Raw genomic sequence first — 72089 nt, 5'->3', positions numbered from 1 at the left:
TTTCACTCAAGGTGGACATTTGTTTGTATATTATTTTCATTAGAGTAAGTCATACCTTTGTTTGTTGTAGCGTTACACCGTTTGTTGCATATTGCCTTGTTCCCACCAGTTTCGGTATCAGGATCAATGCCAGCCTTCATTAGCACCACACAACTGGATCTATTGGTCGTTTTTGTCGAGAATGATGCCGAACCGCTTCCACCATCAGAGGGTTGAATTAAAACAGCCAAGGGAGCGCGTTCCTGCTCAGCATGATGAACTTGTGCAACCGCAATTAGCTCCCTATGCTTGATAAGGTGGAACTTAGGGAATTCCGGACCGAAACCATTATTAGGCGTATGCGTTTTTTGCTGGTAAGGCCAATACATGGGGAGGGGCGGTAGTTCATTGAATGAGGCTGGGAAAGCATTTCAATGAGCCGAGTAAGCTCTCCTTTAAGTTCAGCTACATCTCTTTTCACCGAAAGGATTTCAGCATTCTGCCCAGAGTCCAAGATGGGTGAAAGATTAATGGAGGTTTTGGACTCCATAACAACCAGCACCACTAAATAAACTAGTAAACCAAAAAGTAGGTGGTGCAATAGTGCTCTGAGAAAACAGATAAACCAAAAAATAAAGCACTATTGTTGCGAGTCCCAAAACACTCTTTTATTGTTACAAGAATTAAGCGCTTTCGTCAATCCACTTTGACTTCATCAGAATTAACCTGAGCAACAGTTAAAAAGCATTTTTATACTATCAGCTTGCCAATGATTGGTTAAACATTTCCCAATGGTAAACAAGCGTTTAAAACAATTGATATTTAAAAGAATACTAAGTAATATCTTCTTAAAAAAGAAAAAAATATTCTAAAAAGGTTGTTTTTCAAACACAGTCCCAAGTCTAAGGAGAAATTTTCATGTATATATATTCCTTTCATTATGCTCAACTACATTAAAAAAAAAATGTTAAACATAAACATACTTGCTACAAGGAACATTTAAATATGCTCTGCTTTTTCCTTGAGAACAGGTAATAAACTTAGATAATCATTTAGACCAGGGGGGAAATTTGCTGCTTACCTCAGTTGCCACAACAGTTCTTTTTTATATAATGCATTCTGCCAATCCCCACCCCTAGCTTCTATGTTTATTAAATCAAGAATAGCAAATTTAAAACCTGTGTAACCATCACATTGGGTGCTGTGTTTATACAGAGCATTAGTGTCCCTTTTGTTCTTTATATCATCTATTACTCATATATCATGATTATCTAAGTTTATTACCTGTTCTCAAGGAAAAAGCAGAGCATATTTAAATGTTCCTTGTAGCAAGTATGTTTATGTTTTAAAAAAAAGTTGAGCATAATGAAAGGAATATATACATAAAAATTTCTCCTTAGACTTGGGACTGTGTTTGAAAAACATTCTTTTTAGAATAATTTTTCTTTTTTAAGAAGATATTACTTAGTATTCTTTTAAATATCAATTGTTTTAAATGCTTGTTTACCATTGGGAAATGTTTAACCAATCATTGGCAAGTTGATAGTATAAAATGCTTTTTAACTGTTGCTCAGGTTAATTCTGATGAAGTCAAAGTGGATTGACAAAATCGCTTAATTCTTGTAACAATAAAAGAGTGTTTTGGGACTCGCAACAATAGTGCTTTATTTATTGGTCTTTCTGTACAATATTTATAATGGTTGTGCTTATTTTGATGTCCTTATTTCTTTTTTTCTTTTAGTCTTACATTCTTTCCTTTTGTCTTCTTTGCAACTTTTAGAGCCACTGAGCACAGGATCACTTTGACCCCCCACCCCACTTGTGTGAGCAAGGAATCCTCTCACTCCAGCTAAAAGCAAAGAAAAGTCTAACCAGCAATCATTCAAAAATAGACTGCAGCCCCAGGTTTAACTCTAGGAACCTTGTTGTTGCCACTTGTGTAGTGTAGGTGCCAGCTGTTGTGACTACTGTTATGCTTGTTAAAATCTGTTACAGTCAGGTGCCAGCTGTTGTGACTACTGTTATGCCTTGTTAAAATCTATTACAGTCAGCTAGAGTGCATACCCCAGGAGCAACAGCTGCAAACCTTCCTCTTAGCCCACCCCCACCCCTTTCATCCATTTCACTGTTGATAATTTGTTTTATGTTAAGGTATTTATCCCCTCTCAATAGTGATAGCATTCAGTCCCTCCTCCTCAGTACTTATTCTTCACTAAACACCAAACAGAGGTGCAAAGTTTCCAGCTGCTTTTATCTTTAGCTACATTGTGTGCAGCAAACAATGAGCAAAGGGAATACAAATATAAAAGAGAATAAAATCTGCTATTGCAGACTAGTAAGCAGCATACAACTTCTACCTGTGGTTACTCCTACATGTAGTTTGTCTTGGAGAAACAATCCAGTCCTTAAACAAGGGTACCTGTATGTTTACCTTATTTCCTTGACTGTCCTTTGATAATTTGCTAGGTTAGCAGAGTGCTTTGGATTCTCCCCTGCTACTTTAAACTCCATATGATGGTTTCCCTCCCTTCCCCCACCCCCCCCAAGTGATTGCTCATGTTCAACACACCAAAGGTTTTAAAAACCCTGGATGCCATATTTGCTCAAATTGTTAAAATCTGTTACAGTCAGCTAGAGTGCATACCTCAAGTGCAACAGCTGGAAACCTTCTTCCTCTTATCCCACCCCTTTCATCCGTTTCTCTGTTGATAATTTGTTTTATGTTAAGGTATTGATTTTTTTTTACAGTTGCTGTGTGTGCAGTCCCGCTCCGTTCGTCCTTGCTATGCTCTGGCTCACTTCGCTCAACTCTCACCCCCATATCATTTCCTTTATACCTAACCACCTGTTTCCTCCTACCCAAACACTCCACCCTTTCCTGTTTCTCACAAACACTCTAGCCTACTTCCTGCCTCCAACATAGAATCCCTACCTCCTCCACCTTCTCTCTATACACACCACCCTATAACCATTAACTATTGCCTAAAATTAATATGTTTAACTGCAGTAAATATGCATATCTGAACATAGTACAAATAAATTGACAATAATATAATTCCCATTCACCTTATCTGTAGTCAAGAACATCATAGCAAGTACCCCCCCCCTGTATTTACTAACTCACTATCTCTGCTACCCTCTCTTAACTAGAGGATACCAATTACCTGACCAATACTTCTTGACCATACTGCAGCTGCCTAACACATAAAGCAATAGCTCTTGCACTGGCCATACTCTCCATCACTTTTCTGTAGCCATATACCTAGCATTATCTGATGCTTGTATAGCTTCTAAGTCCCTAACATCACTTCAACTTGTAGTTACAGACAACTCCCATTTGCAAGTCTTACACGCTCATCTACCTTTCACTTCAAATATCTTACCCCTTTTAACAACAAACTCCCACATACACCTAATACTGCACCTTTAATACACCAATCTCACTCATTCATAGATATGCCCTTGCATGTAACACATTCTTTCTGAAACTAGATAACATGGGTTATTAAACATATCCAACCCAACTACTAAAAACATCATTCTACCCATTAATAATCTTCACCTACACCTGCTTCCCACCCTGTCCTCCTACCACACTCAGCTTCATAACCACACCCCATTCCCTTGGCAAACTGATTCCACAGCCAACACCACCAAGCTAAAAAACGTCCCTATGTCGCCATGTGACCTTACCTTCCACCTACCCTTCTTTTACTCATGCATTAAACTGAAAATCAAAACTAACCCCCTCTCTTCTCAAAGACAAACTAAAATAATTCACAAATTGACCAAACTCTATCTACATCTACTCCATAAACTCACTTGCAGTGGTGATATACATCCCAATCCAGGACCCAAAACATCAATCAGCCCAAACTTAAATCCGCTAAATTCCCTACACCACATACCTTTCTCAGCTCTCCTCTTCTTAAACATTAATGTAAGAAGTATACTTAACAAAATTCATGACCTTTATGCCCCACTAGCTCTATACAAACCAGATATTGCTGTGTTAACTGAAACATGGCTCAAACCACAACATCACTATAATGAGATTACTGCCCCAGGTTACAACATTATCTGAAGTGACAGATCAGAGAAAAAGGACGCAGGTGTTGCAATATTTTTCCAAAATCATCTTGCCTTAGAACAACTAGTTTACAATATCCATGAATTCAAAGATGTATAACTAATTTTTGCCAAATTAAAAATAAGTTCCAACAAACATATAATTTTTGCAGGTTGCTATATACTACCAGGCAATAACACCACTGTAATGGAAAGCCTGCTTAACTGGACCTCCAACTCCCTTCCACATGAAACCATACTATTAGGAGACTTCAATATTGACTGGCTTCACTGCTCCGGCCATAATCCCTCTGCCTTCATAAACCTACACAGGTTTACGCAATTATAACCATCCCCACTTGAATTGGCAAAACTTCCAAATGCCAGTCCATCTTAGACTGTATTCTGGTATCTGACCCCACTCTTGCACAGCAATCTGGTTGTCTTCCAGATACCCTAAGTGACCATCATCCAACCTACCTACCTGTCAACGGCCAGTGGAAAAATATAACTTCTAGCCTTCTTCTGAAACCCTCTACCTCAAGACTCAAGAAAGTATGTCTACCCACATCTTGGACTGTAGTTTTTAAACAATTTTAACCCTGCTACGTTTTGCTAGCTCCCAGTCAAGCTTGCCAGCAGCAACCCCCCCTTTCTTTTCTATATTATCTTCGTTCCCTCCCTTACCCAACTGTAAATTAGTCTGTGTTTGCCCTTTTATTAGGCTTCTTTCACTCCCAAAGTGTCACTTTACATATTACTTAGACTTTGCTTCTGACCACTAGATGGCACTGTTTCTTTAACTTTTTCTATTGTACTTGTTCTTTTTATTCTACCTACCTCTTCCTATTTCAGCCCTCCTAATCCTATCCCTTTCTTCTTTCTAAACTCCTCTCTTACTCTCTCCTCCATAAGCTACCTTACTCACCTGGACTCTTTTTAGCTTTCTCTGATACTTTTTCTTCTTCTTTGGGTTACTTTGTGGATCCCCGCTCCGTTCACCCTGCGGGCTCACTCCGCTCCCCTCCCTACCCCCAATTCCCACCCACCCCCAGGGGTCCTAACCTTATACCTCTCTAAACACACCCCCTTGTCTCTCCTCCTATCCTTTCCCTTCCCGCTAAAATAATTACTCCTCCCTACTATACACCCCCTTCCTCCCCCACCTCTTGCCCATACATCTTGCAACTCACTTCTCTCCTTTCCTCTTCTATTACTCTTCCTTCACCTATCAACTGACTTTACCTGTCTCTCCCCTTCCTATTACCCTACAATACCTTTAGGCCTCCTCTCCTATCCCACATTCTGATATATATCACCACCTCTAAAAACCTACTTCTTTCCTTTTACACTAAACTTCTCTTATCTAATCTCATTTTAAAAATGTCTCCCCATTCACCTACTATCCTTATACTCTTTGTCTTACTCCTAACCACCCTATTTTCAGCTTACCTTCTTACCTACTTTGAAAACCCACTCAACATACAGCCTAATTATGCAAAAAAACACACTTGTTCTCTCCACACTTATCTCACTTCATTCTCAAATGTTAACTCCACACCTAGCTACCTCCTACCTAAGTTTCACAGATACTCCAACCTTAATTATTACATACCCTCAAATAAAAAAAGCAAACTGCTTACTCTTCCTAACAGCAATTTCACAGTCCTACCAGGTAATCCCACCTTACTAGATGGTGACATTCACCCCAACCCTCGCCCCTTACATCCCTCCTCTCATGTATCTAGACCCAACATTAACAATACCTTCCTTATAGGACATCTTAACATACGTAGTGTAAATAATAAAGTGCACTACCTACATGCCCTCCTTGACACACACCATTTTGACATTCTCTGCCTTACAGAGACTTGGCTAAAGCCAGTCACTAAAGATACTGAAATTATACCACAAGGCTATAACATACTTAGATGTGACCGATCAAAACGTAAAGGTGGAGGAGTAGCAATTCTATTTAAGAATAACCTCAACATCACTACCCTTCCTACCTGTCCAACCCAGGATAGTAAAGTAGAGGCCATTATTACCAAACTCCACTTAAATGCCAAAAAGTCCCTCTATATCATTTGCATGTACATACCTCCAGGTAACAACATACCCATCTTAGAAGACTATCTCAGTTGGCTCTCCATCAATTACCCCCAGGAAACTCTAATTCTTGGTGACTTTAATATAGATTGGAATACTATTAACACTCAAAATCCCTCCTCTCATATAAACCTAAATGGTTTTACCCAAACCATCACCTCTACTACAAGACTGAATAAGTCTAGTAAAAAAGAGAGCATCCTTGACTGGATACTTACAAACAAAACAAATATTACTTATAAAGTAGGAACTATGCCAGATGACCTCAGTGACCACTGTTTAACTTACATTATTAGAGAAAAGACCGATTGTCTAAACCCCCCTAACATAAGAAAAATACGCTCTACCAAACACTTTAAAATTGAACAATTCCAAAATGAACTCAAATCTTGTAACTGGAACCCCTTAAAATCACTTCCACTTAATGATGCTGTATTATTCTTTAACTCAACCTTCCTTGCCATTCTTGACAGACATGCTCCAGAACGTACCATTAGAATGAAAGCAAACACAGCTCCATGGCTCTCTCCTGAAACTAAGAAATTAATACTCTCTAGAAATAAAGTCTGGGCCAAATGGAGAAACCATAGAATTAGCTCTGACTTTCTTTACTTCACCCAGCTTAGGAATTGTACCAAAAAAGCTATAATCTCTGACAAAAGAAAGTACTACTATAGGCTTCAAGAAACCAATCTAAATAAACCTAAACAATTCTGGTCATCAGTCAATAGACTCCTGTCACCAGGAACAACCAAAACTCCCTCACCCCTCGATGCTGACCCTAACACCCCTCATCTAACCGCAAATGCATTTAACTCTTTTTTTTCCGAATCTATTCAAGCTCTTGCTAGACAACTGGACACTAACAACTTCTATCCCCCAAACAATCTAACAGACACTGGTCACAACTTCTCTTTTCAACCTATCCCTACCTCTTTCATTTTTAAACTTATTTACAAACTTAAACCTTGTACTCCCTCTGCTGACAAACTCCCCTCTCTTTATCTTCAAAAGGCAGCCAGAGAAATTGCAGTCCCAATATCTATACTCATCAATAGGACAATCCAAGAGGGAACTATCCCCGATATCTGGAAAATCTCTCATATTATCCCTCTACACAAAGGAGGTAACTCTATTGAATACGCCAACTTTAGACCAATTGCTCTTCTCTCACCCTTAGCAAAGATTATGGAGAAATGTATACATCAGCAACTTGTTCAATACCTCTCACTACACAACATTATAGCTAATTGTCAACATGGCTTTAGACCCCATCATAGTACAACCACTGCTCTCCTTTCCTTTGTAAATACTATCAATAGTAACCGCAATAATAACCTTCTCTCTTCTGCTCTATTCATTGACCTCTCCAAAGCCTTTGATATGGTTAACCACTCCTCTTTAATTTACATCCTTGAATCCCTCTCATTTGATAATCTTGCCATTAAATGGTTTAGCTCTTATCTGAAAAACAGACAACAAGCTGTTCTCTGGGATAACCATATCTCATCATTGTTGCCCATTTCCATTGGAGTCCCTCAGGGCTCTATTCTTGGTCCTCTTCTTTTCTCCCTCTATATAAATGACCTTCACACAGTAATCCCTCAAGCTACCTGTATCCAATATGCTGACGATTCTACCATTATTTGCTCAGCATCTTCCTGTTCAGATCTAATCTCTCTAACTCAAAATACTTTCACCACTGTCGAAACATGGTTTACTAGACGGTATCTCCTTCTTAATGCTAAAAAAACCAAACTACTTCTCTTCTCCCCAACCTCTCGGACCTCCCCACTAAACTTTAACATCTTGTCTAATAATGCCACTGTCATCACCCCTGACTCTACAACTAAACTGTTAGGAATAACTATCGATAATAATCTCACTTTTGATCATCACATCAACACCACCATCAAATCAGTTAACAGAAAAATAGGATCCTTATACCGTATAAAAACCTTTCTAACCCCAGCTACCAGAGCTACTATCGCCCACTCTCATCTCTTATCCACTTTATCTTATGCATCTCCAATCTTTACCAACCTTAAGAAAGCTAACCTAAACAAACTAGCCATTTGCTACAATAACATTGCCCGCTTCGCCACAGGAAACCCCTTCAGAACCCATCACTGTCACAATTTGAGACTTTTAGGCTGGTTGGAATTACAAAACTACCTTACAGTCTCACAACTCACTATTGCCCACAAAATACTGCACCAGCCTGGAAAGAACCCTGCACTCTCTCAACTATTAATCCCTTACAACAATCTAACCTCCCTTAGATCCTCCTGTAAACTCTTGATCAGTTCTACAAAGTCCAACAACTCAGCTGGCAACTCTCTTCTCACAAATTCTGTAGGTAGGATATGGAATCTGTTACCTAGGGATATAACACTAATTACTTCTTTGCCTCTCTTCAAACATAAAATTAAACTGTACTTCCAAGAACACTGGCTTTGTTCTTGTAGTACACCTGTCTAACTTTCTTCACTCTACCCTATCATCTCATCTACTCTGATTTTTAACCTATCTCTTCAGATCCTACCTAGACTAGCCTCTGCACTTGGACTCCCTCTATCCCCGTATCTACTACTCTCTTCCCTTTCCCTCTCCTCCCACTATCCTCCCTGTTATAAACCTTTGTATGTGCTATCTTTTTTGTCCTTACTAAATTACTACTCCTGCTTTTCGTAACAATATGGGATTAGGAATTCTTTACAGTATTTAGTATTTTAAGTATTAGACATTTTCTGTAAAAATGATGTAATTTATGAACTGTACACTTCTGTAAAAATGCTTCTGTATTATTAATATTCTGCTTTCAATTAGTTCTTAGATCCTTATAAGCTGTATCTTATAGTAATTGATTTTATGTAATGTATCAGTATATAGTGGAGCTTTTCTCCTCGGGCCTCTGCTGAAAATGGACATGTATCCAGCCAGACTAGCCCGGTCAACAAATGTAAAATAAATAAAAATAAATAAATAAAAATAATTAGGAACAGATCCCAAACCATCAATCAACCTATCCTCAGAGTAGTTAGAAACAAAAAGCCCTTTATAGCTATTGATCTCATCAATACTCAAAAAAGCTGTAACTGGACCCCCCCTAAAACATCTACCTCTAGATGATGTCATTGAGTACTTTAACACAACCATCATAAAATTCTTAAACCATCATGCACCCCCTAGAACCATTAGAATAAAAACTAACTATGCCCCATGGCTAAGAAAAGATACTAAAACTATAGTGAAAGAAAGGGACAAGGCCTGGATTCAACATCAGAAAAACAAAACCACTACTTTGAGACAAAACTATGTAGAGCTCCGTAACAAAGCCAAAAAAACAAATCAAACTAGACAAATCCAGCTACTATACAAGCATGCAAGAAAAATATGCTCACAACCCACAAAAATTCTAGGCCTCAATAAATGGTATACTGCATCCAGGAAAGTCCATGACTCCAACCACTGTGCTTCCAAATAACCACGAAAACATTCCTACTCAGTTTAACAAATTCTTTACTGAAACAGTCCAGACCCTTGCCAATGCCCAGAATAGTACTAGAAGCTCCACACCAATAACTTCCCCAACTCACCCCAATATACAAAACAATAGCTCCAATTTCACCTCCACTCTGTATCCACCAAGTCAATATCTAAACTTCTTGGTAAACTTAAACCAACCACTCTAGCAGCTGATAAGCTGCCAGCAGACTTCTTCAGATCTCAGCTGAAGCTATAGCCTATCCTGTCAATTTTCTCATAAACAGATCTCTCTCAGAATGCAAAGTCCCCACCTCATGGAAAACATCATATATAATTCCACTGCACAAAGGAGGCAACTCCTTAGGATTGCTATTGGGCGATAGCTGTTGAGCTCTATCACCTTTATCCCAAATATTAGAAAGAGTTGTTCATACTCAAACTAATACAGTACCTCCAGAATAACCTACTCTCTATATCCCAGCATGGTTTTAGACCTTCCCATAGCACCACAACAGCACTATCATTCACCAATATAGTTAACCACCACAGAAACAAGGGTCTATTTGTTTCTTCCATATTCTTAGACCTATCAAAAGCCTTTGACATGGTAAACTACAGTCTGCTTCTTGATACCCCATCCACCCTAATAAAGTCCCTCCTTTATATCATGGTTCAACAGCTACTTATCTGCCCATCAGCAAGTGGTCCTATGGCAGGACCAATTGTCCCCCATTACCAGTAACCATAGGAGTCCCTCAAGGATCCATCCTTGGCCCATTGCTGTTCTCTCTATTTACAAATCAGATCTCTTTATCCTCTCCCTCTGCCTCAATAGTACAATATGCAGATGACACTACCCTCATATGTGCTGCCCCTACCCTTAGTGAACTGCAAACCTTTACCCAAAATAACTTCACCCTAGTCGAAACTTGGTTCACTAACATCAAACTTCTTCTTAATCCCAAAAAAAAACAAACTAATTCTTTTCAGCCCTGGCAGAGCTCCTCCCCTAAATACTAATTTCACCATTCGCTCCAAAGAAACATTCAAATCAGTCCAACTGCACACACTATAAACTGCTAGGCATAGAAATAGACAATAACCTGAGGTTTGACATCCACATAGCACAAACCATTAAGAAAGTTAATAAAAAAAACTTGGTCTCCTCTACAGGAACAGACAGTTTATGACAAAATGCACCAAAGTAACCATTGCAAGGACTCGACTTCTATCCACCTTCCTCTATGCCACTCCTATCTTGACCAATCTCTGCCAAACTGATCTAAATAAAATGGAATCTTGCTACAGCAAGATTGCCAAGTTTGCTACTGAAGCCTCATAAAGGTCCCACCACTGTCTATCCCTTAAGCAACTCAACTGTCTTGAGTTGCCTCATATACTCCTACTCGATCAACTCTCTATAGCGCACAAACTCTACTACCTTCCTGAGATATCTCCAGCACTTCAGCACCTAATTCAGCCCCATATTCCCCTCTAGAGCCTTAAGATCTAGTAACCAGAACCTTATAACTGTCATCAAACATAAACACGAAGCTGGTAAGTCCCTCTTTGCCAACACCATTGTCAAAACCTGGAGCACACTACCAAGTGAAATAACTTTTACCACCTCCTTTAGTCAATCCAAAAATCTCCTGAAAACCCACTAGTTAAGTAACTGGCTATGCTCATGCCACTCACAAGGCTAATCCATACCAAGAGAATTTGCCAGGATTCAGCTATGTATAAACAGTTTCTCCCCTGAAAGCTTCCAAACCCGTATACATTTACCTTACAAAACTTATAACAGCAAAAGAAAAAAAAAATGTACCTCTGATTGTCTACTGTAAGAAATGTTAATCACTAGTATGATGTCCTGTTGTGTGTGTATATATGCTATATGTATGTTTGTTAATCACCAGCATGTTGTCCTGATGTGTATATATGCCATATGTATGTATGTTCTACTTCTTTTTACTCTCATGTAATGTTTTGTAATGTGGAGCTTTTCTCTCCGGGCCTCTGCTAAAAATAGACCTGTGTCTAGTTGGACTTTCCTGGTAAACAAATGTAAAATAAATTAAAAAAAAAAGGATGCCCATATCCACCAAGCTATTAATGGATATAGTGGGAAAGTTCATATCCATAGCAACAGACCTTTTTTACTGATTAGACAGTTGGGAGTGAAAATATAAATCAATGTCTGGAGTATCTGGTTTGCAAGTGTAGGAACAGTGCTGGTCACTGCAAACTAGTTATCCTGTGTGCAACTAGGTATTTGTGAAATTTCAGTTGTGCTTTTACAGGAAAACTGTTGCTCCAGGTGTCTGTATCTCTACAGGGCACTGTCAAACAGTCGAGGGGAAACTAATAAGTAGACCCTGAAAATTTATGGGTGATGTATTTAGACAGATATTCTGAATTTAGAAACCAATCAAGCAGTACTTAATGAAAACAAAGAATTACCTTATCAAGAATGATGAAAATGGGGGAGCCACATGAAAGGCTAGTGCCTGGCTAATAGTGCTGGTCTCACCACAACTTCACTCTGATGGGATACAATACTGTTTTCTTTCTTCTGTCACCAGAAGCAAAACATTAGCAACAAACTGAAGAAGGAAAGCAGGCCACAACCTGTTTGGTGATCCACAGTTTTGTCCCAGATGATGCAAGGGTCTTTAGCTTCATTGTAGTCTTTTCCTTGTAATTGCCTTGAATAGCAACCAGACCAATCAGGAACAAGCACAGACACTCACTGTCCAACCAGAAACTGTCAGGAATCAATGTACTCTGCTACTTCTCTTACCAGGAGCAGAATATAAACACAAATTCCAAGCTCTCACCTATAAAGCAGTTATTTGGCTTTTCATTGATCAGCAGACACAAAGCACTAATGCCCCTATGCTCCTTCTATTACCAAGAGAAACAGAAGCACTAATCCTAAAGTGAATACTGAGAAGCTGAAGGTGGGTTCTCCAATAATTGGTGGTCTTGCAATAGCAGTTAGATATGAAAGAAGGGGTAACTTAAGCTTTAGCTGTCTGGGGCAGAGACACTAATTTTAAAATAGAAAGAAAGATTGAAAGGATGAGCATTTTGTATTCTGGTTCTATGCCATAAATTGGGAATTTAAATAGTTGAAGGGGAGTGGTTTGAGAAAACAATAGAGGGAAGGAGATATGTCGTCAAGTTAATATAAGGGGCAGGCAAAGAGAAAGACAATTTAAGTTTAAGAACACAACATCACCAAAGTGGGAAAATTTCTTTGTGACTCACAATAGAAAAAGCTGTGGCCTCTTTCCTAGTTCTAATATGCAATTAAAAACAGAATACAAGTAAAACACAGTGTAAAGAAAACAAGTCACAACATACAAAATAGTAGAAGGGAATAAAGTAATATAAAATACAAGAAAGCAAAAGCAAACTAAGCTTTCCTCCACAACAAGTTGTAGCAGAGTCTTAGTGAGCATTTCCAGTAAAGCCACTTGTACTGATCAATAAACACATAGATAATGTCGATGGAATAGCTTTAAGTGTGGATATATGTCTCTTAATGACCTCCAAATCAGAAATGCACTCAACTACCACAACACAGCACAAATCACAAGACACATAGCTCACCTACATAATGTGCCTCTCAACCTAAGCACTTAAGGCAAAACAGCTTGTCCAATACACTAATCCATAGGTGACTCAATAGTGAGGCACACTGATGTCCCACTCAATAGGTTGAATAAGGAGAAGGACTCAGGTCACTCCACTACAAGTACAAGTATGACTCTCTCATTGTCCATGTGGGCTTGAATGACCTGAGACATACCTCCCTGGACTACATGAAAAGAGACATGGAGGAGCTCTCAGATTATGTGGTATGACCCTAGCCCTGAGCAGCATCTTGCCATTGCCTAGAATGATACCACAGTACAAGCAGAAAATGATTGACTTCAACAATTGGCTAAGTTTCTGGTGTCATTATAAGGGGATCCAGTATCTGTCTGCTTGGGATGGCATGACTGATGGACCTCGATGCTTTGCCAGAGATGGTCTGCATATGTCACCCCTGGGCTTCCGGGTACTGGCCAAGGCTCTTGCCACCCTTATACTGCCTTTTTTGGGTGGTGTTCCAAAGACCAAATTACCACCATAAAAGCTATAAATAAATGCAATCTGAGGGTCATGCTGCTCAATGCTAGAAGTTTAAATCACAAGATTCACTCGCTCGAAGCACTCCTCAAAATGGAGAACATCAACATTTGTGCTGTAATGGAGACCTGATTTAAAGCAGCAGAAAGCACCCCTGTTCTACCAGGCTATAACTTATTCCACACCTTTTGGCCACAGAAAATGGACCGAAGCTCCAAAGGCAGTGGCGTCTCCATATTCATAAAGGATATGCACACCTCCAGACTAGTAGCCAGGCGTTACACATCGGAGATACTTCAGGTACAACTAACAGTGAGTAAGAAGGTGATTCAGGTCATAGGCTGCTATAGGTCCCCAAACAAGTCCCAAGACTCTCATTCCATGTTCCTAACCACCCTGGAAACTATTAGGGTCCAACCCAACACTCTCATACTGGGTGACTTCAACTACCCCTCCATCAACTGGGAAAACTACTCATGCACCAATACACTTGCCCAACGCTTCCTGGAATTCATTAATTCCAATGCACTGAACCAGCTCATTCTTATCCCCAGTAGAAGAAGCAACATTCTTGACCTGGTTATTATTAACATGGGCAACCATTGCTCAACACCAATAGTCAATGCTTCCCTGGTTAGATCCGACCACAAACTAATTACCATGGAAATCCACATCTCACCCACACCACCAGCAAAGGTAACCACCATGAAAAACTTCTCCAAAGCTGACTTTGGGCTCCTAAAAACAGAGGTCGCTAACTTCATAGCACCCATGGAAATGGAAAATAGGTGCATGACTGCCAAATCATACACCAGTGCACTGTACAAACACATATATAAATGCATGGAACTAGCCATACCCAACAGAACCAAGACCTTGTTCTCCAAAAAAAAGGAAGCCAATCTTGTGGTCTCCTGCCATTAACAAATACTACAACAGAAGGAAGAAAATGTTGCAGAAAAAAGTGAAGTCCCAAGACAGGAAAAACTCCCTCAACAAAAAGTTGAGATCCCTCATCAAAACCGTTAAAGTTATCTATGAAGGCAGAATTGCATCAGACATTAAAAACAACCACAAAGCCTCTACAGTTATATCAAGAATCTCCAAGGCAATACCCAGATTTGCTCTGAGTTACTGCACAATGGTACTTCTTATACAGAGCCATCAGATATTGCCAACATACTGGCTGACAGATTCAGTGCCACCTTTACCCCCTCCCCCAAAGGACCAATCACAATATTGAAAGAATGACAGGCACCCAGCATTACTGCAGCACAGGTTAAAGCTGCATTGTCCAAGGCCAGGAATACAGCTTCCAGGGGACCCAACAACATCCTTGGCTGTGTTCTACATGAACTGGCACCACACCTGTGTGCCTGTTCAATCACAGCCTCACCTCAGGCTTTGTTCCTACAGAATGGTGCACTGCTACAGTAATCCCTGTCCATAAAGGGGAATGACTACAGACCCTGGGAATTATCGCCCCATTACCCTGATGAGTCTGATATGTAAGGCTATAGAGCACATCATCATGGACCTAATTAATAAGGATATAGGGACTCTGGATCCCACACAATTTGGTTTTGTGAAGGGGAGATCCTGCCTGTTCAACCTGGTTGACTTCTTTGAGTCAGTCACCAGAGCTGTGGATGAAGGGAAGACAGTTCATACAGCCTACCTCGATCTGGCCAAGACCTTTGATACCATTCCCCACTTGGGAATTATTGATAGATTCACCAAACTAGGCATCAACCCCTATATCACTAGGTAGGTTGCAAATTGGCTCACAAACAGAACCCACAGCATGAAAGTAGCAGACTCCAAGTCAGACTGTCGACCAGTCACGAGTAGAGTCCCACAGGGATTGGTCCTCTCTTGTCTGGCATCTACTTTTCAGAAGTCCAGGCCAACACGGAGGGACTCTGGCTGAAAAAGTTCACTGATGTTTGCAAGCTGGGAGCCATTGTTAACTCCCCAAGTGTTGTAGACATCCTACAGAAAGGCCTCACTGAGACCAACAACTGGTGTCAAAACAATGGCCTTAAGCTTAATGCCAAAAAATTTCATCATTCCCTTTGAGAAAAACTCAGTTCCCACTAATTACCACATTGATGGTAGCTCACTGAACACTCAAGGCATTATAAGAGATCTGGGGACACAGGCTGACAGCAACCTCTCCTTCGACCATCACATTGCCACTGTGGTCAGAAAGTCCTTCTATGTGGCACATCTCATTACCAAGGGTTTTGCATCCAGGAAGAAAGAGGTCATCATCTTTCTACTCTTCCCTCATTAGACCAATCATCAAGTATAATGCCCCATTTGGCATGTACCTCACTAAATACCTCCAACAGCTGGAAAGGACACAAAAGTACCTCATGAAGAGGATCCTAGGCCGTAAACACATGCCCTACCTGGACAGACTCAAAAAAACTCCAGCTTTTCTCTGTCTCATATCGTCTATTAAGAGGCGATCTCTGCTTGACTTACAATGCCATGTTCTGACCCAGGCCTGTTAGAAATGTTATACCTAAAGAAAAAAAAACAATCCCTCCACACCACACACTCCAGGGACATCACCCTCATTACCACAATGAACAGAACATGCTGGAGGGACAGGTTCATAACCCAGAGACTGCCTCTGCTCTGAAATAGACTTCCCATACATGTCAAGCAGAGCATCTCTCTGGCCCTTTTCAAGAGAAATCTTGATGAGTGGATGAGAAATAGAAAGTTCACCCTGGGGATCACTTCAGAGACTCTACTTGATAGAGTCACTGGTTACTAATGGTGGCATGATACCCAGGGCACTTCTATGGGCTAGGATTGTAAAGTCTCCATGGCCGTTGGCCTAGTACATGCCTATGAACCTATGAAATTAGTTTGAGCACAAGTAATTTAGCCAACCAATGAATAGGTAGTTAAAGTCACCCAAAACCATGGTGTTTGGATATATTTTGATAGATTCAAGTATATCCAAATAGGCAGAGTGGGTGTCCTGATCAAGGAGGGGGTCCTGTAGCTGGCAATGACTTAAATAGGCATTCTACCAACAGTTAATTGCACCTGAAGTGTCCCCATCGAATCATACTGTTTAACCAATCAGAGCTGTACTTATCATTAATTAATATTGATACACCTCCTCCTTTAGTTTTCACACCTAGAGTATGTGGTCTGAATGTGTGGAAGGAGGTATAACCAACTATGGCTGGGGTGCTCTCCACAGCCTTGAATGAGGTCTCCATGACTGCACAAATGTCTGCATCTTCCAAGGTGAGGATTGCTTTCAATGAGTGCAGTTTCATGTTAAGACGCCTAGCATTTAACAATCTAACCTTGAGATTCATGTGAAGCTTTGAAGTATAATTTATGTTCTATATTGTTGTTGTCAATGATATCTGCTAGAAAGCAAAGTTTTTGAACTTAATATAACTACTATTATTATTTACTGGCTTGATTTTCATGCATTACTATTCATTAAACTTTTTTTGAAAATAGTTGCTAATTATTTGAATGTATTACATGCATGGATTTATGCTCCACTTAAAAAGTATATAATTATTAAATGAGAGCCCTGTAGCTTTGTGGATCTTTTGAATTCAGTTGTGTGACTTGCTTTCCAATCACATCACTAAAATACATCTGAAATACATTGAATTTACAAACAAATTAAACATCAAAGCAATCCTACTCAGGATACTAAATAAGACATTTTAATGACCAGCATGGCATGAGAGATAGCATACCACATTTTATCTCACATTATAACTGCCAGGTTTGGAAATATTATATAAACAGCCAAGAAAGGAAATATATTTAAGCTAAAAGTACCTTAGATTTTTAGAGTTATAACTATATATGTGATCATTCTAAAAGAACCTGAGGTTAAATATGTCCTACTCAAACTGTTCACATTTTCTCCATTTTGCAAAGAAAAGAGGTAATAGTAATAGTAATGACCTTTACCAAATGAGTGAGGGTGAAATGGTGTGTGCAATTAATAAGCTAGATTTGCTGTCTTCCTTGTGTTTTATTTTTATTTCTTTGTTGACCAGGTTAGTAACCATGTTTTAGGAGAGATCTGAGGTGGTATTCATACGACTTGGGGAGATTTGGCCAGGGAAATTCCCATTACTTTTTGATAGGTGCCATGGGATCCTTTACTTCTACCTGCACTACCACTAACTCAAGCAGATGGGACCTCAGTTTAACATCTCATCTGAACGTCATCACACTCCAGAGAGCAGCACCCTCCCCTTATCCATCTGGGGAATAGAAGCCACATCCATCTGCGGCAAAGGTGAGTGTGCTTCCTATTGTGCCACTGACAGTGCCTTCAACAAGCACTTCAAAATAGAGATAGCTAACAGATTGTAGCTCATTTATTTCTGCTAAAGTGTACTGTCTCTAGACTCTATGGCCTGCTTTCCCACAGCTTATCCTGCTGTTATAGTGGACCTTACTGGGCTGTTTTACCGCTCTAACTGTTTACAATGAGCTATATTATTATGTAATACACACACCACAATGATTTTGCTGCAGTTATCAAGATGTATGTGGCACCTCCCCATCTGATATGTCCTGCTGCAGAGGCATCCCTTCATTTGTTCAAACACATGCACAATGATGATATGTGCCTGTGCCCAGGCAGTGTTGCATCCATTCTCAGCAATGGTCTGTGTGTCGGAAATGGGTCAACTTCCATAGCATTAAAACTTATCCAGCATATGCTGCCTGCTCCATGCTTGCATATTTATTATACAGTCCTGTGTAACCTGATGATTAGATGACCCTCTAGGATATACTCCTACATGAACCGAGGGGACCAATGAGTTTCTGCCATCACAGCTTTGTCACAAATGTGCCATAAGTGTAAATTAAGAGAAATGCCAGAGTGAAGCAAAATGTTATATTTAATGTTCTAGATATTTTTCATCATCTGGTAGATGAGAGAGAAGAAGCCATTAATACTGATGTATCTTAGTCCCTGTTGAGCAGGTGGGCTTAATGTTTCTATGTGTGCAATCGATACTGGACTTCAGGGAAATGGGATAAGCTATAAAACATCTATACAGTGATAGTTCTGTTCTCTGCAGCTCTATAGAACCAGAAATGGTTCTCCACATGATGCAACATGGTGCTGAGAAACTGGTATGGAATGCACAAAGCTGACACCTGCAGTATGCCAAATGAGTCCCTGCTAGTAACTAAAAGGTTCCAGTACTTCAGGTTAACAATATGCATACCTTTGTGTCAACTAACATTGGCATTCCATGCATTTCCCTTCATTATAATTGGACAATGGAAGTCATTTAGCTCTTGTATGGTCGCTTGACTGTCCTGTATAAGTCCACTATCTGGAAGTCCATTAGGTATGGGTATTGCTATATTAGGCATTGATGGTACCTACTTTGATGGCACTGATAACAGCAATGCACATCACAGACACAGGCCACTATGGTGGCCACTAACACTTTGGCTTTAATTTCTGTTACTCCTATCAAATTCATAGCATACACCAAAACTCCTTATTGTTAGAGTAACACTACAACCTGTTAGAGATGCACTTACATAGCCAAACTGGAAGCCAAGCTCTCTCCAGCCAAGACTGTACTAGACAGTCAAGAAGAGTAGGTAAGCACCTGCACCACACCACACTCAACGCATAGTCTATCAAAACCTACACCACCTACCTACACCACCTAAACCAACACATAGTAACACAAAACACAACTACATTCATGGAGGCTCTCAATAAAAATCTGCCCAAACAGACACCTCCAAAGTTGAAACGCAAGCAACCACCACCCCCAACACTACCCAAATGACACACAGGCCACAAAATCAGTGTGCCACTTAACCTCAACCCATAAGTCAAAACAATGTACCCAACACACTAGTCATAGGTGACTCTATAGTCAGGCACACTGATGTCCTACTCACCAGGTTGAACAAGGAGAAAGTTACTGTTAGCTGCCTGTCTGGTGCCAGGATCCACCACATAATGCAAGCACTCAGGTAACTCTCCACGACACATACAAATATAACTCTGTCATTGTCCATGTTGGTGTGAATGACCTGAGATGTACCTTCCTGGACTACAAGAAAAGAGACGTAGAGGATCTCTCGAATCATGTAGCCAGGCAGGTATGACCCTAGCCCTGAGTAGCATCCTGCTATCACCCAGAATGATACTACAATACAAGGACAAAATGATTGACTTTGACAATTGGCTAAGCTTCTGGTGTCATTCTAAGGGGATCCAGTGTCTGTCTGCCTGGGATGACATTATCGACAGACCATGATGCTTTGCCAGAGATGGCCTGCACGTGTCGCACCTGGGATTCTGGATACTGGCTAAGGTTCTTGCCACCCCTATAGTGCCTTTTTTAGGCAAGGTTCAAATGACAAACTCACCATCATAGCAACTATAACCAAGCAAAATCTGAGGGTAATGCTACTCAATGCTAGAATTCTAAACCTCAAAATGCACTCGCTTGAGGTGCTCCTTAAAATGGAGACCATCAACATCTGTGCAGTGACGGAGACCTGGTTCAAGTTTCCAGAGAGCACCCCTGCATTATCAGGCTATAACTCATACCACACCTTTCAGCCACCTAACGTGGACCAAATCACTAAAGGAGGAGGTGTGTCCATATTCATTAAGCATATCCACACCTCCAGGCTAGTTGCTCAACATAAAGCATCCAAAATTATCCAAGTGCAACTTAACACTGGGCAAGACTGCAATCCAGGTTGTAGCTTGTTACAGATCCCCCACCATGCCCCAGGATGACCATTCCACATTTCTTGATATACTGGGTTTAAGGTACACCCCAATACCCTAATAATGGGCAATTTCAACTACCCCACCATCAAATGGGAAAACTACTCATGTACTAACTCATTTGCTCAATGCTTTCTGTAATTCATAAATTCCAATGCCCTGGATCAGGTTGTCCATACTCCCACAAGGGGCAGCAATATCTTGGACCTGGTCATTACCAATATGGGCAACCGATGTTCCATGCCAGAGGTCAACTCCTTGCTGGTCAGAACCGACCACCAGGGGCAGCAATATCTTGGACCAGGTCATTACCAATATGGGCAACCGACGTTCCATGCCAGAGGTCAACTCCTTGCTGGTCAGAACCAACCACAAGCTAATCACCCTAGAGATCAATATCCCACCTCCACCCCCCATTAAGGAAACCACCGCAAAAAACTTCTCCAAAGCCAACGGCATGCTTCTTAAGACAGAAGTGGCAAGCTTCACGATACCCATACAAATGGAAAATAGAGGTATGACTGCTGATTCCTATACAAATGCACTGTATAAGCACATACACGAGTGCATGGATTGTACCATCCCCAACAGAACCAAGATGCTGTCCTCCATAAAGGAAGCCAATCTGGCTGTCCCCTGTCATAAACAAACTCTACAACAGAAGGAAGAAGCTGTTGCAAAAGAGTAAAATCCCCTGATTGCAGAAACTCCCTGGTCAACCTCAGTAAGAAGCTAAGATCCCTCATAAAATCCTCCAAAGCTAGTTAAGAAAATAAAATTGCCACTGATTCTAAAGACAACCACAAAGCATTCTACAATTATGTAAAGAATCTCAATGGCGACACTCAGATCTGCTCTGAGCTACAGTACAATGGCACTAGATATACAGAACCAACTGATACTGCTAACATCCTGGCAGATAAGTTCAGTGCAAACTTCACCCCCCCCCCCCCCAAAAGGCCTATCACTATACCAGAAGAATGCAAAGCCCTTGTAATCATGGCTGCACAAGTAAAGACTGCACTCTCCAAAACCAAGGACACAGCATCCATGGGACATGACAACATCCCAGACTCCATTCTGCATGAACTACAGAATGAACTGGCACCCCACCTAAGTACCATGTTCAGTCATAGCCTCACATCAGGCTTTGGGTTTGTAAAAGGTAGGTCATGTCTCCTAAACCTAATTGACTTTTTGAAGCAGTCACCAGAGCCATGAACAAGGGTGAGGTGGTGCACACAGCCTATCTTGACCTTGCCAAGGCTTTTGACACCATCCCCCACTCTGGAATTATAGATAAACTCACTAGACTGAGCATAAATCCCTATGTCACAAGATGGGTGGCCAACTGGCTCACTGATGGAACCCAAACAGTGAAAGTAGCCGACTCTAAATCCAACTTCAGACCAGTGACAAGTGGAATACCACAGAGCTCAGTCCTAGGTCCTCTTCTGTTTGGCATCTACTTCTCAGAAGTCCAGGCTAATAGAGCAGGTCTTTGGCTAACGAAGTTCGCAGATGACTGCAAACTAGGTGCCATAACAGAATCGCCTAATGATGTGGACATTCTACAAAGGGGCCTCACTGAGACTGATGCTTGGTGTCAAATTCATGGCCTCAAGCTCAATGCCAAGAAGTGCATTGTCATACCCTTTGGGAAAAACACCGTACCCATGAACTACCACACAGGTGGCGGTAGCCTACTAAACACCGAAAGTGTGATAAGAGACCTTGGGACACAGGTGGGCAGTAGTCTCTCCTTTGATAATCACATTGCCACAGTAGTCAGGAAATCCTTCTATGTGGCACACCTCATCACAAAGGGGTTCACCTCCAGAAAAAAGAGGTCATTGTTCCTCTCTACTTATCCCTCATCAGAAGCATTATATTGTACAACACCCTGTTTGTCATGTACCTTGCAAGACATCTACATCAACTAGAAAGGCTACAGAAATACCTCACTAAGAAGATTAATGGCCTCAAACAGATGTCATACACAGACTGTCTCAAAAATCTCTAGCTCTTCTCTGTCACTTATCACCTACTCAGAGGCAACCTCTGCCTAACATACAAAGCCATGTCAAACCAAGATCTGTTGGACATGCTACTCTTAAAGAAACCCCAATCCCTCTAAGCCACACACTCCAGGGACCTACACCTTGCCACCACAATAAACAGAACATGCTGAAGGGATAGATTCCTGTCCCAAAGACTTCCCATGCTCTGGAACAGACTACCCATTCATGTCAAGCAAAGCTTCTCATTAACCCTCTTTAAGAAAAATCTCCACAATTGGATGGGAAATAGGAAATTCACCCCGGGGATCACTTCCATGACTCTGCTAGACAGGGATGCAGGAAAATAACTTTCTTGGGTGGTTAAAGCCAGGGAACTTTTTTTTGCTAGGCTTATATAGGCCCCAGGGCCAACAGCCTAGTACCTACCTACCTATGAAGATTGTGTCATGGCAGACTGCAACTCCTTTATACAACTCTGAATCACTCTGCCATGTTTGATGCTCCCATTTGTATAATAAATATGCCTTGTATGTGATTCCTCATTTTATATCATTATATTATAACTTGTATGTTCTTCATACAGCACTATTTTTCATATTGTACAGAGTGCCGTCTTAACACATGGCCACACTGGGCAGTTGCCCAGGGGCCCCCATGAGCATAAGGCCCCCATGCTAATCTATGTATGTTGCAACTTGCTGTCAATAAATAAATAAATACTACACTATACTAAATTATAAATAGTTGAAGAATTATGAAAATTATGAATATTAGAAAGCATTATCCAGTAGAGCATCAATCATCTGAAATGTCAATTATCCAAAAGCAACCTTCCTAAAATGTCAATTATCTGAACGCAGCAGCAGCCTTCCTAAATGTTTTGTCAGTAAGTGCATCATCTGATCTTCCTACCGTGCAGAATTTAATGTTCTGTTCATTGCTGCCTAGCTGCTTCCACAGTCCCATTTCCACAAGTACGTGTTGTCTGGATTGTGTGTGTGTGTATGTGTGCGTGTGTGTGTGTGCGTGTAAAATACTCCATTTTCATTTTTAATCCTGTGAGTGGTTGTGTAGGTAGGGGCCCCAATGCTCTGCTTTGCCTGAGGCCCAATAATGCTGTTAAGTTGGCCTTGTTTGTAGGGTTAACCCAACTGTATTTCCATGTTGCTTATGCCTTGCATAATAACACTACCCATGTTAATTTATGCTGATCATTGCAATAAACATCTGTCAGTTGTGTCCCCAGTCGACTTAAGGCTAGGTCAAATGGCACCTTGAGCAGCTCCAAACTTCTGCCCCTCTTAACCAAAATTTGAGGACAAACAAACAATCCTCTTGCAATCTGAAGATTAGTCCATTTTGCAAATTATACACAAAAATAAAATAAAAAAAAATTGTCTTCTAAGCTGGAAAACTGTAGTAAAGAGCTTTTGCTAGTTCCTTAATACAGTTACTAACATCGATGACAGCATTCATTCAAACAGCCATGAAATTAGCCACTACTTTTTAAATGAACACATGTAGTACACTCCTCAGTCATGCCTTTTAACAGTTTGTACCTGGAGCAGCCACTGGGTTTATATCATATCATCGAACACTTCATTTATTGAACGCTTAATTGCCTAACAACCTATTCACTGAGTTACCTAATCATCGAACTGGAAATCATCAAAAGATTTTATTTGGCCATCCTGAAAAAAAATGATGTGTGATTGACAAGTCAGCTGGCCATGATTTACCCATTACCTTATTGTAATGTGATCTCGGAGTTGATATATTTAATTTGCAAGGGGTGTGGGAGGTGCAGTCCCTGGGGGGGTTGCAGGGGGAACAGCCCCCCTGCAAAAACATAAAGTTTACATTTCATGGTGTTGGCCAAGTAAAACATTTCAATGATTTCCAGTTTGATGAACAGATCATTCAGTGAATAGGTAGTTCAGCGATTAGGGCTTGACTATTAGGTATTTGATAAATTAAGCATCTGACGATATGATATAGACCCCAGCTACTCCCTTCACCTTGCTCTAGCAATGGCATTGGCAGCAGTTTCAACTCCCATGTCTACCATTTGAAGCACGGTAATAGATGCATAGCTTTCATGCACAGACTGGAAGATTTTCAGCAACATTCATCTTCCACATTTCCTACTATTTATGATACAAATGCAGCATTTAAAAATGTAACATTTATCCAAACAAAAATGTTAAGTATAAAATGACATACATGCAGCTAGATGTGACATATATGTACTTCATTATATAAAACTAACATTCTATAAAATCAGCTCTCAAATCTCAACAAATCCAAACTAGGTAAGCTGTCCCATAGCTACAATCATATTGCCAGATTCGCCACTGGCTCCACCTATAGAACCCACCACTGCCAGAACCTTAAACAACTAGAGTGGCTAGAACTGCCCAGCTTAATTCAATTCAGTCAACTCTTAATAGTGCACAGAATTTGGTACCACCCTGTGGATACCCCCTCACTTAAAAATATTAAGACATATAGCAACCTGAGATCCCTATGGTCAGCCGATAAACTACTGGTCCAAAACCACAAAGCTAATAACTCTGCTGGTGAATCCCTGTTTGCCAGCTTTGTTGGCAAAACCTGGAATTCTTTGCCAAACTATATAACCTTACAATCCTCCAAAAGTCTCTTCAAAAAAAAAAAAAAAAAAAACCTCAAACAGTATCTCCAAGTTTATTGGCTATGCCCATGTACCAACCCAGATTGTACTGAAAGCATATTCTGTAATTATCATAACTTGTAACTACGTCACCAAGCTCTGCTTCCAGTCTGATGTCTCTTACTTTTAATTGTCTGTCCATGAGGATTATGAGTCCCTACTAGGGAACACTACTAAGCCATTGTATATAATCACTTTGTTTTTATAATTGTTTGCTAATTGCTATATAATCTATGTAAGTTTGTCTGTGTGGAGCTTTTCTCCCTGGGCCTCCACTGAAAATGACATGCATCCAGTTGGACTATCCCAGTAAATGAATGTAAAATAAATAAATAATAAAAAAATAAGATTGCTTTGATGATTAATTAATTTGTAAAGATATTACAAATTATATGTATCTATTAGCAGCCGCCTCCATTTTTTATACATGACATGCTGGCTTCTCTAACTGTAAAAAGATGCACAAAAAAGAGCCAGAATCATAATAATGTATGTACCGAAAAAATAGAAAATTCATCTCCACTTCTTCCAGATTTGGCTACTAATATGCAAATCAAACTTACTTAGAACAAAACCATTTATACCTCTAAGCATTCACTACTAAACCATTTCATTTAGGACAAGTTTCAATACATACACTACTTGTGTAAGGTGTCATAAACATATCAGACTTGTCCAGAATTGCAATCCTCAAAATGGTCAAGCTTTTCAGGGCTAACGTGTCACATCACCCTCACAAACCATTATATCAAAGAAAAGAAAATTCCAGACAATCCATGTATTGTCAGAAAAGTATGCAACAACTGATTTGGAATATTACCTAAAGCTATTAGGATATCAAATGTCATCAGCTATCTTTTAAAGAAAGACCCAACAGGCAATGGAAGGAACAGGAAATGGCAACTCTGATGCAGTCAATGGTGTGGATTGATAGGCCAGTGAGTTCCCATATGAAAGAGCAGCAGATGACACTGGATGAAGCTGAAGAGAATGTGTCACAGGAAGATGCTCTGGAACTTTCTATAGAATGCCTGCAGGAAATGGAAAACAAAGAATGTGCCCTTAGTTTAGAAGAAAATGATCTAAGGGAAGAGTTTGATTTATTTGAGATGGATAGACATATTAAGATCAATGAAAGAAATAGATAGCAGAAAGTTAATAAGACCCACAATGTTAGAAGTTTTATAAAACAAATGAACACAGTAATTAAGACTGTTCAGAGAAAGTAATGTGCTATAACCTAAGTAAATAGAATATATTACGCTGCAGCTAAATTAATAACAGATAAAATCTTTCCACAAAAACAAACCTGAAAGTTAAATTTTAGGGGGGAGTGAAAATCTTCTCCGTGATGCTTGTAGGGTTGACATTGTGGAAAAGGTATCTGTGGATTCCTATGTGGACTACACAGACGAGGGGATACAGTGAAGTAATGAGTAGCCAGGTGGAGTTGTTACCAACATTTTGATACAGGTTTTCCATACACACAGCAATATCCCTGGGAAGGAAAAGTAAGGGAACATTAGTGTCTGCACTGAAAAGAAATCTCAAAAAAAGCAATTTCTCAGATGGAGAAACTGAGTTGTTACACCAGGGTCTTGGTCTTCATAGCTGACAGCTCTTCTAGCAGGATGCTGCTGATGGGGTGTACTGTGACAATGCATGAAAAGATCTTGTCATGGACATCAATGCTGTCAGTGGCCAAGACCTCAGTTATGGCAAAGTCCACCATAGGGCCACTGATGTTACTCATTTTCTTGAGAAAACAGTTGTTTACTTTGCTTGGGAAGGATGCTTTATTAGAGGCTGAAGCTGAGAGCAAGCCAAAGACTTTTTATTAGTGTCATGGCACATTGCACCAGACACCGTCTATCAAGTTCATACCCTGCTGCTGAGTACACCACTGATTCTTCATCTGGCTCAGCATCCACTTCCTAGTATGTCGGAGGATGTTCTTCCTGCAATTCCTCCTCTGCTGCAATTGCCACCTAATTATGACATTGTGCAGTACTTCACATACTGAAAACATCTTAGCAAATGTGGCAGAGTCATACAGTAGAGCATCACCTCATATATTCAGGCAGCAAAACCATGTCTTCTGCAACCAAAAGACATGTTCCACAATTCTGGTTTGTGAGGTATAGCCGCATCTCTAGTCTGCTTTATTGTGGATTTATGATGGGTGTCATTTAGCCAGAGCTTCAACTTATATCTGTTTTTTCCAATAAGACATCCCTGAGTGGTCACCCTTTACGAACCAGTAAAAGTGGTCACAAACATGCCATATGTGGGAGTAATGATAATTGCCTAGGTGGCATACTGACATAGTGTAAATGATATCCTGTTCATTACAGATCTCCAGATAATTAGAGTGATACCATTTATAGTTCACATATCTTCCCACAGGATCCCCAGCTGGGGACTTAATTTCAGTGTAGATGCAGTCTATCGTCTCCAGCACTTCAGAAAAATCAGCTATATCATAGAAGCCCTGCAGGATGTTTTCTCTCTCTCACTCTCCTCCATGGTACATGAAAAACTGCATATGCTCTCTCACATGTTGCAGCATGGCATTGAGAAACTGATGCTGTAGTCTAAAGGTAAATGCCTGTGAAATCCCCTTTGCAGTCCCTGTTGGTTACTGAAAGACTCTTGTAGCAAGTATATGCAAGGCAACCCATACCTTGGTATTCAATAGGATTGGAAATTCATTACTCCCATGGGTCTGCACATAGTGCAGTTCCGTAATGTCATTATCATGGAATCTATGAAATGTTAAGTAAGGTCAGAAGATTCAGTACCTCCAAGGGAAACCATGTGCATCTCTTTGACTTAAAGTGGCAATTATAGCCTCTTGCATATGCCCATTAACTAATGGTGTGACAAACCCTAATATATTCTTATTGTTCTGCAGCATGAACACAAGGATTTAGCTGTGGTCAGCAAAACTGGTGTTAGAGCACCACTTTACATTAATTATATATTTTTGAATCACTCTGCCCACTTCATTTTATACACATTGGCCTCCATTGTAATCCTGTTCTTCTTTACCATTTACTTATACAACAATTAGCATATACCATAGCCAGCTCTGCTGCTTGACATTCATTGCTCATGCTATGTGTATTTCTGAGTGGCACCCACCCTGTGCATGGCCACTTGTTGTACTAAATTGTTTACTGCAATGTGGATGAGGATTCTAAATCCCAGATATTGTTTTCTTATGATGTAATGACAACTCATGACAGTTATATTGTAAATATGATGCATTTCACACCATGAACCACCTTGAAGAAAAGTCATACACCTGCCCATAATGAAAACCAAGTATAATACACCATGCTACACTGAAACCATGATGTGCCTGTAAAACCCTGCATTCAACTTGTTCATAGGTTCATAGATTAGTACTAGGCTAACTGCCCTTGTGGGCCATTTTCAACCTAGCCAATTATCCCATGTGAGAATCAAACCCTGTACCTTATATTTGTAAGGTAAACGCCTTAACCATTATGCCAACCTCCCACACAAAAAGGGTTTATATCAGTCCACCCTAACTTTCAGTTTTAGTACATCCCTCAGTTAGAGACTGAGGCACCAAATGCAGATAAGGCAGACACACTGTTAATATGGATTTAAAGGTAGTTAATGTTGAATTTGACTATATTAGCTTGCCATCACCTGGGCAAGTAGTTAGATTATAGCATGTTTACAATGAAGGTAAGTTTTTATTATTTTTCTTGAAAAATACATATGATTTTTCACTTATTTATAACAACAATTCAGCATTGATATATTCTAGGCATATGATGCATTCCTTTCTTTAAATAGAAGTTGTATATAACTACTCATTATGGAAATTGAATGTAATGCAAGAAAAATGCCAGGCTGTCACTGATAGATGCCTATGAAATCCTGATCTCCGTATGTGCAGAGCTGGATCCAGAGCTAGGCAACCAAGGCCCACTGGCTTCGGGGGCGGGTGGGGGGATCTGCTTGCTGGGGTTTAATTACAAAAAAAATATTTGTTTTTTAATTCTTTCTTCTTGAACACCTTCTGCATCTGGTTGCATACATCTGTTGCGTCTGTGCATACATCATCGCACTGACCATTCTGCCTTTCTGAGCACTTGGAATTTAACGTTCCCTTCCTTCCATGTACTACTTCCTTGGAATGAGTATAAACTCAGTCCTGGATGGATTTGTGCTACTGCTGCTTCCATAACTGATATGCAAGACTGCTAGTCATCAATTTCAATTCTACCTTCAACACGGTCATCCCTCAGAATCTGATATCAAAGCTACTTCAACTGGGCATAGACTCGCATTTATGCAATTGGATTCTGAGCTTCCTTACTAAAGGCCTCAAAAGGTTTCTGTGGGAGACAACAGCTCTGAAAGTATCATCCTGAACACAGGAGTACCTACCACAGAGGTGTGTCTTACGCCCTCTACTTTTCACTCTGCTGACACATAACTGCATGGCCACACATGAGATGAATAGAATCATCAAATTCATGGATGACACCACTGTTATAGGTCTGATCAAAGACAAAGAGGAGGAGGCCTACAGAAAAGAGATTGTTGCTGTCACACCAGACCAGTAGTTTATCAATCTAGTACTGAATGTCAGCAAGACAAAGGAGTTGATTGTTGAATTTAGAAGATCTCAAATACCACACAAACCTCTAGTGATGGAAGAGATGACAGTGGAAAGGGTCAAGAGTACAAAGTTCTTGAGTGTTTATATCATGGAGAACATATCCTGGTCAGTCCATTTATCCAGCACAGTCAAAAAAGCTCAGAAATGCTTGCACTTTCTAAAGAAACTTAGGAAGAGAAAATTACCAAGCTCCATACTTCAGACCTTTTATAGGGGCACCATTGAAAGTGTCCTGACCAATAGCATTGCAGTCTGGTATGGGAGCTGTAACAGTCAGGATCGGAAGGCTCTCAAGAGTTGTAAGGTCGGCAGAAAGAATCACTGGCATCTCCCTTACACCTCTGGAGGATCTACACAAATGCCGGTGTATCGACAGGGCCAAAAAGATTTCCAGCGATCCAACACATCCTGCCAATGGCCTGTACACTCGCCGGTCCTCAGGCTGGAGATACAGAAGCCTGCATTGTAAGACCACCAGAATAAAAGAGTTTCTTTCTGCTCTCCATAAGACTGTTGAACTCTTGTGAATAATGAACCATGACTTCTGTTACATAACTAGCCTATCAAGGGGCCTATTTTATGGATATGCAATAACAAAGTGCAATACTAAGGTAAGGTAGCTCACCTACACACTGAAGGACTGCAAATTGCAATATGCAAACTGTGCAATAATTCAGTCTAATCATAGATATCCTGCTATTGCTTAATTTTACTTTGACAATATTACCTTCATATTGTTCCTTGTCTTCCTTGTCTCCTGTTCTGGGATGGGTGTGGGTCACTTCTGTCCTACTTCACTTACAAATTGCTACTTATTAAAATTTTACTATGATATTTTATTTATTTTTCTTTGTCTGTATGTGCAACTGTTTCATGCATTCAGAATGAAGCATTGTAATTTCATTCAGTTACACTGCTATGTTGTTCTGAATGACAGTCAAGTTTCCTTTGACTTGACTTTTATTTTCAGCAAGTAAGGTAAGAGTGTGTGTGTGTGTGTGTGTGTGTGTGTTTGTGTGTGTGTGTGTGTGTGTGTGTGTGTGTGTGTGTGTGTGTGTGTGTGTGTGTGTGTGCTGCCCCAAATAGTGATAACTGGCAGTTACTTAATTCATTCAGGCTCAAACGCTGTACACTACTGGAAGCAAGAGCATGAATTCTCTACCCCAACCACCAAGATGTTAAAAAACTTGAGTTTCAAGGAGTTGCGGGCTTAGCTTTCAACTGTCCAGATTTTCACCAAATGTACCAGTTTATTCCTCCTATTCTTAGATCTGTTCCTCATAGTACATGTGGTTTTCTGTCAAATCAAGGAGGATTGAATTAATTATATATTGATAGCCATTTAAATTTCAGTCTTCTTATCCTTCAGAAAATGCATGGTAACACAAAACCTTTTATTCTGGCAACTTTATATAATTCTACAAGCAATATTTTAAAATGTGTCACTAGTTTTGGGCCTTTGTCCCCCATTAATGTTGGCTTTGTCCAGATTTTTTGTGTTAAAGTATGGTTGAGTGTCAAGTGCATTTTACAAGAAATTGAGCAACAAGTGCATTTTATAAGGAATTGAGAGCTTCAGGGGAAGAGAAGTTTAGTGCTGCTCATGCTAACTGTTTACAATGTGAAACTGTTGTATAGCAAATGGCATTATTATTGTGCTAAAAAGTCTAAAAGCTTTGTTAGTAGGACAGCAGGTAGTGTGTTTGCTTTTGATGAGAAGGCTGTGGGTTCTACTACCACAGCATGTAGACACTATGTTGTAATTTGAGGAGGGTGGGGTGCTGTAGTCCTGTGTATGTCCTCCTTTGGAGGTGATAACTAGCAACTATGAACCTGTTGTCATTTTGCCATCCATTCTTTATTGCAATATTACCAACTTACCATTTATTTAATGTAACATAAGCAATTTATTCTCAAAGGCAGCAGGCAGTGAATTTGTAGATGAAACACTGAAATATAAATTTGTTTGCTAGTAGCAGCCTGTTCATTAGTTACAAATTTCTTTAATGTGGAGTTATGCAGATGACTTTTACTTCTGTAGAAACTGTGCATATTGACTGATATTGGTGTATTGTAATGAAAGAAGTTTGACTTTTACTGATGTTTTGAATGTGGCAGTTTTGTCATTATTGGCTCATGCATTTTGTTTTATTGCTTACTGGAAAAATGTTCAAAACTACAAATTTGAAATATGCTCTAACAATTGTTGCTGTACTATACAAGGAATATAATTTAATACAATCAGGAAGGTAAATCAAAGAACACATGCATGTATGCATGGTCCTAAAAATGTGTGTAAGGGGCCTATGATTTGAAAACGTCTCGAAGGCAAACTTTATCCACCACTAGCCAGATGCATTTTCTTTGAATGTAGCTTTCAATGCTGTTTCAATGAATGTGAGTTTCAAGGGCAAAGAAGTCTTAATGGTAAGTCTGTCTTCATTGTGATACTGTATTGCTTTGTTTAGCAAATATCTATTAGTGTTTGTGCTATAAAATTTGAATTAAAAGTTTTAAATTAAAACCAAATAATTATTGTAGAAGTAAAGCAGAAAACCATATTCAAACTAAGAGGTTTTATGGTAATTGGGAAGAAATAGCCAAGTGATGGGACCCTGGAATCATTGTGAGGGGTCATGTATGGGGGCCCTGATCCATTACCCTGCATAGGGCCCCATTTGAGCATGACCTAGCTCTGAGTACCTATATGTGTGCTGTACTTCATTTCTATGTAGAGATTTTTTAGTAAAAACATTCATGAGTTTATAAAGGGGTAATTAGCAGGATATTGGGTGAAAGGGGTGCATGAAGAAATGTAGGTCTTAATGGAATGGTACATAAGGAAATGCGTTTTAGGATGAGGATGGACTGTGATAGGCAGTGTGGAAAATGTTTATAGGGCTCAAATTATGGAATGGAATCTGTCTTTGACATGCAGATGCCATTGTTATTTAAATGTTTCAGGATTCTGAAAAGACATTAGGAAGAAAGAAAAGGAAATGGGATAGCTTGCTGGATATGTGAGGGCAAAATAGAAGATAGCATATGAGTTGGTGTGTGATAAGGTGTGACAGTTATGCAAGAATATCCCTAGGATTCATTAACAATCTTGTAGGCACTGCACTGTACCTACACAATAGCAGCATGTTAACAAAATGACCAGTGGTGCTAATCAAACATTTATGCTGCTCACTGTACCTACCCAGATACAAGCACTTTTCTGTTGCCAGCAATAGTGTTTGCAGCCATGGAAGGTGCTTTCAAGAAGCAGCACACAATGTAAGCAAAATGGACCATATAGAAGCAGTACTCTGATATGAGTACTGGGACACAATACAGATGGAAGGGAAGTGAAATGGCAGAATTGGTACACAGTAATGTGTTATGATGATGTGTGCCTGTTGGACAAGGGAAATGTTTAAAATGCCCTCCTAACCCACAAGCAAATACAAAGAAAGTGCATAAGAAGCATTTCAGACATAAAACCTGCAAGTTTGATGTAATGACAATTACTGTGACTGTCCATCCCACATGTATGCGCATAAATAATAATGGGCATGCTGATAAAGGATGTGAAAAAGAACATAAAGTGGCAGTAAAACAAACTAGAGTGAAAATGTGATGCACAAGTTAATTAAATGTTAGACCTGAGATAACAGTTTACAAGGATGGAAGATATATTATGGAAAGAATGCGTAAAAAATACAGTCACAGCATATAAGGATATATACAGGGAATTGATGTATGAAAGCTGGCAGCACTGATGTATTACCCATCTCACCATGAATACACAAGAACCAAAGGACCTTACAACTGTAATGTCAGGTAACACAGCCATGGACATGTTTTTGCAAAGAAATGACAGTGACACCAATAGGAAAGGGATTCATCTCCTATGAGCAAGTAATAATCAGGCAAGTGTTGTACAGTTATGTAAATGATACATGGCAATCTAAGAACAAACCGCTTACATAAGTGACCAATGTCAAGTCTATGCAGAAGACTTGGCAGGAGTCCAGTTTTTGCCATTGTAATTTGCAAACATATCTGATATACTAATAATGGGCATTCTCACAGATGATTACAGGGAACAGTAACAGAACAGCAATTCAACAGTGGTAACACAATAGAAAGTGTTGTAACAGAGGGCTAATCACATCTTCTGATGGTGTCCCTGTATTCCATACAGTAAGACATTTCTGAAATCACACATCTACAATTACACTGTGTATTGTGTCAGAAACAAGTATTAAACACATCTGGAGGATGATATGCAGTAAGAAGTATAATTATCTTGTGAATAAGTAATGTATATGAGTAAGGGATGTCAAAACAAACATTTGTACCATGTCTTTTTAGAACACATGCCCAAACTGATAAGAGAGATGCATAGCACTCATGGGTGCCCCAGACATATGTATACTCTTCATGTAAAGAAGAACACCCCAAAGGGCATACAACATTATTATAACATATAAGGTTTACTGGCAATATGCAAAACACACTATCAAACACATGCAACACAGGAAAATGTGCACTCGAAATGTGACATGCCACAGATATCATAGCATTATGCAATCACAGTGTAGACAAAATGCTATTTTTCCTTTTGATATGAGGATTTACTAGCCTCACAGAGTGCCATTATAATTCTATCCCATAATTAGAAGAATACATTAAGGTGGCTGGGAGGTGGCCAATGGTATATGACAGTAATAATTATCCGACTATTAAGGCAGTGATGGAATCAAACCACCTACTTGTCTACTTACATCTCTACAGCATATTAGCAGCAGCCAGTGCCACAGGAGAATGATTACAACTGGGACATACATCATCTATGAAGGGATGGCATCAGCAGTGTATTGACATTAAGCTTTATCTGGTAAAAGAAGTCCTAAAGCCAATCATGGCTTATAAAAGTTACCATCGCATATGTGTGTGTGAAATAATCATGAATCCATTGGCAGTCACACTTGAAGAAGTTAAGCACTAACATAACTGAACATCATACCTACATATTTACAGATTATAGAGAAAAGTGTCAGAGATGCAGACAACACAGGAGAAGCCTGACATTCAAATAGGATCAACTCACTTGCAAAGCAATGATCTCATTAGTGTGTTGACTCAACAGTGTAAGCAGACAATATAATATTGTAATCGTGTGCTATTATTGCTGCCACACAAAAACTGCCATTTGAAGAATGGAAATGTTCTTCCCCTTCCCCACTTTACGAATATTTGTATCACTTCTGCTCTAAAAACATTAAATTGTTGCCTTTCAACCCATGACACTGCTGTTTTAAGCATTAATGTACAAATCTGTGGACATAGTATTGCCTAAAGAAGTAAAGCTTCCTTTACATAATGCACAGAAGATTGTAATTACTACATTACAAGCAGTATGCATAGCTATACTATTTTGTAGCAATGAAGTTGTGGATGTGAAACATGGGCTTAGGGAATGGTGTAGTCATCTTTGAGTTTAAAAAAAGTATATCCGGAGGATAGGTTAAATTAGCACCCACTCAACTCATGCACACAACTCTAATCTGTTGGGCATTGAACCTCCTACCCATCTTGTTGCACAATCCACAGCGCACTGTATTAGAGAAAAATGCACCACAGGAGAAAGTCTAACCCTCAGTGGAGAGATTTCACTTTTTTAAGAATGAGCTCATCAATGTTTCATGCAGGATGTTTCCATAAAAATTGCTAGAAGAGAGCAGTGTGCACTTTTTAAATACATTTTGTGCAGGGGGAAATGGAGACGGCAACAAGCACTACATACAAGCTTTCTATGATGGTTGTTCAAACCATTTACCTATCTAATTTATACAATCTAGAGAGTACCACAGAATAAGTGTGATTTTCAGAGGAGAGATTGCAATTTTGTCAGGATGACCTCCGCAGTGGGTTTCATGCCGAATTTTTCCATAAAAGATGTTATAAGGGAGCTATGTACACACATTAAAATAAATTCTTCATAGGGTGAATGGATATAGCAACATGCATTGTACACACACGGTTTCCATGAGGGGTATTGAACCTCATACTTAACTAGTTTACACAATCTAAAGAACACAAGAATATGCAGAACCACCACAGAGAAGTTGGAGCCTGTGGGGAGAAATTGTACTTTTGTCAGGATGATCTCACCAGCATATTTCAGAGAGGATGTTACTGCAAAAATAGGGATACATGAGCTGTGCGAACAGTTAAATATATTATTTTCAAGGGAAATAGATATGCCACAAGTGATACACATTCTCATATAAACAGAGACACATACACAAGTCTTCCATATTGAGTATTGAACCTCCAACCTAGCTAGCTAAGGCAACCGCTCGTGAAACACACTAATTTATTTAAACGCCAAAATATTAAAAACGTTTTTCGTCCAAACAAATTAATCAGACTTCTTCAGAACTCAAACTACAAATATATTAAAATACATCCCCTATTTATAAACTAATTTCTAAAAAGACCGCCAAAAGTTAATTGTCACAACAGCAAATCTTAAGGGTATATTACTTTAAAATATAATATATTTTTAGAAATTAGTTTATAAATAGAGGATGTATTTTAATATATTTGTAGTTCAAGTTCTGAAGAAGTTTGATTAATTTGTTCGGACGAAAAACGTTTTTAATATTTTGGCGTTTAAATAAATTAGTGTGTTTCATGAGCGGTTGCCTTAGCATTTTTCTGTACTAGTTTGGAGTGAAATCGGGTGAACCTAGCTAGCTTACACAATCTATACACCAATGTCACAAGCACCATGGGAGAACATGCACAATATCTATCCAAAATTAGATACTGGAATAATTGTAAAAATCAATGCTCTGAAAAGAAAGTACTGTGCATCCCAGGACATGCAACAAATGCATATGTGTGCATAGAACAAGGTAACACCATTATTATCGTCACATGTAATGGCATACTTCTATAATGCAATGTGTAAATACTGCCCTTATTGTAGATTGTGTTACTGTGACAGACATTGACATATTCCACATAATGGGATGACGTACACATTGACTGTTGCACACCACTGGATTATCAATCAAACATTCCTGTGACATCAAGTTGGAATGATTCACTCTTGAAGTCTTATACTTGCACTATGTGCATTGGCAACACCAACATGCAAGTCATACATAGGACAGTGCAATGCAGAATGACAGTTATGGATTTGGTGAGAATAGGTTAACCAAGCTGGTAACACAGTGGAAGTATAAACAAACTAGAGCCGACATATTACTTTGCAGAAATTAATTAGATGAGTTAACATTATTCAAAACTCATAATCATCCTTGGGTAACAGGAATGCAAACATAGAAACATCATGCAATGGAAGACTACAATTCTTTGATCCCTTCTATTTTTCTTAGGGTTTATAAGAGCAACACTGCTAACCTGATTTGTGCTGCTGAGAAAAGTATTAGTGCATGCATAATCATGCCTTCAAATGTTGAACCTATAATAGTAGTTAGCAGTACTCTGTGCTGCTGTGCACCAACATTTGTCCAAAAACCTTTACAGGACAACATTCACAATAGGTAGCAGGGAGATTAATGTAGCAGCAGGATAACAATATGTTAAAGAGCTTTAGGCAATATTTGCAGAAACAGTAGTCAAACAAAACATCATGTAAACATGTTGTCAGCCATATGCATCTGAACCTTTTCAGCATGCCAGTAAGTAATTTAACACTGAATGTTATCTTAGCATGATATGTAGAAATACATATTTGTGAAAATTAATTGTTCACAGCAGATTTCAGTAAGCATGGATGTATGTAATCATCTTTATTACCCTATTGACCACTGTATTCCATACATCCAACTCTTCATCTTGTTTAAATTTACAGTAAACTGATTAATCATAGCTTAGCACAGTGGTGCAAAGTGAGACAGAATAATGCAGATGAAAGCAATCAAATTCAGAGATATATTGCCATAAGCTTTGTGCTATCTAGCATTAGTTACATTTGTTTCACAGCACCAGGCATTGTGCAAATGCAGAGGTGGAAAAATCATGATACAGAAGGGAAAAGATAGATTGTTATGGTAACACGGAGGTGTGGGGCAAAGTAAATTCTTCATTGAAGAAGGATAATGGGGGGCTCACAACAAAATGTATCCAACAGGCACACCTAAAATATTGAACCCAAACCACTCATTAACACTTAGCTAATGGCTGGAATCGAATCTTTGATATTGTTAAAAACAAGTTTAAATACATTTAAGCCTTAGCTCATCATGCCACAAAAGAACTAGCTCTTCTGAGCATTAAAATAACAATGCTGAAGCACACTAAAAACGTATTAACAAAAGAGGGATGAACAGAGAGAGAGTCAAAAACAGCTGAAGGGAGGAATACCAAAAATATATTTTGCAAGGACATGTAAGAATACCTCTATAGAGTTTCAGTCATGCTTATTAAATCATCATTAGTCTGTCATGTGGTGTGCAATAAACAGATTGCTATAGGTACAAATAATGGGTGGGAAAGTGCAATAATCATTAATACTTCTAAGGCTGGCTTACTAAGTCTCCCTGGCGGGAACAGCAATGTTTTTGAAAATGATGTCTTGCTGCACTATTCCAATGTTATATGAAGGAAATGTGCTATATGTAGAGAAATACAGACATTTGCACGAAAATACATGATAAAAATGTGAACTGTCATGAAAAAATAAATTGATCTACAGCTGTAATTGAAGCCATGACTCTAAGCCAAAACATCAGGCTGCAAATAAAGTAATTATCTCAATGCACCACATAGCAACTCCTAGCTTAATGCATCCAGCAGCCCAGTAAATGCTGCATTAACTGTTCTACAAAACTGCCTTTAGTATGGCTTTACTCTGTATTACCATAGCACAGTGGATAAAAGCACATTTGCATGATAGTAACTAGACCACTGCAGATTAGACTACAATTCTCAGCTTTTGCAATAAGAAGTTAAACAGCATTTGCTGGCACTCAGCACAAATGCAAAGGCTTTTTCATTGGCCATTTCTAGCCATGTTTGTGTTGTGTGTGAATTTATTTTTTGACCAGATTAAACATGTGAAAAAAGGGTGGATAGAACAGTGGTCAAAATGGGGTTGGCAAGCAGAGGGTAGCACAATGGGAAAGCATATAGGAATTTGCAGAATGGCTGTGGAAGTGCCCCATAGTTATCTCCTTTACAACATAAATATACAAATGGACATACACTTTCATGGCTTTGCAGAGTTACTACACCAGTGATGAGCGACAACAATCGAAAAATGTTGTATGGCCAATTGGACCTAATCAATTTTGTCAGGATGACACATAGGCAAAGAGGAGATCTATATGTGGAGTTTGATTTTTTAGTGGGACAGGTGCCCATATTTTGGGGGGGGGGGTGGAATGTTTATAAAAGTGCTAAGGAATGAGAAGACCAGTTAGGGAGGGTAGGTTAAGGCCATGAACAAAATGCTGAAAACCACTAATGAAGACCAGAGAGTAGATGAAGAGTAGACATGCAACGACCATTTAATGACTCACACTGATTTATTTAAAAGAATGAACACTTCCGTTCCTCAACCGGTACTTACTCAGAATCTACCCTTCCCCACACTTCACTTCCTTTTATGCCATTTAATATAAAGACACAGTGTGTTTTATACATAAAAGGCTAGCTAGTGAAGTGTTGGGGTACATCTAAAACCTAATAACCCATCATATTAGGTATTCTACAAACATTCATTAATAATTTAATTTAATGTAATAAATAATAAGAATCAATTATCAAACAATGAAAATAAATAAATAAATAGATGAATAAAAATTAAGCTATTTCATGATGTTCTGTTGCAATCTAAAATTCCGAATGTATAATTATGCCCTACTTAACTAAGCACTATAGGCTTATTGCTTTAATTTTTAATGCTGAGTAGTATATGGATACCATGTCATTCAGACTGGGTGGATGTATTGTATCTAAACATAGTTTCCATTTCAGCTGTTTATACTCAATCAAATTCTCCCAATGCCTCCATCTTAAATCATGGGGCATTCTGTCTAATATCCCAAACTTAAACTTACTTGTACCAGTGCAAACTAAATGGTGTCTGTAAAGGGCATTATTCATATTTTTAATGTCGTAAAGATCCTTGTATATTCTTTTAGTGACTGCATGTTCAGTATTTGCAGTGTAAAAAATGTAGCATCCTTGACATAATACTAAATATACTATCCCTGATGTTGTGCAATTCCCATTAGCAAAGTTGATTTTACTGTTCAGTCCATTGATAGGTATGAACATTTTCTGCGTGAAGATATAATGACATAACTTAGAGTGCCCACATTTTGTGGTATCTTCATCGTGTACTGCATCAATAGCATCAATGTTGTGGTTTTCAAAAATTTGTTTCAGATTGTGTGCTGTTTTAAATACAAAATGTGGTTCAACACGGAGGTATAGCAACTAATGATACATCAGTTCTTCATAGATTAGTACTGAGCTAACTGCCCTTGCGAGCCATTTTAAGCCTAGCCAATTATCCCTTGTGAGACTCGAATGCTGCACCTTGTGTCTGTAAAGCAAACACCTTAACCATTAGGCCACCCTCCCCTCACTATGATATCTTTAATCTTGAGGGCCATTTTGTTATATTCAGTAATAAAGAATATTTTATAATTATCTCATTTACTATCAAATGCATGTTTTTTAGTCTCCATCTGACTTAATTCAGATTAGAAATCTTGTCCTAACAATGGTTTATATCTATTACCCCATTCATTAATTATTTCATTACTAATTACATGTATAAACTCCATGAGAAAATCTCTCTGTAGGAACATTTTGTCCAAAGTTGTAAAGTCTTCCAAAAGATCATCCTTGTTTAGTCATTCTAGCTAAGCAAACATATTGTCCCTTAACTAAACTATTTTTATGACTTGTAGGTTGAAAACTATATGCTTGTTTTCTGTAGATCTTAGATTTAAATCCATCGATTTCTGAAGTGATTGGAGTATCAATGTATTTCATGCTTTTATTGATAAATTCCATGTAAATTTAAAAAATGGGGTAGCGGTATTAAGTTCTTCAACAAAATCTTCTATGATGTCAGTGGGGACCCTCCCATAAGATAAAGATGTCATCAAGATATCTTAAGCATAACTAACAGAACTGAAAATAAGGGTCTATATCAGAAGTGCAAACTTTCAAAAGGTCGAGTCGACACCATATGAGCAAACTTTTGAAAGCTCACAAGTTTCAACGGAGATTGCCATAGTGAATATTTCCCTTAACTTCACTGTAGTGCAATCTCAGAGTTGGTATATTTAAGTAGCGGGGGGTGTAGGGGGCTGCAACCCTCCACGTGGGGGTGCAGGCGGGCTTGCCTCCCTGCTCAGAGCATTCAGGTAGGTTTTTTTGTTTTTGTTTATTTTTATTATATGTGCGATGTTTTAAAACTTCGCTCATATGGCGTCGATCATATGAGCATCGACATTTTAAAACTTCAAACATATAATATAGACCCGAAAATAATTAGATCTAAAAATGTATGCTTTTCCCATAAAAGTAATACTAAATTTGCATGGCTGCTCCTTTGGTTTGTTTAAAGTGCTCTCCCTCAAAATAAACAAAATTATTTTCTAAAACAATTATCATATGCTCTTTAAGGAGCCCTACCTCAATATTGGTAAGAAGCATTCATTAAGACTACTGTAGAATAGTTTAATCCCTTCCTTACTAGGTATACATTTGAAGAGGTCTATCACATTGATAGTTAAAAAACAATGTTGTCAGACCATAAATATGATGTAAGTGTTGATGGTAATGCAATGCCACCTGGCTGGTTTACACTAGCAATGGCAGGCTAAATTACATTTTTCACTTTTTTCCTTAAGCAGGGAAACTTATTTTCACATTGCCAAGCAGCATACAAATAATACAAAAAAATATATAAAGTATTGTAGATAATGTAATTTACAGTTAGACACTGGACCAAATGTATTATGTTGGAGCTATATGGATTTGAACCCTAAAACATTGGTATTGAAATCAGTCATTTTACCTTACTTCCCAAAGTTACCCAGAGTTACCACAGACAGTGACCTATATTAACAAGGTGCTAAATGGTTTAGATGTAATGATAATGTGACATTGTTTCAAGGGTCATTGAAAGTGCAACACAAGTTATGTAAATTGTCTGTTTTACATTTGACTGCAAATGTTCGGATGATTGGGATATTGACAATAGATAGTATTGAGAGGTACTCACATGATATTAAACAAAGATTGCAATCACTGCAGGTGTTTCACTTTCTGTGAATCATTTGATTATCTATCCTTTCAATCTAACAACTCTGTCTCCATTTTCTTGCCATATATTATCTTTAACAATATGTATAGTACTACCTGTGATATGAGTAATGTTTCCTAGTAAGAACTAGTAAGTGTGGTCTTTTAAGTCAGCATTTGAATGTTTGGGCTGTTTCCACTAAATCAGTCAATGTACTTGCAGACCATTTTTTAAGTCTTTTCTCGCTGACACACCCTTAGTACGTGTATAGCAAAGAGTGGAGAATGTGAAAGCTGATTGCTCCAGCAGTTAGGGTAAAAGCATATGCAAGCCATTAACAGGAATCACCTCTGAATGCTAGTCCTTGCATTGCTATGGTTTGTGCATATAATCATGTAGGTCCTTACACCAAGTATTCCCTACAGTTAGTGCAGCTTTAGGTATACTGGAATGCTAGCAATTTGACCCCCCCCCTTTTGCATAATCACAGGGCTGGTTCCTCGCTATAAAGGTAATGGTGTAGCTAATGCTCTTGCATTGCACTAGGTGAATGTTTTGAAACACAGAGCTTGATACTGCTGATAAAACAAGACTTTGCAAGATTTATCTATTTTCTCCTGTGCTGTGTTGTCAAGGTGTGTTGCTATTTCTTAATTAGTCCATTTAGTTAAACATTAAAAAATGAAGTGCACTGACCAATGAAAAGCATTTATATAATTTTAGCTTTATATAATTGTCTCCCTTCCTTTTGCCATAGCCATGTCTGCATTTCTAAAATGATACTACAAAATGCTACATGACCAATTGTTATTTTGTTCTGCATGTCATGATTTCACACGTATTGCAGATTATTGTATTGCAAGTATGTGGTAAGGTCTGACAATTCTATCTATGTTAGCAGGAAATGATCAGACTCTGCAGTGGTGGATATGGCAGTTGTAACATTTTGGTGCTGCTTTTCTAATGCTGCATCTATATTGTTAATGCAACAATATATTATAGATTTTACATCTGTCTTGTATCCATTACAGCAGTGTTATATCTGATTTTTAAATGTACTTTTTAGTTGTGTGTGGTGGGGGTGGGATTGGGGGTTTTCTGGGGATGGATTTGTTGGGGGATTGGGCAGGGTTGGGGGGGGTTGGGTTGTGGGAGACATGGATTGATTGTGGGAAGGCAGTTAGTAGGAGACTGGAAGGAGCTTGGATGGGGGCCTAACTTGTATGTCGCCATGAGTGAGCACTTAGCAGATGGAATTTTTTTGTGTACATATTTGCTGCATACAGTGACAAAGAATTGAGCTGACAGCTATACTGTAGGTTCATTATATATGTAATAATGTGTGTTTGTTTTCTCTTGCTTCTCATACAGGGATATAGTATCAAAAAAGACATATGTACTCAATAAGCCACCTTATAGTGATGCAGAAAATTATGTAATTATCCAGGCCTTACTTTTGTGCTAGGGAGAGGTATAGGCGACCAAGCTGTCTGAGACAGGATATGGCGGTAGGTGATCATTGACCTTAATGCAGTTGGAGGCTTAGTGAGATCATACTCCTAGGTAAGACAACAGGCAACTGATATGATAAACTCTGCCTGCTGCAGGGTCACTGCAATTGCCTGCAAACAGATGACTACAGGAGTGTTCCTGCTACTAAATGAAACTGAAGAGTTCTATCCAAGATCAAGATAGCACATCATAGGGTTCCACCAGAGTCCTTGACATTGATGCAGATGTGGATTACAGACTGAGAGTGCCACAAGATGATCTTCGTGTATGCAAGGAGCATAAAGTGCCATTGTTATATCTTTATATGCATATATCTCAGATGTCTCATATATATATATATATATATATATATATATATATATATATATATATATATATATATAGTGTGTGTATGTGTGTGTGTGTGTGTATATATATATATATATATATATATATATATATATATATATGTGTGTGTGTGTGTATGTATGTGTGTGTGTATATATATATATATATATATATATATATATATATATATATATATATATATATATATATATATATATATGTATATGTAGACAGAGAGATAGATATATAAATATGTATGTATATATGGAGCCCTATTGGATTATCAAAGTTTCAAAACTTTGAAATTCATATGGTCAGAACCATATGATCAAAGTTTTGAAACTTCAGCCATTTTGAATGGAGATCACGGTCCAGTGAGAAATGGGAAATGTATCCATTTCTGCATTGTAGTGTGATCTTGGTGTTGGTATATATAATTAGCAGGGGGTGTGGCGGAATGTTAAAAATATAATATTTTTGTTTGCTTGTTTTTTTTAATGTCTGAACTTTTGAAACTTCAGTCATGCTCTCAGCTGTATGAATTTAGAAATTTTGGAACTTTGATATATATATATATATATATATATATATATATATATATATATATAATATGTGTGTGTGAGTGTGAAACCAATGTGTGTGTGTGTGTGTGTGTGTGTGTGTGTGTGTATATATATATATATATATATATATATATATATATATATATATATATATGAAACCAGTGATAACCATGTGATTTTGACTATAGTCATACAGAATGAGTGGAATTTGCTTTGGGTTTTGAGAGTGCAGCCAAATGTTCACTAACTGTTTTTATGATAACCTTTATTATTTGCACTTGTGAAGGGGTACTGTTCTCTTTTTATTGTTTCATTTGCATTGTGAAACTTAGCAAACGTTTCTTTACATTCCTCTCATACAGGCACTTCTGGGTTGCATGCTGCCAGCCCACCTGCACATGAGAAGCACACATACTTGTTTATAGTTAATACTGTATATAACATAGACTTAGGTTTACATGACAATAAAAAATACTGTAGCTTTAACATCTGTTATGAAGCTTAACATGCCCATATTATAAGGAAAATATGTGATGCGTTTTATTGTCCCTTTTACAATTTGACATGTTTATTACTTGTTATCATAAGTGATCCTGAGAGTGGCAGCATGGAACTCTACCACCTAATGCTGGAGTATTAGTATCCTCTGATGATGGTGGTGAAGAACAGTGACAGTCTGGGTTTGCAGATGGATAGTCTGATACTGAAGTTGTGGTTCCCACATCACTTACATATATTTTGTACACAGTCAGTATGCCTATGCATACCCAGGACACAAAGATCTCTGAAATAAGACAGGTTTAGTCTGTCAAAGTTGATCAGGCTAGTGTAATTGCCTCTCACGGTAGCCATTGTAAGGGTATGGTGCCTCACAGGAGGAGAGGTAAGCATGCTAGGAAGAGGCCTGCTGTCCACTCTCCTTCTAAAGCTGGTGTGTCATTATTTGCTGCCAGACATATGTTTAGTGCTGTAGTGGAGGCTCAGGCACACTCCACCAGGGCCTCAGAAGAGGTAGTGCCACTACTGAATGTCAGGTATTCTGACGTGTGATTCTCTGAACAGTATGGGCAATTCCTTAGACAGGATGAATGACACACTGGATCAGACAGTTTCTATGATGGAATGTCTGTTAGGGGACGGTGTGTATCCATATGGCCAGAGAGTTGTTCCATCTTCTGGTGCAAGATCTTGCTCCCACAGTGCCACTACCTCTACTGCTTTGTCACTAATTGCAGTGTCCTCATTCAGACATGGTTGGACACTGGGTCATGGTTCTGGATGCAGTCTTCATGTGAGCTCATCCAGCAGACATTGCTCATATTTATGTAGCACCTTGACTTCTAGGCAACACCATGGAATTAGTAGCACACCTCATGGCAGAGGTGGCTCTCATGATCTGGGGTGACAATGCTGAAATGAGTAGTCTGCCTTGTACAGCTCACATCTGTCCATGATGCCATGATTAAGTGTTAGCACAGTGCTTGATTGTGTTCATACAGATGCACACACACAGAAAAAAAAATCACTTGGCCGTTCCACTTTATGCACATGCAAACTACCTAAATAGTACTGTTGTGTGTCCTGGACACTGTATACTATGGTAGATACATGTGTTTCTTACTTGCCACACTCACTTCTTTGGTGTCAGCCTTGCCCTCCTACCCCCACCCTGTGCAAATGATGATGACTGTACCCTGATCTTTGCACATGTCTTTGTGACTTAGTGTTGCATGTATATCTGATGCACCCAGTGGATAGCTAATGCTTGGATATTCAAAAAATTGGATTTAACAGTATGTATTGCACAGCTAAATATATTGATTTCTTGTTCTTACTAATTTATGACTTGCTTGCTGCAATATTGTTGTACCACATCATATTTCAGTTAGTATTGTCATCACAGCATAAAAAACATTAGTTACTTCAGACTTGGTTCTTTGTATAGCTGTGTAGATGATGCTATGATTGACTTGGCATTTGAAATGGTTGATACAAACTATAGCTTTAACCATGGATTTGTTATGTTGCAAACATCTTACAAGGGAGATATTACTGATATAATTGTACACATCAGACAAAAGCCTCTGCTTAGAGGCATATACATATGTCATTATAAGAGTAATCAGGTATATAACTCGTCTTTCTTTAAAGGCTCCACACTTGTCATTTTTGCAGGTTACAGTTGTGTGCTAGGGGATTATCACTGCCTGATGCTGTTAGAACACAGACATTACATGCTAACATAAAGGTTGTGGCTATCTGACAGACATCAGTTTTCCTGTGTTAATGTGTGTAGGATCTTAGGCTTTGAGCTAGGTAATAATTCTGTGCACTATCCTTTTCCTCTTAGCCAGCACCAGGGGAAACTGCAAATGCCTCCATCTGCCAGCACCGTCTGCAGCTGGTGTTTCTCCCTCAGGCTCCTCATCTGCCCCTAATGCTGCTGGCCCTGCTTGCAGTCTTTGGAACTGTGGTCCTGACCCTTGTCCTTGTTGAAGCTGTTTCCTCAGAATGATATACAACATGGCTCATACTGTAAGTATCTCAGCAGATGCATGCATATCATACTGCATAGTACCTCCTGATGTGTCTATATACTGCAACTTTGACTTTAGCAAGCTAAACACACATTCTGCAATACTCCTAGTTTAAGCATGGGCCTCATTACATCGTTGCTCAGTGGGGTTGTGTAGATTTCTCATAGGTGTCATAAGCCAGGGCTCCAATGCATAACCTGCTCCCCCCATTAAATGCTTTTGAGGGTTGTCACCTTGGCAAAGCTCATGTACAGTTCACAAGTGTGCCATATGTGTGAGTCATGAAAACAGCCTGGGTTACCTGCACAGACATGGCAGATGATTCCTTTGGCATTACAGACAACCTGACAGTTTATAGAGTGGAAACCTTTTCGGTTGATGAACCTCATTCCGTGTTTCCCAGGCAGGGATTTTATTTCTACAGGTGTACAATCTATGGTTTCAAAACTTCAGGGAAGTGTGCTCTTGTATAAAATTCCTTCATGGTCCTTGCTCTCTGTTGTGTTCATGAAAAATAGATATGGTCACTTGTATGTAGTAGCATTGCATTTAAAAACTGAAGTAAAATTCTAGAGTCTGATGCCAGTGACACCCCTAATATATCCCCTGTAGGTCTCTAGAAAGTACCAGTAGCTAGTATACTTGATGCTAAACATACCTTTGTTTCCAGTAGGATGAGTTCTGAATGATTTTCTTATCGCCTGAGGTGTGGGCAACAGAGGTTGCATCTTTCTTTCAGTATTCTCCTGCCCACCCTGAATCTCTCAACAATTACTGTTTCACGCTGTCCATGAAAAGTTAAACTGACTCTAAACACTTTTATTCTTGCCCGAGGACTGGCAGCATAGGTTCATAGGTTCATACTAGGCTATCTGCCCTAGGGCATTTATAAGCCTAGCCAGAGTGTGTTTGGCTTTCGCCACCCATTTTAAAATAATTTTGCTATGCCCTTTTTCGAGGTTAGTATACTGTGCCTCTGTCTAACAGTGACACAGAAGTGATACCCGGGGTAAACCTATGATCTCCCATCCACTCATCAAGATTCCTCTTGAAGAGAGTCAATGAGGGACTCTGCCTAACCTGGACTGGGATTTTATTCCAGAGAGAAGGGAGCCTCTGGGTTATGAATCTGTCCCTCCAGCATGTCCTATTTATTTCAGTGCTGAGGTTCAAGTCTCTCGAGCATGTAGCTTGATGGGATTTGGATTTTCTGAGGTGCAGCATGTCCATTAATTCCGGGTTGGACATGGCTTTATGCATCAGGCACAAATCGCCTCTGAGCAGGCAGTATGCCACTGAGTAGAGCTGGAGTTTCTTTAACTGGGCAGCATATGGCATCTGTTTGAGCCCTTTGATCCTCTTGGTGAGGTACTTTTGGGGTCTTTCCAGTTGCTGCAGGTGTCTGGTAAGGTACATCCCAAAAAGGGCATTGTACTCAATTATGGGCCTGATGAGGGATGAGTAAAGAGGCACGATGACCTCCCCTGATCTAGATGTGAAACCCTTCATGATTAGGTGGGCTATATAAAATGTTTTTCTAACCACTTTGGCCACGTGGTTGTCAGATGAGAGATTGCTATCAACTTGGGTCCCCAGGTCCCTAATTACTTCTTCTGTACTTAATGGATTACCACCTATGTGGTAATTTGTGGGCACTTTGTTTTTGCCAAAGGGGATGACTATACACTTTTTGGCGTTTAGCTTGAGGCCATGGCTCTGGCACCAGTAGTCTGTTTCTATGAGGCCCTCTTGGAGGATGCTTGTGTCGGCTGGAGTGTCAATTATGGCACCCAGTTTGCAGTCATCTGCAAACTTGGTCAGCCACAGTCATTCCGTGTTGGCCTGTACCTCAGAGAAATATATACCGAACAAGAGAGGTCCCAGGACTGAGCCTTGTGGGATGCCACTTGTAACTGGCTTGGAGTCTGACATGGCTCCAGAAATTCTAACCATGTGGGTTCTGTCCTTGAGCCAGTTTGCAACCCATCTAGTGACATAGGGGTTTATATTTAAGCTGGTGAGCTTATCTATAATGCCCGAGTGGGGTATTGTATCGAAGGCTTTTGCAAGGTCCAGGTAGGCTGTGTGGACCACCTTCCCCTCGTCAGTGGCCTTAGTGACTGTTTCAAAGAAATCAACCAGGTTTAAGAGGCAGGATCTGCCCTTAACAAAGCCAAACTGGGTAGGATCCAGTTTCTGTAGGTCCCCAATGTCTTTATTTATGAGGTCCATGATGATCCTTTCCATAGCTTTGCAGACCAAGCTAGTCAGGCTTATGGGGCAATAGTTTCCAGGATCCGTTGAGGCTACACTACCTTTGTGGAGAGGGACCACTGTTGCTGCACGCCACTCTTTGGGTACATATCCTGTAGTAAGGCTGAGATTGAACAGTAGTTTTATGTTTGGGTTTAGCTCTTCTTGGAGTTCATGTAGGACGCAGCCCGGGACATCGTCTGGTCCCATTGATGCTGTGTTTTTTGCTTTGGAGAGGGCAGCTCTTACCTGATCATCTGAGATGTCAGGGGGGCAGCACTCTGCTGAGATAGATATTTGCCCTTTTGGTGGGGGGGGGGGGTTTGCGCTGAACCTGTCAGCTAGGATGTTGGCAATGTCTGTGGGGTTGGGGTATTTTTTGTCATTTTGGACTAATTCTGAGCATATCTGGGAATTCCCACCCAGGTTCCTAACATAACTAAAGAAAGCCTTGTGATTATCCTTAGTGTCCTGTGCAATTTTTCTCTCGAAGCTGGCCTTAGACGATTTTATGAGTGCCCGTAGTTTTTTGCTAATACTGATCAGAGATGCCTTCCCTTTTTGGGATTTTGCTCTATCATGTAGTAGCTTCCTCCTTCTATTGTATAATTTGTTTATGGCTGAGGTCCACCAGACAGGACGTCTGCCTTTGGAGGATTGGGACTTGGTTTTATTTGGGATTGCATGATCCATGCATTCCTGAAGGTGTTCATAGAATGCGTTTATAAAGGATTCTGCGGTCTGGGCCGTATTTTCCACAGGCCCGGGGGCTTTGAAGGATTCCACCTCAGTTTTGAGGAGTGTGAAATTTGCATTAGAGAAGTTTTTCACTGTGGTTTTCAGGGCAGGGGGTGGAGTCGGGATGTGAATATCCAGTGAGATTAGTTTATGGTCTGATCTTACCAATGAGGGATACACTTCTGTTCTGGAGCATAGAGTCCCCATGTTGGTGATGATCAGGTCCAGTATGTTTTCCCCTCTTGTGGGAGTGGTAACAAGTTGTTCCATAGCATTTGAGTTTATAAATTCTAGGAACCTTTGCGCTTGGGTGTTGGAGCTAGAGTAATGCTCCCAGTCTATGTTTGGGTAGTTGAAGTCGCCCAATATAATGGTGTTTGGAGAGACTTTCATATTTTCCAGTGTTCTCAGGAAGGCCGAGTGGGGTTCCTGGGTTTGGGAGGGTAGTCTGTAGCAGGCTATAAACTGGAAGGCAGTTTTACCCACTGTTAGTTGCACATGGATAGTCTCTGATGCTTCGTGCTGTGCCACCAACCTGGAGGTGTGGGTATCTTTGACAAATATTGATACTCCCCCTCCTTTTGTGGTTCGGTCCAAGTTTTGGGGCCGAAAAGCATGGTATGAGGTATAACCTGGTAGTGCTGGGGTGCTCACGGGAGCCTTGAACCAGGTTTCTGTTACTGCACAGATATCGATGTTCTCCATGCTAAGGAGAGTTTTGAGTGCGTGCATCTTGAGGTTTAGACTTCTGGCGTTGAGTAGCATTACTCTTAGTTTCTTATCCCTTGTGAAACCTATGGAGGTGGGTTTGTCTTTTGAGCCTTGCCTAAAAAAGGCACTATGGGGGTAGCAAGACCCTTTGCCAATATCTGAAAGCCCAGGCGTGACAGGTGCAAGCCGTCCCTAGCGAAGCATCGTGGCTTGTTGAGCATGTCATCCCAGGCTGACAGGCATTGGATCCCATTTGAATGACACCAATACTTAAGCCAATTGTTGAAATTGATCATCTTGTCTTCATATTGTGGCATCATTCTTGGTGAGGGTAAGATGCTACTCAAGGTCAGGGTCATACCGGCCTGGGCTACATGCTCAGAGAGCTCCTCTATGTCTCTTTTCATGTAGTCCAGGGAGGTATGTCTCAGGTCATTCACACCAGCATGGACAATGACTTAGTCATATTTGTACTTGCCTTGGAGTGACTTGAGTGTTTGTGTTATGTGGCGGATCCTAGCGCCCGACAGGCAGCTCACCATCCTAGCGCCTGACAGGCAGCTCACCGTGACCTTCTCCTTGTTCAGCCTGGTGAGCAGGACGTCAGTGTGCCTGATGATAGAGTCACCTATTACAAGTGTATCAGGTGTGTTGTTTAGCCTTAAGGGCTGTGACTGTTCGGCACACTGGCTTTGTGAGCTATGTGTTGTACGTGTTTTGTTTTGGGGTAGCGGTTACTTGGGTGTCTGCTTTGTAGGTCTCTGCTGCTTAGGCAGATTTTTATTTAGAACCTCCGAGTATGTTTTTGTGTGTTTATGTGTTTGGTTTGTTGTTGTGGTAGGTCTATGTGAGACTGGAATTGTAGTGAGTGTGGTTTCCTTCTCCTCCTGACTGGTTACGCCAGTACTGAGTTGAGAGAGCTTATCCTCCAGTATGGCTATATGGTTGCATCTCTCACATGTGTTGGAATTTGTTGGGAGGAGGAGAGGGTTGTCTGTGTACATGAGGCAGTTGTAACATTGCCTCAAGATTCCCAGATTCACCAGCTGGACTGGAGAGGAGATTGACAACTAACCTTTGGACATGCTAGAATAGTATTGGGAATTCCTTTATAATTGAAAAAAAAAAAGGGCTAATGGGGAACAAGGTACTCAAGGGGGAGTTTGTGAGGGTGTAGTACTTTTAATTTTTTAGTGCTTACTTATATAATTGCTTTAGTGGGCAAGTGCCAGGTAACTTAAATGCAATGTGTTACAGGTAACTTAAATGCAAAAACGACAAACAGTAACTTTCTTTCAAGTGAAGCAAGGAAATAAGTACAGTAAGCAATGCAGATATCACTAGGGATCCACAGAAGCGCTGAAAAGCCGCGTTTTAGGTGGAATTAGCGTTTCAGGGAAATAACAAGCAAACAAACAACAAGCATACAAACAAAGCTAGATTCAGCAGGCCTGGATCTAGTCTATGCTACAGCAAACAAGGTGTACCAATTTCAGTAAGAAACAGTTCAAATATGCAGGCACTATAAGCCTTTAACCGAAAATTCCCAGCTCAGATGTGCAGAGTCCAACCTCTCCTCCCACAAGAGTGCAGACCACGATCCTTCTTAATGTAAAATAACTGGCCTGAAGCAGCATCAGCACCCTGATGTTAAGCCTTTTGCATATACAGCATACTATTAGCAGCAGTAGTAATCCTTAACATATTTTTTTTTTCTAAGTGCAGTCATACTTGTATTCGAAAAGGTTTTGGAGTACATGGCAAAAGCCTATACCGGATTTACATGATTGCTTAATAGCTTCCTAAATAGCTCTACCATATTGAATCAGTTAAGTAGCATGTAATTCAGTTCTTTATGCTTTTATTATCAAATTCTACCATTTTCCATTGTAAGCAATGAATGCCAAATAGCACACTCAGCACTGTCAGCACATCTACACTCTGCATAGCTCCTTGTGAATCTGGCATATAGAGCTGATATTATGATAGCATAGATAATCAAGGGAAACCCCAAACAGAAAGAAAGGAATACATCTGCAGTGATTGGAGACTCTGGCCAGGGTTTATTAAAGGCTGCATGCAGTGTAGCATCAGTGTCGGTATTACACAGTGCCATCAGTTTGATAGCTAATTATTTAGTATTCATGAAGCAGCTCTACAGAATATGGAGTGCAGCGAGGTCTTGTGAATAGGGAATGCATATCAACAAGGTCATTCCTTGCTCATAGGTAGGTACTAGCCTATCTGCCTGAGGGCATTTATAAGTCTAGCCAGAGTGTATCAGCTTTTGACGGCCCATTGATTAATTAACTGAGCCTCTGTCAAGAAGAGCCAATGAAGTGATCCCAGGGGTGTATTTTCTGTTACCCATCCACTCGTCAAGGTTTTTCTTGAAGAGTGTTAGTGAGAGGCACTGTCTATTGTAGTTAGGAATTTTGTTCCAAAGCATAGGGAGTCTCTGTGACAGGAATCTATCTCTCCAGCATGTTCTATTTATTGTTGTGGCAAGGTTTAGCTCACTAGAGCGAGTGGCTTGCAGTGACTTGGATTTGTTTAGGTGGAGCACGTCCATCAGTTCTGAGTTGGACATGGCTTTGTAAGTCAGGCAGAGATTACCTCTGAGTAAGCGATATGCCACTGTGTACAGCCAGAATTTTTCCAGTCGGACTGCATAGGACATATGTTTGAGGCCAGTAATCCTCTTGGTGAGGTACTTTTGTGGTCTTTCCAGCTGTTGGAAGTGTTTAGTAAGGTACATCTCAAATGGGGCATTGTACTCTATGATGGGTCTGATGAGTGACGACTAGAGGGGCACTATAACCTCTTTATTTCTAGATGCAAACTTTTTAGTAATTAGATGGGCTACATAGAAGGATTTCCTAACTACTTTGGCAATATGATTGTCAAAGGAGAGATTATTATCTACCCGGGTCCCCAGATCTCTTATTACCTCTTCTGTATTAAGGGGGCTGCCACTTATGTGGTAATTCATGGGCGTTTTGTTTTTCCCAAATGGGATGACTATGCAATTTTTTGGCATTTAGCTTGAGACCATGACTTTGACACCAGGTGTCTGTCTCAGTAAGACCCTTTTGGAGAATGTCCATCTCAGCTGGAGAGTCCATTATGGCTCCCAGTTTGCAGTCATTGGTGAACTTGGTTAGCCATAGTCCTCCTGTGTTTGCCTGTACTTCTGAGAAGTATATGCCAAACAGTAGGGGTCTCAGAACTGAGCCTTGTGGGACATCCCTTGTGACTGGTTTAGAGTCGGACCTGGAGCCCGCTATTCTTACTGTGTGAGTTCTGTATGTAAGCCAGTTGGCAACCCATCTCGTGAAGTAGAGGTTTATGTTGAGGCTGGTGAGTTTTTCTATAATTTCCAAGTGGGGAATGGTGTCAAAAGCCTTGGCGAGGTCATATGCATTAACTATTCACAAAGATAATAATGTCCTGTATTGCATTTTGTCCTCTAGACGTGTTTCATAATGCTATTGTTTCTGTGACAATTTATGGCTTGCTGGCAGATGTGTGATGCCATAAACATGTCTATCTGTCTGGAATGCAGGGTGACTATCAGGAGATGTGACTGATCCTCTGTTACAATACTTTCTATTGGATTATTGATGTTGGATTGCTGTTCTGTTACTGTTCCCTGTAACTGCATGTGAACATGCCCAGTAATAGTATGTCAAACACGTTGGCAAGTCAGCAGTGGCAATGCTGGACTCTTGCATTTCATCAGCTCAGTCTTGACATTGGCCACTATGTTATTTCTTATTAGATTGTCATATATAATTTACATAAACTCATAGGTGTTAAAACTCTTTTCCTATTGCTGCCACAGTCATTTCTTTGCATAAATATCTGAGTTACCTGATATTAGTTATAATGTCCTTTTGTTCCTTGTCAGTGTTAACTTTCATATATCAGTTCCCTGTATATATATCCTATAAATGCATTCCATGCATTTACCCCATAATGTAGCTTCTGTCCTTGAGACTGCTATCTGATTTCAACTATTTGATTAATGTGTACATCACAGCTGCACTTCCCTTTGTTACAATGCTGATTTATGTCTCCGCCCACATCCTTTATCAACATGTCAGTTATTATTTCTGAGCGTTTCTGCAGGATTGGCATTCACGGAAAATATCATTACATCAGTCTTGCATTTTTTGTTTAATGTGCTTCTTATACAGTTTTATCACATTTGCCTGCAAAATATGGGTACACTTTAAACATTTCCTGTATACAACAATACTATTTATTACATTACATTTATGTGTGCCTTTTCCCTCATTTTACTTCCCCTCATTTTGTATTGTGTGCCTTGTACTTGCCCTTGATATGCATGAGCTACATTGCATGCTTGTGTTTGAGCACTGCCTATATTTGATCTGTTTTCCTTACAGTGTATGCTGCTGCATGCAAGTACCTTTCCATATCCATGAACACTATTGCTGGAAACATAAAGGTGTTTGCATCAGTGTAGGCATAATGTGCAGCATGCACATTCCATCAGTGCTGCTGTTCAATGTGTTTGCTTCATTTTGGCACCATGCTGCACCAATGCGACTGCTAATGAATCTGAGGTTTGTTTAATATTATGTGAGTACATGCCTATGCTAACTGTTGGCAATATCCCAATCATCCAGTCATTCACAGAAGTGAAAGGACAACTTTTATAACTTATTTCTATTGCACTTTCAATGTCACTAGATACAATAGCACACTATCATTATACCTAAACTTTTTATCTTGTGCTGTATGGTTTTGTCTGTGGAAACTTTGGGAAAAACACTGAAATGATTGTTTCAATACCCTTGTTTGATGGTTCAAATACATACAGATCACTGCTGCAACATAACACATTTGGTCCAACACATGAATTTAAATGATATTATCTGCAATGAGTTATATATTTTTTTCTTGTATCATTTGTGTGCCTTTTGGCAGCATGAAAACAACTTTTGCAGCTTAAGGAAAAAGATGTCAAATATACTTTTGGCTGCCATTGGTAGTGCAAACCAACCAGGCAGCATTGAGCCACCATCAGTACTCTGGATAGTACACAGAGAAGAAAGTACAACTGACAGTTCACTTTCATTGAGGCACACTGTTTAAGTGCAGTGAATGCATAGATGAAGTATATCTCATTCAAGGTTCGAACATGGTACTTTTACAGAGGGTTGTCTGAATGTATATTTCATCAAATTTTGTGATACCATTGTGTTTAAAAATTAACTGTTGTCACTATTGCTGACAACATATGATCATTACTGTCTGCCTTAACATATGTCATTAACTACAGTTCTTATGTGTTCCACAAAGTCCATGTCTGCTGTTGCAAGGAGATGTGAGAAGGAAGACTTGTTCACTTGAATGCACTTCCTGTTCCAATCATTGCTATATATAACCACGCTTTGCTTTTCATTCACTAGCTGTAATTTCCACACATATATTGCCTTCTAATGTCTTTTCTATTTGCTCTCTTTGCATTTCACAATGAAGGAAGAAAGTAAAAAATGTGGGTTAAGCTGTCTGAGGTAGCTCAAACATGTCTGGTGTCATTAAATGACCCCACACCAGGGACCGTACTTACTCCAGTAAATGCACCTGGCATATGTCAAATTCTGTGGTACAAGGTGTAATTGAAGTGAATCAAGAGAAATAAGGCACATGAGGCATTGTTTGAATTTTAGTAACAGACCACTTTGCTATTATTCAAAATATTTACTTTTCTATTTATTTTCATTTTAAGGTACACTTGACTCTCCACCAGGTAGCATGCAAACAGAGTTAACTACTTCAAACAAAAGTGAAATCCTTTGATTAGGCTGCCCTAGGTAGCTCAAACCTGCCTGGTGGTATTGAGTGGCCTCCGGCAACAGGAAGAGTATTTACTTCAGTAAATGTGTCTGACAGAAAATTCTGTGGTACAAGGTGCCACTGAAGTGAATTGAGAGAAATAAGGGATATAAAGCATTCTTCAAACCCTGTTACTAGAACACTTTGCCATTATTCAAAATATTTAATTTCTCTTTATTTTCATTTTAAAATATACTTTCTCTTCCCTTGGCAGTGCATAAACATGATTCACTACTCAAGAAAAACGTGAAAAATATAGTTTAGGCTGCCTTAGGTAGTCCAGACACGCCTGGCATCTTTGCACATCTCCCTGCAACAGGCAGAGTAATTACTTCAGTAAATATGCCCGACAGATGTCAATTTCTGTGGTGAAATATGTCACTGAATTGAATTAAGAGAAATTAGGCACATGAAGCGTTGTTCTAATCCTGTTAATAGATCATTTTGCCATTATTTACAATATTCACTTTTCCATTTAGTTTCAGTTTACAGTACACTTGCTCTCAGCTTAGCAATGTGCAAACATGGTCCACTAGTTAAGGAAAAAGTAAAAAATTTAGCTAAGGATGCCTTAGGTTGCTCAAAAATGCCTGATGGCTTTGCATGGCCAGCAGCACTCTGGATAGTAACCATTCAAAAAATACACATGTCTGGTAACTTTCTCTGTGGCACAAGCTGTTAATGAGGTAAATTGACAGAAATAATCTATGTGAAGCATTTTATGAATTCTGTTTACAGAATAACTTGCCATTAATCACATTACTTCCTTTTCCATTTTTTCACATTTTAAGTTACATTTGCTCTCCACTTGGCAGCATGCAAACATTGTTCACTGCCTAAGGAAAATAACTGAAAAAATTAGATAAGGCTGCCTGAAGTAGATCAAGCATGCTTGGCAACACTATCTTTTCCAGCACTCTGGACAGTACTGACAGGAGTAATTCCACCTGTCATAAAGTTATCTCTGTGACACAAGATATAAAGTAATACAACCAATTAAGGGTTCAAATCCAGCACCAAGATACTTTTTAAAAAGGGTGCAAAAAGCAAATTTCTCACAATTTTTGAATAGCACTGAAACAGTAAAGAAAAACTGTGGTGGTGGTGCTGCGGTAGCGTTGCCGCCTCACAGTAAGACGTTGGATTCTCAGCTAGAGCGTCATCTGTGTGAAGACATGCATGAATGGGTGTACCTTTGTTGAAGGCTGTGCATCAGGGCTGGCAACTCTGCATGTAAAAATCTACTACAAATCATTAGCGGACGGGAGTTCCGCTGTGGCGACCCCTAACCGGGAAAAGCCGAAAGACACAACAACAACTGAAACAGTAAAGAAAATTGATAATGTTAATACTGTTTCTTGCAAGCAATGTATCAGTAAGACTTGCATAATGAAAATGGGCTGTTTAACATATATGAGTAATGTTTCAGAGATATATGCAACCTAATGTATGTCCACATTCCTAGACATGACAATGAATATATTTCATGTAAAAACCACTTGCATATGTACAATTGGCACACTACTTTTATTGCAATAATCATGACTCATCACATATCTCAACTATGTGTTTAGGACTCTAATGTGTTATAAAATATGCATGTAACATAAATCAACCTGTATTCATAATCACATTCACCTGCATCCCTGGGAACCATATTTACTTGCAGTAATAATTAATTTAACATGGGGATGACATACATATAGTCTTCTCTGAAGTGCATCTCCATTTATTCAAATGTCACTAAAAGTCAAATTTCCAAAATGTAAAGTTAGCTGTCCTGTGGAAATGCCAGTTAGTACAACACATTACAATTTTTGCCTCCTTTGTCCCATGAATTTGATTCCTGCGTGTTTCAATAATATTTTAACATTGAGTAAGACCCAACCTGATGATATGTCAGAATTCAGTCATCTTTCACTTTCAAAATGCAACCCTAAAAAGCTATACCAAAAAACAAAGTATTGGTGAAGACTGGCACCTGTGACAATAGGATGAGTATCGCACATGGCACACCTCAATGCCATGTTTCATACCTTTACTATCTTCTGTATGTAGTGCCAATGTAACTTCCAAGGATTCCATCTGCGTTCAATTGTGCAAAAACAGTTGGTAAGACTATGCATGTTTGAGCAATACCAGTAATATGTGAGACCTGAATTAGGTGACAATTTAGATATGTTTTGTTGGCTTGACTTTTGAAGGCATGGCTGATGAGGGAGAGAATGATGATAAATTTACAGCACAAAGGTGGGGTAAGGAGTACAGGACATCTGTGGCCTTCCTCATGAAGCACAATAGCTGCAAGCTGTTTCAGGGGGATTATACCAGGTCTCAGTATAAGGCTGAGGCTTTGAATAACTAAACCAAGACTGCTGACAATGCACCTGGTATTCCACACAATAGGGAACAATGTTTTTACCACTATAGTGACCTTAAAAAGAGCACAAGCAGGACCTCCTAAGCCAATGAGAGGCTATATTTAGGATTGGGTTAACCATCCAGTTTGGTAAGTATACAGACCCATAACCTCTCTATGATATGACAGTAATTATGTAGCCACTCAATGTAGTTGCTCATTATGCTTTCATATACATTTTTTTTGTCTTTACAGCTGCAGAGGAGGTAGCTGCAAACCATGAGGTACACCAGAAGTGATTAACTCACCTCAGAGAGTTGTGGAATAAGTATGAATCAAGTAAAAATTAAAAAAAAAAACATCATATTACTTTCATTCCCCTTAAACATTAGCATCTTGAGCAGCTATACCTCATCATTTATCTCAAGCATGTATGCCTTCCCCAATAACTTTTGCTGCTTGCATTAGGCAATCAGAATACCAGCTTTACTGTGTGTGGGTTCAGTACCTAGGTGCACCTTTTTCTTTTAATCAATAATTGTTTATAAGATCTTAACAGCAATCTGTCAATAAGATTTTACATTGTGGTAACTGTAATTGCTAAGTTAGAATGCATAATTCCAATCCATCATAGTGAAATAACGGCGGGTGTTTCTTACATCGGAGCAGTGATATTTACCTATTAACACCCAAATATTTTTCCATCATCATTTTTCATCATTTCATTTCATCATTTTTCCATCATATTTGGATGTTGCAAAGGTGTACAATAGTGAACTATAATAGTTTACGGATTGCCAAATAAAAGTTTGTTTAAAGTAAACAGTACTGTGACATACCATGTATCTAATTATCTCTTTTTTGTCTTCCCAGCCCTGGTCTCTTTTTTATTTTTCATTTTATAATTTATTAACCATCTTCTGCTTGCATAACTTGATGATAAATATTAATCATCAACAGTATAGAAAGGTGCACTGAGGATTGCAGTTAGGCCTGACATACCACCACAGATGGCAGCTCAGACATCCAGCACTGCATGATCATGACCTGTCAATGTTTTATCCGCATGACCAGCCCTACCTACTCCAAGTACTTCAGCACTGGCCACTAGTGCAGTGGTACTCTCTGGGAACAGTGGTAGTGAAGGTGGTGATTTTGTTACCCAGCAAGAGCTGACAGGGGTGGTGGAGGATGTAATTAAGAGGGGCCTCATTATACATAGCAGAGTTGAAAAGGCCCATCATTGCCTTGCATTGCAAAGATTATGTCATGTCTGGAACTGACGTAGGAAGCTGCTGCAGGAGACCGTGATGACAGTTTTGAGGTGTGGAATAGATTCTCACTGTTTTCATGCTGGGTGTGTATGCATCTTTGATGTCTCCTACCTATTCCCATCATGGTGTCCCCAAACCTTTTGCCTTCCTCACCATCGTTGTTCATGTATGTCTTGCAAGTCTGTGAATGCTTTTTCTCACATTACTTAGCACATTTCCCAACATTACCCCCCCAAAAAAAAAATCAGTGTCTGTCTCTCAAAAACATTACACCCCCCACACAGCTCTCCACTGTGCCAATGTGTCTTCTGGACACAATTGATTAAGTCCAATTGGTCATACAACATTATTCCATTGCTGTCACCAATCACTGGTGTGGTGACTCTGCAAAGTCATCAAATTGTTTGTACAACTATACATTGAAGTTGTAAATAATTACATAGATATGGTGTGCTCCCATGCTCTTCATGCAAATTCCTGTATAATTTTACCCTGTGTGCTACCCTCTGCTTTCCAAACCCATTTTCAACATCATCCTATCTAACTCTTTGCATGCATTTAATCTAGTCAAAAATATATTTATATACAACACACACATGACCAGAAATGGTCCATGAAAAAGCCTTCACGTGATGTACTCAGCATCAGCACAGAGTTTAGCATAGCCCAGCAATTCTGAGGGAAAGTGAATGCTGTTTAACTGCTTATTGCAACTGCTGAGAATTTCAGTCTAATCTACAGTTGTTTGGTTACTGTCATGCAAATGTCCTTAAGTCCACTGTGTTATGGGAATACAGAGTAAAGCAATACTAAAGGCAGGACTGTGTAACAGTTAATATAGCATTTATTATGCTGCTGGATGTATTAAACTATGAGTTCCTCCATGCATGTTGAGATTATTACTCTGTAACCTGATGTTTTGGCATAATGTCTTGGGTTTGATTATGGCTGTATGTTTGTTTATCGCTTCATGACCGTTCATATTCCTATCCTACAATTACTTGCAAATGTCTGTATTGCTCTATATTTAACACATTTCTTAAACATAACAATACAATAGTGGAAAACATTTTCAAAAATATTGCAGCCTCAACAGGGAGACTTAGTAAGCTAACCTTATCTTTCTTTGGTATTCATGTTTATCGCACTGTCCCATACCTTATTTATACCTAAGTTTATTGTAAAGAGTATGACAGATTAATAATGATTCAATAAGTTAAGACTAAAACATCATAGAGATTTTCCTACATGTCCTACAAAACATATTTTTGCTATGCCTCTCTGCATCAGTGTCTGTGTCACTCTGTTAACCTCCTTTTTTAGTAAGTTTTCAATGTGCTTCAACAGTGTTATTTTAATATTGTGAAGTCATAATTCCTTCATGGTGTGATGAGCTAATGCTTGACGTGTAGAAAGATTTTCTAATAATTTCATGGGTTCCAAGCCAGCCATTAGTTTAGTGTTAATGTTTTTGGTTCAGTAATTTAGGTGTACCTGTTGGCTACATATTGTTGTGAGCCACCATCATCCTTCTTCAGTGATAATTTACTTTGTCCCCACCTATGTTTCACTCTGACAATGTATCATGTCCCTTCTGCATCATTATTCTTCCACCTCTGCATTTACACAATGTGTGGCACCAGGCAGCACATGCAAATAACCAATGCTAAATGGCAGTACAATGCTTATGGCAATATGTTTGGATTTGATTGCCTTCATTGCCTTCATCTGCATTACTCTGTCTCACTTTGCACCACTGTGCTAAGTTATGTTTATTGAGTTTACTGTAAATTTAAACAAGATGAAGAACTGGATGTATGGATTATAGTGCTCAGCAGAGTAATAAAGATGATTATGTGCATTCATATTTGCTGAAATCCACTGTCAACTATTAACTTTCACAAATAGGAATTCCTAGATATTGTGCTAAGATAATACTCATTGTTAAATTACTTCTAGCATTCCTAAAAGGTTCAGATACATATGCCTGACATGTTTCTTGATGTTTTGTCTGACTACTGTTTCTGTAAATACTGGCTAAAGATTTTTACTTAACACACCATTATCCTGCTGCTACTCTAATCTGCCTGCTACCTATTGTGAATGGTGCCCTGTAAAAATGTTTGCACAGAAGTTGGCAGAGAACAACATAAAGTATTGCTAACTACTGTTGTAAGTTCAACACGTAAAGATACAATTACACATGCTTTAACACTTTGCCATGTGTAGCCCAAATCAACTTAGCAGAGGAGCTCCACTTAAAGACTACAAGAAAAAAGAGCAGAACAAATAGTTTTCTGTTGCACAATGCATGTATGTCTGTATTACTGTTGTCCTAAGATGATTGTGAGATTTGAATGATGTTAACTCACCTAATTCATTTTTGTATAGTACCATATCTACACTAAAGAATTTTCTTTTGCACTGTGTTACTAGCTTGGTTATCCTATTCCCACCAAATCCATCACTGCCATTCTGTAGTGCGCTGCCCCATGTATGACTTATGTTTGTATTGTTCTTAGGTTCATAGGTTCAAACTAGGCTATCTGCCCTAGGGCATTTATAAGCCTAGCCAGAATGTGTTTGGCTTTTGCCACCCATTTTAAATTTATTTTGCTATGCCCTTTTTCGAGGTTAGTATACCGTGCCTCTGTCTAACAGTGACACAGAAGTGATACCCGGTGTAAACCTACGATCTCCCATCCACTCATCAAGATTCCTCTTGAAGAGAGTCAATGAGGGACTCTGCCTAACCTGGACTGGGATTATATTCTAGAGTGAAGGGAGCCTCTGGGTTATGAATCTGTCCCTCCAGCATGTCCTAATTATTTCAGTGCTGAAGTTCAAGTCTCTCAAGTGTGTAGCTCGATGGGATTTGGATTTTCTGAGGTGCAGCATGTCCATTAATTCTGGGTTGGACATGGCTTTATACTTCAGGCACAGATCGCCTCTGAACAGGCGGTATGCCACTGAGTAGAGCTGGAGTTTCTTTAACCGGGCAGCATATGGCATCTGTTTGAGCCCTTTGATCCTCTTGGTGAGGTACATTTGGGGTCTTTCCAGTTGCTGCAGGTGTCTGGTAAGGTACATCCCAAAAGGGGCATTGTACTCAATTATGGGCCTGATGAGGGATAAGTAAAGAAGCACGATGACCTCCCCTGATCTAGATGTGAATCCCTTCATGATTAGGTGGGCTATATAAAATGTTTTTCTAACCACTTTGTCCACGTGGTTGTCAAATGAGAGATTGCTATCAACTTGGGTCTCCAAGTCCCTAATTACTTCTTCTGTACTTAATGGATTACCACCTATGTGGTAATTTGTGGGCACTTTGTTTTTGCCAAAGGGGATGACTATACACTTTTAGGCATTTAGCTTGAGGCCATGGCTCTGGCACCAGTTGTCTGTTTCTATGAGCCCCTTTTGGAGGTTGCTTGTGTCGGGTGGAGAGTCGGTTATGGCACCCAGTTTGCAGTCATCTGAGAACTTGGTCAGCCACAGTCCTTCCGTGTTGGCCTGTACCTCCGAGAAATATATACCGAACAAGAGAGGTCCCAGGACTGAGCCTTGTGGGACACCACTTGTAACTGGTTTGGAGTCTGACATGGCTCCAGCAATTCTAACCATGTGGGTTCTGTCCTTGAGCCAGTTTGCAATCCATCTAGTGACATAGGGGTTTATATTTAAGCTGGTGAGCTTATCTATAATGCCCGAGTGGGGTATTGTATCGAAGGCTTTTGCAAGGTCCAGGTAGGCTATGTGGACCACCTTCCCCTTGTCAATGGCCTTGGTGACTGTTTCAAAGAAATCAACCAGGTTTAAGAGGCAGGATCTGCCCTTAACAAAGCCGAACTGGGTAGGATCCAGTGTCTTTAGGTCCCCAATATCTTTATTTATGAGGTCCATGATGATCCTTTCCATAGCTTTGCAGACCAAGCTAGTCAGGCTTATGGGGCAATAGTTTCCAGGATCTATTGAGGCACCACCTTTATGGAGAGGGACCACTGTTGCTGTATGCCACTCTTTGGGCACATATCCTGTAGTAAGGCTGAGATTGAACAGTAGTTTTATGTTTTGGTTTAGCTCTTCTTGGAGTTCATGTATGACGCAGCCCAGGACACCGTCTGGTCCCATTGATGCTGTGTTTTTTGCTTTGGAGAGGGCAGCTCTTACCTGAGCATCTGAGATGTCAGGGGAACAGCACTCTGCTGGGATAGATATTTGCCCTTTTGGTGGGGAGGGGGGGAGAACTTTGCGCTGAACCTGTCAGCTAGGATGTTGGCAATGTCTGTGGGTTCGGTGTATTTTTTGTCATTTTGGACTAATTCTGAGCATATCTGGGAATTACCACCCAGGTTCCTAACATAACTAAAGAAAGCCTTGTGATTATCCTTAGTGTCCTGTGCAATTTTTCTCTCGAAGCTGGCCTTAGACAATTTTATGAGTGCCCGTAGTTTTTTGCTAATACTGATCAGTAATGCCTTCCCTTTTTGGGATTTTGCTCTATCATTTAGTAGCTTCCTCCTTCTATTGTATAGTTTATTTATGACCACAGAAGAAGGCAGGTGCCCCAACGTTCACTAGTAATCACAAAAAAAGCACCAGAATCCAGGAAAAGTGACACGAACAGTTTAATTCACTAACGCTGAAACTTCACAACACGTTTTCGTCCTTGCCTTCATCAAATAACAACACTCTTAGTGCACTCATCTTAAATACATTAATTAATAATAGCCAATGACAAACAAATTGATTAATTAAAATTAGTTAAAAACACATACACATATAAATACACACACAGATTATACTTCCTAAAACCACCATAAAAATCATACCCTATAATAAACAACATGTACAAAACTTGAATACTTGTAAATATAATTGTAAAAATGTATATAAAAATGAACCTTAAATAAAACCATGACATTGTGTTCCAAAAGTTTTGTAATGACAATATTTGTTTAAAATAATATAAAAATCCTATAATTTAGCAGATCTCAGTTTTAAAACTGGCTTGAGTGAAATCATGTCATTGAGCCCTGGTTTTCTATTTGCTTCTAAAACAATTTGCCAAAATAGTTCTCTGTATTCCACCAGTGTTTCCCAATTCCCGCCTCTAGGGTCAACCGGCACACATTCTAACACAAAAAATCTAAATGTAGCTAGTTTACATGTAGTAGTATGCTTGTATAATGCATTGCTTTCTTTTTTAGACCTGATGTCATATAAGTGTTCATAGATTCTTTGTTTTAACATTCTCTCACTCTTCCCTATGTAAAATGAATCACACTTTGTACAGGTAGCTAAATATATTATACCCTTGGTGTTACAGTTAACATATGTTCCTAGAGTTAATGTCCTTTGTCTAATAGGTAAGTCTAATGTTTGTCCAACATTAAGATGTTTACAATAACTGCAACTTCCACATTTAAATAAACCCACTTTTTTCCTAGTAGCTCTCCCAAACAATTTTTTCAGTTGTACCTCTCTCCAAAATATTCTTAATGTTGGTACCCCTCCTATAGGTGAATTTCAATTCCTTATCAAAAATAGAGTGTAAATCAGATAGTCTAGCAAATTTGTTCCATTCCCTTTTAATAATTATTTTTACCAGTCCTTACTGACCAACATAGATTGTTGTGATACCAGATTCCAACTTCACACCATTATTTAGGTTATTTGTGTCTTGTCTATCAAATACTCCTCTTATGCCTAAAATAGGTGCAAATTTTCCTCCTCTTTCCCTAGTAACTTCACTGCATATTTGATCAAAAAGTTCACTCGGGTAACCCCTATTTAAAATTAACCTTTTCAAAAATCCACATTCATTGAAAAAAGTAGTGTCCTCAGAGGTCATTCTACTAAGACGAACTAATTGACCTTTAACTACACTTCTCTTCTGGTGGGGTGGATGTGAACTAGTAAAATGTAAATATGAGTTTGAAAAAGTCTCCTTTCTAAAAATCCTTGAACTGAAACCATCCTTAGTCTTAGTGATATTAACATCTAAATAATTCAACATTTGGGTGTCATATTTGTATGTAAATTTTAAAAAATCAGTAGTGTTATTTAAGAATTCTAAAAACAAATTAAAGTCATCATTATTGCCTTTCCAAAAAAAACATAAGTTGTCTAAAAACCTACCATAAAATGTCCAAAGTTTATTAAAAACCGTAGTTAATATAAAGGTGTTTTCCCAATATGACATAATAATATTGGCATAAGTAGGAGCACAATGTGCCCCCATAGCAACCCCCTTACATTGTTTGAAGTATTCACCTTCAAAAAAAATAAAATTATTTTTTAATACCACCTCCATTAATACCAAAATTGTTCTGAACTCATTATGAGTAATTCCTGAAAATCCTATTAACATTTCTTCGAACCATTCTAGGCCTATATCGTGGGGAATGCTAGTGAACAAGTCAACCACATCCAGAGTAACAAAAGTCAAACCTTCAGAAAATAAAGTTGTGTCCAATTTTCTAAGAAGATCCCAGGAATCCTGAAGTATGTGGGTGTTGTTCTTAAGAACTTTCTTTACCTTACAATCTATGTATTTTGCTAGAGGGGCTGTGATAGAACCTTCTGCAGAAACTATTGGTCTCAAAGGTGGGTCATCTATGTCCTTGTGTACCTTCGGTATACCAAAAATAGAAGGAACCTTCGGTTTTTCAACATATAAAAATTTGTGTGTCTCTAAATCTATTAATTCTTCTGTTAGTAAGTCATTTACCATCATATGTATTTTATTATATGCCACATTTATTTCATTGATAGATACCCCGGTGTATATAGTAGAGTCACTTAAAATCTCCTGCATTTTACCTTCATATATAATGTGGTCCGTAAGCACCACCCCCCCACTTTTGTCAGGTTTCATAACCCTTAAATTTTTGTTATTGCTAATTAATTTAAGGGTTTCCTGCTCTACCTGAGTTAAGTTGGATTGCATATTACATGTCTTAAGTGACTTCCTTAGTTCATTTTCTAATACTACTTCAAAATTCTTTAATTGTGGGTGCAATGGTGGGTTAAACATACTTTTACAAACTAGTTTACCCTCACTAAATGTTTTTTTATTACCATTAAAAAGTATTTCTAGGTTTTTCTTTCTAATAAATAACTAAATATCAATTAAAAGCTTAAAAATATTGGTTCTCTATTTGGGTATGAAACCAAAGCCTTTAGAAAACAAGTCAAAAAAGGTTTTCTTCACAGTGGTGCTAGAATAATTAAAAATGTTAAAATCATTGAATGTCCATTTATGCCCATCATTACAAATGTTTAATTGTTCCACCCCTTGTGATTCATCGCTCGGGGCCCCCATTCCCTCACTTGGTAGTTTTTTGAGCTATAATCAATAGGTTCTTTGTACATCAGTCTCTCTGACCTTCTGAGCGGAGGAAAATCTGAGGGCTCCCCTTCATTGTCCTCAAATACAGCTGTATCATTTTCACCAACACTATAGGTAAACACCCCCTTACCAAACTGTCTAGGCTTAGGGTAATGTGTTTTGTTTTTATACTCATTCACATCCCTTTCTATTTTCCCTAGTTTTCTATTTTGCACATCCAAACATTTACTTTCTATATCCTTAAGCAATTTGTAATATTTATTCTTATGTTCTTCCACAGTAAAAAGTAAATCATGCGTAATATCTTTGTTGAAACGCTCAACATAGCTAAACCTTTTCTCTTTCTCACATTCATTATTAGATATTATAGCCCTCATAATCTCGAAACCACAGTTGTCAAATGCTGTAATCAATTGCTGGTGAAAAACAGTACCATCAAATACATTATTTGGGTATTTACAAAACTCTAAGACCCTTTGGTACAATTTTAAGTTCTAAACAATGTTTTAAGTATGCGTTGTCCATTTCTAGCATTTTATATTTATGTAAAGAAAAATCCAATTCGTCTAACATTTGAGAGTAAGTTTTACTGGCAGTCTGTATAAAAGCTTTCTTGCCAAAGTCATATTTAGCATTGAGAATATCTCTCAACTGGTGAAAAGCACCTGTATGCTCTCTAGCATTAGTTCCACAGTCCGAGAAAATATTCTCATTTCGCTGATTACGTGAACCCTCTGAAACTCGATTTGCACTATCAGCTCCAACCGTAATGTGTGGGAATCCATCGAGACTGTCTCTCATACCACCATCAACTGTTTCTCTATCACAAACCTCGTCGCCATTGCTGGTTTGCGCTCCTTCATGCGAAGCAGAGCGCCCTGCTGCTTCCTGGTTCCCTGGCACAGAAAGCGTCAACAAAAGTGTAACCATGGATTGGCTTACTGGTGTAAGCAGTCCTACCAACTGTGTCAGTTGGCCAATGAGCTTAGGAAGCTCTCCAATCTCGCTGCCCTTATTATTGCTCTCCATATCCACAAAGCCTGGAAATCCTTCGGAAAAAGAAACAAATAACCACAGAAGAAGGCAGGTGCCCCAACGTTCACTAGTAATCACAAAAAAAGCACCAGAATCCAAGAAAAGTGACACGAACAGTTTGATTCACTAACGCTGAAACTTCACAACATGTTTTTGTCCTTGACTTCATCAGATAACAACACTCTTAGTGCACTCATCTTAAATACATTAACTAATTAATAATAGCCAATGACAAACAAATTGATTAATTAAAATTAGTTAAAAACACATATGCATATATATACACACACAGATTATACTTCCTAAAACCACCATAAAAATCATACCCTATAATAAACAACATGTACAAAACTTGAATACTTGTAAATATAATTGTAAAAATGTATATAAAAATGAAACTTAAATAAAACCATGACGTTGGGACACAAATTTTTATATGTTGAAAAACCGAAGGTTCCTTCTATTTTTAGTATACAGAAGGTACACAAGGACATAGATGACCCAACTTTGAGACCAATAGTTTCTGCAGAAGGTTCTATCACAGCCCCTCTAGCAAAATACATAGATTGTAAGGTAAAGAAAGTTCTTAAGAACAACACCCACATACTTCAGGATTCCTGGGATCTTCTTAGAAAATTGGACACAACTTTATTTTCTGAAGGTTTGACTTTTATTACTCTGGACGTGGTTGATTTGTTCACTAGCATTCCCCATGATATAGGCCTAGAATGGTTCGAAGAAATGTTAATAGGATTTTCAGGAATTACTCATAATGAGTTCAGAACAATTTTGGTATTAATGGAGGTGGTATTAAAAAATAATTTTATTTTTTTTGAAGGTGAATACTTCAAACAATGTAAGGGGGTTGCTATGGGGGCACATTGTGGTCCTACTTATGCCAATATTATTATGTCATATTGGGAAAACATCTTTATATTAACTTCGTTTTTTAATAAATTTTAGACATTTTATGGTAGGTTTTTAGACGACTTATGTTTTTTATGGAAAGGCAATAATGATGACTTTAATTTGTTTTTAGAATTCTTAAATAACACTACTGATTTTTTTAAATTTACATAGAAATATGACACACAAATCCTGAATTATTTAGATGTTAATATCACTAAGACTAAGGATGGTTTCATTTCAAGGATTTTTAGAAAGGAGACTTTTTCAAACTCATATTTACATTTTACTAGTTCACATCCACCCCACCAGACGAGAAGTGCAGTTAAAGGTCAGTTAGTTCGTCTTAGTAGAATGACCTCTGATGACACTACTTTTTTCAATGAACGTGGATTTTTGAAAAGGTTATTTTTAAATAGGGGTTACCCGAGTGAACTTTTTGATCAAATATGTAGTGAAGTTACCATGGAAAGAGGAGGAAAATTTGCACCTATTTTAGGCATAAGAGGAGTATTTGATAGACATGACACAAATAACCTAAATAATGGTGTGGATTTTGAATCTGGTATCACAACAACCTATGATGGTCAGAACAACTTTGCTAGACTATCTGATTTACACTGTATTTTTGATAAGGAATTGAAATTCACCTATAGGAGGGGTACCAACATTAAGAATATTTTGGAGAGAGGTACAACTGAAAAATTGTTTGGAAGAGCTACTAGGAAAAAAGTGGGTTTATTTAAATGTGGAAGTTGCAGTTATTGTAAACATCTTCATGTTGGACAAACATTAGACTTACCTATTAGACAAAGGACATTAACTCTAGGAACATATGTTAACTGTAACACCAAGGGTATAATATATTTAGCTACCTGTACAATGTGTGATTCATTTTACATAGGGAAGAGTGAGAGAATGTTAAAACAAAGAATCTATGAACACTTATATGACATCAGGACTAAAAAAGAAAACAATGCATTATATAAGCATACTATTACATGTAAACTAGCTACATTTAGATTTTTTGTGTTAGAATGTGTGCCAGTTGACCCTAGAGGCGGGAATTGGGAAACACTGGTGGAATACAGAGAACTATTTTGGCAAATTGTTTTAGAAGCAAATAGAAAACCAGGGCTCAATGACATGATTTCACTCAAGTCAGTTTTAAAACTGAGATCTGCTAAATTATAGGATTTTTATATTATTTTAAACAAATATTGTCATTACAAAACTTTTAGAACACAAAGTCTTGGTTTTATTTAAGGTTCATTTTTATATACATTTTTACAATTATATTTACAAGTATTCAAGTTTTGTACATGTTGTTTATTATAGGGTATGATTTTTATGGTGGTTTTAGGAAGTATAATCTGTGTGTGTATATATATATATATATATATATATATATATATATATATATGTGTATGTGTTTTTAACAAATTTTAATTAATCAATTTGTTTGTCATTGGCTATTATTAATTAGTTAATGTATTTAATATCAGTGCACTAAGAGTGTTGTTATCTGATGAAGTGAAGGACAAAAATGTGTTGTGAAGTTTCAGCGTTGGTGAATTAAACTGTTCGTGTCACTTTTCCTGGATTCTGGTGCTTTTTTTGTGATTACTAGTGAACGTTGGGGCACCTGCCTTCTTCTGTGGTTATTTGTTTCTTTTTCCGAAGGATTTCCAGGCTTTGTGGTTATGGACAGCAATAATAAGGGCAGCGAGATTGGAGAGCTTCGTAAGCTCATTGGCCAACTGACACAGTTGGTAGGACTGCTTACACCAGTAAGCCAATCCATGGTTACGCTTTTGTCGATGCTTTCTGTGCCAGGGAACCAGGAAGCAGCAGGGCGCTCTGCTTCACATGAAGGAGTGCAAACCAGCAATGGCGACGAGGTTTGTGATAGAGAAACAGTTGATGGTGGTATGAGAGACAGTCTCGATGGATTCCCACACATTACGGTTGGAGCTGACAGTGCAAATCGAGTTTCAGAGGGTTCACGTAATCAGCGTAATGAGAATATTTTCTCGGACTGTGGAACTAATGCTAGAGAGCATACAGGTACTTTTCACCAGTTGAGAGATATTCTCAATGCTAAATATGACTTTGGCAAGAAAGCTTTTATACAGACTGCCAGTAAAACTTACTCTCAAATGTTAGATGAATTGGATTTTTCTTTACATAAATATAAAATGCTAGAAATGGACAACACATACTTAAAACATTGTTTAGAACTTAAAATTGTACCAAAGGGTCTTAGAGTTTGTAAATACCCGAATAACGTATTTGATGGTACTGTTTTTCACCAGCAATTGATTACAGCATTTGACAACTGTGGTTTTAAGATTATGAGGGCTATAATATCTAATAATGAATGTGAGAAAGAGAAAAGGTTTAGCTATG

The sequence above is a fragment of the Protopterus annectens genome, chromosome 3.part1, assembly GCF_019279795.1.
Source record: "Protopterus annectens isolate FY-2018-M chromosome 3.part1, PAN1.0, whole genome shotgun sequence".
In the NCBI taxonomy this organism is placed as follows: domain Eukaryota; kingdom Metazoa; phylum Chordata; order Ceratodontiformes; family Protopteridae; genus Protopterus; species Protopterus annectens.
Note: the sequence above shows the minus strand (reverse complement) of the source record.